General features: G+C 35.9%; 2 protein-coding genes across 7 annotated transcripts; both read left to right on the plus strand.

Annotated features, from left to right (window-relative positions):
• The first annotated feature begins 3,560 nt into the window (after window positions 1–3,560).
• LOC131163653 (uncharacterized CRM domain-containing protein At3g25440, chloroplastic) lies at window positions 3,561–42,205 on the plus strand. Of its 6 annotated transcripts, none has more exons than XR_009139080.1 (6): window positions 3,561–3,836; window positions 16,429–16,894; window positions 17,551–17,952; window positions 26,115–26,263; window positions 27,529–28,390; window positions 41,765–42,205. XR_009139080.1 is itself a non-coding variant. In XM_058120294.1 (5 exons), exons 1-4 carry the CDS (start codon window positions 3,775–3,777, stop codon window positions 26,259–26,261), a joined length of 1,077 nt encoding a protein of 358 aa, XP_057976277.1. In that variant the 5' UTR covers window positions 3,561–3,774; the 3' UTR covers window positions 26,262–26,263; window positions 41,765–42,205. The 6 variants fall into 6 exon arrangements, 4 of the variants coding, with proteins under 4 accessions (XP_057976277.1, XP_057976278.1, XP_057976275.1 ...); XR_009139081.1 differs by having other exon boundaries at window positions 28,324–28,390; XM_058120294.1 differs by lacking the exon at window positions 27,529–28,390.
• Window positions 42,206–63,007: 20,802 nt separating this feature from the next.
• Window positions 63,008–64,352, plus strand: LOC131163654 (chlorophyll a-b binding protein CP24 10A, chloroplastic). Its single transcript, XM_058120297.1, has 2 exons — window positions 63,008–63,544; window positions 63,720–64,352. The coding sequence occupies exons 1-2, from the start codon at window positions 63,309–63,311 to the stop codon at window positions 64,267–64,269; spliced, it is 786 nt and encodes a 261-aa protein (XP_057976280.1). The 5' UTR covers window positions 63,008–63,308; the 3' UTR covers window positions 64,270–64,352.
• The last annotated feature ends 7,737 nt before the right edge of the window (window positions 64,353–72,089 follow it).

Genomic DNA, 72,089 nt, shown 5'->3' on the forward strand with positions numbered 1-72,089 from the left:
GAGTCCCCAAGGATTATATTTTTGGAAAAATTATATATACCCCTTCATTTGGCTTAATTAACACAGGATTAGCAAAAATCATTAAAAAAAAATTCTCTCAAATTTTATACTCAATTTTTATCCTCTCTTTATTATTATTTTGAAAAATCTATTTTCAAGGGAACGTTATATTTTTCTTGGGCATTTGTTTTTACATATCATATTGTTTACTCTCATATCTTGTTTATTCTTTAAAATCTTATTTTTGAGAGTAAATCGAAGTTTTCTTCATATATATTCATTGATATATATATATACCCCTTCATTTGGCTTAATTAACACAAGATTAGCAAAAATCATTAAAAAAAAATTCTCTCAAAATTTTAAACTCATTTTTTATCCTCTCTTTATTATTACTTTGAAAAATCTATTTTCAAGAGAACATTATATTTTTCATGGGCATTTGTTTTTACATATCATATTGTTTATCTCATATCTTGTTTATTCTTTCAAATCTTATTTTTGAGAGTAAATCAAAGTTTTCTTCATATATATTCATTGATATATATATATATATATATATATATATATATATATATCTTTGGAGAAAACTTGTTTATTGCTTGTGAATCTTGCACACATATTGCAAAACTTCAAAGACTCATATATTTTTCATTGTAAAATTATTTTTGAGCAAGAATTCTAGTTCTCCTAAACTTTATTTGAAAAAACTAGTTATTGAGAAAACTCTTGGCATATTAAAAAGAGTACCTTGAGCATATTCTTATTTTAATACCTTTGTTTGGAAGGTGTCTCACTCTTGTTAGTAAGAAAATTATTTTTCACACTCGGTCTTTATTGAGAAATATTTTTGAGTGAAAAATACACATTCTCACATTGAACTTTAATTCATATCATATGTGAGTGTATTTTGTGCTTATTGTTGTACACATCTACTTAGTGTAAGAAGCACATTTGTTTATATACAAAAATATTTGAATATCTATTGTATTCTGTACGTGTTCGTTGAAAGAGGGTGATTAACCCTGTGAATAGTCTCGGACTTGCTCAGATTCGGTTAGGAGAGCACCGGACTGGTTCAAACCCAGTTAGGAGAACTAGGTGCGCTATCCTAGTAAGGTGTTGTAAACGGTGTCGCTCTATCCATAAGTGAGCAATCTTAGTGGAATCCTCTTACTTGTGAGCTTGAGGCGGGGACGTAGACAATATTGGCCGAACCCCGATAACATATCTGGTGCAACTTTATTTTTTCGCACTTTCAATTTTTGTACATGTATGTTTTATGTTTAATTTATTATATGCAGTACATGTGTTTGATTGTTTGAATATTTAATTGAGTTTATGATTATACAGAAAGACCCTAAGCTTGTGTAATATTGTTTGTGGAATTTGAATTGATATAGGAGAAAAGTTTTAAATACCAAATTCACCCCCCTCTTTGGAATACACAAATTCCAACATTTTTTAACATTTTTTTGTCAAATATAATAATCTTTCTTCTCGGTTCTTGTGAGTCTTTATGCCAAAAATGGTTTTTCATTGCATTTAATCTTTTATTTTAAATTTCTTTATCAAAAAAGCTTTTTAACCTGCCTATTTCAAAATAGTGTTGAAAATTTCACTTGTGAGTTTGTCCTACATTGAAAAATTTGAGTGGATGATGAGTACTTATATATATGGTTGGGCCCAATACCCAATATGGTTTAAGATTTTGGGTTAAGTTGGTGCTCACCTATCTATATCTAGTACACCTATGGACTCCTCCGGTCCTAACAAGTAGTATTAGAGCCGATGGTTCGTAACTCTAGGTCAGTGACATCGTAAAAGTCGAGACATGAAACTTATTCTCCTGACATGCTAATATAGTTGGAGGACCAAGTGTGTGACCGAGACCAATAAGAATCATCTAGGCCTGGGATGGATCCGAATAGGGCTTTTGGGCCCAATACCCGATAAGTTTAAGCTTTTAAGTCAAGTTGGTGCTCACCTATGTGTATCAAACACACTTATAGACTCTTTCGGCCCTAACAGATAGTTGTTAAGAGCAATAAGAATACCATCAACATATAACAACACATAAATAAAATAATCAATGATTTAGAAAATCAGTATTTTAATTTTATTTTGAATTTGAATTGATCTTGGATGCCTAAAAATCGTAGTGAGATTTAGCACTTGATATTTCATTATTTCTAGAAACTACATTTATATTTAAAAGTTCAATGTCAACCAATTATAAATTAGTTGAATAAATAAAAAAAATTAAGAATCAAAGAAATTCAATTTGGCATTTGGAGGGTTGTGAATGCATATTACTTGATGTTGGTTTGAACTAGATAGGTCAACTCCAGTTCACATTAATTCTAATTTCTCCATTCTAGGTGGTTGATTTGATTGACCTGGTGACCAATTTCTATAAAACTTGGTTGGAAAACTAAAGGTACGCTGAAAATCAAGAAGAAAAACATGTGCCCATTTCAATAGGTATATTTGAAGAGCTATCTCCTTACATAAAAGACACATATTCATATTAAAGATCTTATTCCCGGAGCATATCTTCTTTTATAAAAAAAGCATCAGTATGTAAGAAGGAGTATTGGAGGTTCAATTTCAGGTTGATATACTCACGGAACCAGTAGTACCTGTGGATGGTGAGAATTTACTCTGTGAGCCAGCGGAGACCGTGAATGGTGAGAGTTCGCTCTATGAGCTAGCGGGAATCGTGGATAGTGAGAGTTTTCTGTGAGCCAGCGGGGACCGTGGATGGTAATGGAGATGTGTCCCGGGGGTCGGGTTAGCTGAACGTCCAACTGATGCACAGAAGCCGTGTTCGCATTCCGGACTTTACCTGATTAGCGAGACCTAGGGGGAAGACGTTGATCCATAGGTTGATGCTGCATCAGAGAGTTCGAAGGATTTGTTGGTGGCTAGAGTTCCTATGTAATCAGAAAAAAAAAAAGATCTTTGAAATTTAAGTAATAACTCTTATGTACTTCTTATTATTTCAGCCAACATGCAATTTTTGTTTACGATAACAAGCTTCACATTATTACTTGTTTTATGATTACATTTATCTTTTTTTTTTTATATTATATAACTAATTATAACTAATATGTTCTAATTAATTTATTTATTAAAATAGGCATTTTGCAAACCAAAGATAGTCTTATATTTTAGGCATTTATTTTACAAATTACTTGTGTAAACGTTTTTAAAATATTTTACTTTTAAGCATTCACGACGAATTTTTTTTCCTCTAGAATTGAATCAACTGGAAAATATAAATTTAAATTTGTCAAAACTTTTTAAATTAGCAAGCAAAGATGCATTTAGATAAAATTAAAATAAAAAAGGTAGTGTTTGAAAGTATGATTTTGGATATTGAATTTAGATATTTGGCTGAATTTCGACGAATTTCAATATCATTTTATATATAAACTTATCTAAATTTAATATAACTCTAAATTTAAGGTGTCTTTGGAAAAGTTAATTTAAAGCATAATATTATTTAAGGGAATAACAAAATATTATAAATAATATCATAGATTCAGAAAGAACTTCTAAAAAAATAAAGATAAAAAATTAATCCACTTTCAAGTACAGGGGCTGCTCTCTCTCTCTCTCTCCAGATTCCCTTTTGGTTTCAACGTGCTTTTGCAATCTTTCTTGCTTTTTCTCCATCCCCTCTCTCTCTCATTATCTTTTCTCCCCTTTCTTGCTTTTCCGGGTTTTTAAACCTGCCATGCAAGCGGAGGTTCTAGCTGGCCGAATGCAATGGTGGTGGTGCGACGAGCGCCGGCGATGGCGCTGCGGCGGCTGACGGCAGTGGCGTCCAGGTTTTTCTTTTTTAAATTTTTAAATTTTATTTCTCTTCCTTTATATGCAAGGTAACACAACACACGCACACACACGGAAAGAAAATAAACAGAATGGAAGAGGGATTTACCTGATTGCCTTTCGGTGAATGATTTTTCTTCCTATTGAGTTGCCCTGAAATTTGTGGTTTGTGTTGTGCCCCACTGTCTCTGATTCTCTATGCAGCCTTTTATTCCCCTCTTCTCTCTTTTTTGAATTTTAAACTGGAATTATGCTATTACCGCCCACTTTTGTCGAGTAATCTGGAAGCCTGTGTAAAAGCAATGTCCGCCAATTTCAATGGCGACTGGTGAGAGTGGAGGTGCTTGAAGGTGCTACAGGCGGCCTTGAGTTCGTGAGCGAAGGACAGGCTACACATGGGATTACCCGCTGCAGAACATTAATCCCTGCCTGTTCCACTTATTGCAACTTGCCTTGCCATTTGCAAACATTAATCCAGCATTGAATATTTTGGAATTCGTTTATTTAATTTTAACTGAAATTGTGTTCAAGCTTGTGCTTGGCCTGGATTCAGGGGTCCAGATTTGAATTTGGGACTGCATTTGAATTCATTTCCATTTCGAGTTCCCAATATGTTGGATGGGGCACAGGATTCCGGGAAATTGGTCCATCAGCGGGCTAAAAAAAAGGGACAACATTTGAACAGCATTTTTCTTCCATGCGTTTCTTTTTTTGATAAGCCATCTAGTCACTAGTCAGTTTGGCATTTGTAGCCCGCATTGGGTGTTTGGGGGGGGGGGGGGGTGATTTCAATGTCATTTGGTTCGTAGTGATAGGCTGGGGTTGGTGAATTCTAGAGTGATTAGTATTATAAGGAATAGGGATGTTCTACTCCTTTATTTGAGAATTGGGCTTATGGATGTTGCATGGGCTAATAGTCATTTTACAGTGTGGGTTCAGGAGGTAGGCTTGGTTTTTCCTATCTTGATCGTTTCTTCTTCACCAATGATTGGGAAAACATGTTCCCTAAATATTTCTCAAGAGATCTTAGTTAGGTTGTTTTTGGATCACTACTTGGTGTTGTCGCATGCTATTTGCATTCAAAGGGGCACTTTCCCTTGTAGGTTTTAAAATATGTGGTTGACGCATCCTTCTCCTTGAGATTGCTTTAAGAATTGATGGAGAGAGGGTCGTTTTCAGGGGGAGATGGGTTTCTAATTTTTATGAATAAATTGAAGTTTGTAAAAACAAAATGGAAGCGTGGATGTTTTGAGTAGGATGGTTTTTCAAGCTCAAGATTTGGGGGTGACTAGCAATCTTTTTGTAGGTAGGGAGAAAGTGGAGGTGTTTCATCTTCACTTTGCAGATGACACCATTTTTTTGTAATTACAATTCATTTGATAATTTTATCCGTCGATGAAATCACTTGACTATATGATTCATCAAAAAAAGGCATGATAGTTACTTTTATCCTTGGTAATGATGTTGAGAAATTCCAGAAGGTTCATATTTTTATTATAATTTTTGATAAAAATTTTAGGGTTGAAGATGAATATGTCTAAGAGTGGTTTAGTGGTTCTCATGTTTTAGCCTTTACCATAAGTTGGTCTACCTCTTGGGTTAATCCTCTATTTGATATTTTTTGAGATGTAGTGATCAAGAGAGTAGGCAAAAAATAAAAGGTATGGAAGAAGGCTTGTCTCTCGCTAAGGGGTAGAATCACTCCTATTAATGCTTCCTTGTCAATACTTGTGCAAATTTTTTTTATCCCTTCTCAAATTACCTTCTAGGGTAGCTTGGAGAAGATTATGAGGGATTTCTCGTGGTTGGGTATTGGGGATTATAATATCACCTTGTCAGCTGGGAATTGGGATGTTGTTAGGAGGCTTAAGTAATGATGGGGTGTGTGTGTGTGTGTGTCAAGGGCTTGCTAATGTGGTATCTAACAAATCTCTTTAAATGGTTATGAAGGATTTCTTTAGAATCTAATTCTTTTTGGCATCAATTAGTAAAGAGTAAATATGGAATGCGCAAGAATGGGTGGGATTTTAGGGGGATTTGCAATGCTACTCATGCAGGCCCTTGGAAGTTTGTTTCACAGATAACTCGCCTTTTCTTTCCTTTCACATGTTTCAAGGCGGGGTTTGGGGATGTAATTCGTTTCTAGGAAGATATTTGGGTTGGTGAGTCTTAGTTGGAGTTGTTGGTACCGCGCTTATTTAGACTTTCTTCAATTCATGAGGCACCAATTTCAGCATTTTATTTCAATGAGTGGGGCTCTTTTTCTTTAGATTTCCACTTTTTTAGGAGTCTCAATGAAAGAGAGGTTGATGAGTTAACTTTTTTGCTGGGTGTGTTGGGCTCTTTCTTGCAAAATTCACCCCGGGGGGCGGGGGGACACAAGGTTTTGGATTGGGGACACTTTGGGTTCTTCCTCTTCAAAATGTTTCTTTCCTAATCTTACTAAATCCACAAGTCATAGTCCCTTCCTTCTAAACAAAGCTGTTTGGAAAGCAGAGGTTCTATTTAAAATCTGGGCTACATATGGACTCTAATTCTCGACAAGATCAGTATGAACATTGAGTTACTGATAAGTAGGCCTTACAAAGCCCTTAGTCCAGGCATTTGGATGGTGTGTAGTAAGTCAAATGAGACTTCTAGCCATATCTTTCTTCATCTTAAGGTTGCGACATACATGCGGAACAATTTTTTTTCGGGACAGGATTGGATGGCTCTGGTTTTTTTTCATAATTTTAGTGGTGAAGTTTTGGGGTTTTGGGAAGAACAAATGAGGAAGGACTTTTTGGGAATTTGCAGTTTTTACAGTGCTGTGGGTGCTCTGTTTCAAAAGGAATGCTTGAACTTTCAAAAATCAGAAGACTTCTATTTTTCACTTTGGGAGAAAAACAACTTTTTTTGCGTCTTTTTGGGCACACTCTTTTGGGTTATTTGGGGGTCTAACGCTGTCTGATATCCAGAGAGATTGGATGGCAGCTTAGATGTAGTTGTTCTTTTTTCAGTTTGGGTTGTTTTTCTGTTTCTTTTTGGGAGGATTCTTATCCTCCGTTCTTTGTAATTAGTTTTTCTCTTTAGTAGATTTATTTTGTTATTGAAAGAAGAAGAGGATGTTTTTAGTAACATAAATGAAAGAAAGAATGTTATTATTGCTGTTCTAACTTCTGTAAGACATGAATGAGTTCAACTACCAGCCCGACTCTAATTGGGTTACAATTGGAAGGTTGCCCTGCCTCTTGTGAAATAGAAGAGGCTACATTGATTCGCATAAGGTGCATTTCTAGATGGGAGGAGAGAGTGGTTTGGCTGGTGAAGAACATAGGGCTAGAAGGGGTCACCTTAGTGGTGCTGGATTTGATATTTGGAAATCGAATTAGGAACTATAGGGGGGAGAAGCATTACAACTAATCCTTGTTTGAGTTTGGCTCGGTTCGCCCAAAATCCAAACTTCATCCATACAATGAACTCCCTTGACAACATTATTGCCATGAATGTTTGGTGCTGAGATCTTAAAGTTCAGTCCTTCCCTTCCCTCTCTGGCTCCTCTGGCTCTAAGTGCCCTTTGTCTTGTAGATTTTCCTCGCAATGGAAGTACAAGACTGTTTAACACTCTTGTAACAGATCCCTCCTCAAAATTGTTACTTGAATAGACTCACCCACCACATCATCTTCTCCAATCGCAAGAGACTCAAAGTGATTGGACAAAAGAATTTTCTTCTCCTTCTTCTTCAATTCATCCACCAGCCCTCATTGTCTTCTCCGCCTTCGCATGGGCCTCTAATAGGTGACTAACACCAAAATGAACAATCATCAATGAAAAGCTCCCTTGTTCCTTCTCCGCATGCCGTAGTTCCAAAAGGATACAACTTTGCATTACATCTCCTTGCCGCTTGGACCTATTTTGGAAGACAACCTCTTTAGATCTGCTACGAGTGCTTGAAATTCTAACCTAATGAGAGTTTTAGGCCCACCAATGGATTATGCATTTGTGAGAGGGTGAGACCTCCTTGTATAAGTGTCCTCCTTAGGCCTAAATTATATGGCCTACTACTCTTGATGATGACCCAACTTGACTCCTCTTAAGATACCTTACTTTGGTTTTAGGCTTTTAGCTGCACAATCTAAGATATACTTCTTTCTCCTACTATCATGCTTGAAAAGTTTTACCTTGCAGAGAAGAGAATCTTCTGGCAGCATCCCTGATTTCTTGACTTGATGTAAATTACTAATATTGAGCCCCTTCCTTCCTTTTCTCTCCTTCTCAGAAAACCTCCATTGCCACCACCAAGGGGCTTGTAAACGATTGGAAATCATTTGCTTGTGCCCCAAAGGTTGGAGACCATGGCTCACATTTGCAGAATCACATTCTAAACATGTGGCTGCACCTGTGCTTATGAATGCATGAGACGCATGCTTGCCTCACCTACTTTGCTCCCCTCTGCACGACACTCCAACATTTTAAGGAAGTTCTTCCACACAAAGGCCTCCTTACCATCTGGTATGCTTATCATTTGATTTACTCTCTGATCTGGAATCTTCTCCTAATTGAGGAGCATTTGAAAAAACTCGTTGCCATATTTATTACATTCTATTTTTTGCAAGTAGTTGGCACCCTAAGATAGCAAGAAGCAATGTTCTTGCTAAAAGTTTTAAATTGGGAAAATTTTGGCATCATGCATTTGTGATAGGGCTTAGTGTCATGATTCCACATTAGACATGTACTAGGGAGATTTTGGGCTTATATAAGGATGGTTTGAGCTCCAACTATGAGAGACACCTTTTATGGTACAAAACTGTGAGGCCAATGGGTTAAAGCGGACAATACCTCAATGGAATTGGGCCGAGAGTGTTACATTTGATCTACCTTGGGGGTTACTGTCATGTGGGTGGATCCTATAGTGAGATGGCGTTAGAGATCAAAAGGGAGAGCCTATCATGATCCCACATTGGACATGTACTAGCGTTATCTTGGGCTTCTATACCTAAGATATGTGCCTTTTTATTGGACAAAATTGTGAGGCTAGTGGGCCAAAGTGGACAATACCTCACTAGAGTTGGGCCAACACCGTTACACTAGCAGGGTTAAGCTACTCCACGACAGCATAGACACATATATTTATTATAGATTTCTCCTATTCTTTTGTTTTGTTTGTTGTTTTTTTGTTTGCTTGTTCTTTTTTTATTGGGTTTTTTTGGTCATATTTTAAGGATGAAAAATGACTATGCCTTATGTTTTTTCTGTATCAGCAAAAAAAAACTACATAAAACAAGGCATCAAAGGGATGACACCCAAGTACAACGAAACAACAAGAAAGAAACATCCTTACTGAAAAGTATCAAGAAAATCAAGGATTACAAAGGGGTCTTGATGTAGGACGAGAAGCAGCTATTTGGATGAATAATTTCGACCCAATTAGGAGGCCTATGTCAAAGAATAGGGTGAACGATTTGTTGGGTCCGAAACCCAAATGTGCTTAGTTATTTAGTTGTTTATATATGTGTAGTTGCTTGTATTAGGATTATTTATGTTGGGAGCGTGTTTGTAGTAGTTGTGTATTCTAGGGGTATGTTTGTAATGTAATGTAGTTTTAGGGATGTGTGTGTAATTTCATATGGTTGTGTGAAAGCCATGTTGTAGGCAGTTATTGATGAATGTGAATTGAATTGAACGTGAATTTTCCCCTTGTACCTCCTCTCTCCTCCCTTCGCCTTCCTTCCTATCTTCTAATTTCTCCATGGCTGCAGAACCTTGATGCTGCCCCTGCATCATTTGTTATCAGAGCCCAAACACGATATCCATTCTTCCATTTCAGTCCACCCATTCTCCCTCACTCTCCTCCTCCTCTCCTCTTCTCTTCCTCTTCTCTGTTTTTGATCTGTCCATAATTCGCTGCTGTCCAGCAGCAGTCTGTCCTCTTCTTCTTTTCTGTTTCTCTTCTTCTTGTTCTCTTAGTTCTCTCCCATAATTCTCTCAACTCTCTGATTTCTAAATTCTGTTGCTATCTCCTCTACTTGCAGCAGTCTCTGTCCAGCAATTAATCTCTCTGTTTCTTTGATCTTCTTCTTCTTTTCTTGTTGTTCTTCTTCATCTTCCAATCTCTCCATTAATCTCTTCTTCTCTGTTACTCTCTCGTCTCATCATTTCCTTTCTGAAATTTCAGTTAAAAAAAAATAAAAATGGAAAGCAGTTCTGCAGTTTCAGAGTTTTTTAGAAAATTCCAGCTGTGTCCCCTTTTCTTCAGACATTACTTCCCAGCCACCATCCTACAACACCACCCATACCACCAAAAACAGAACCCCCTGAAACCTTTCCCCTCAAAATTTCATCACCAACTGACCGCCTGTGAAGCCCCACGCTCCACCTGAAGTTCTCCTGCCACTGCCCCCTTCAAGATCTACCATTGCTGGAGTTTCTCTTGACACACCACCACCCCCATTTGACTCACCACCTTTTGATCTACCACTCACCAGAATCACCGGAAAGTTGCCGCTGGTGACTCACGCGCCCCACATGCCGGCGACTGCAAGTGAGATTCTGCTGGACTTATGTCCTGCTGCCAGAATCACGAGAAATTGGTTCCCAGCCACGAGAAATTGGTGTTTTCTCATGATATTTTCATTTGCAGCATGATATTTTGGTTCCTAAGTTGAAATTGTGTAAGCAAGTGCAATAATTTGGCACAAAACCCTAGAAATTGTCGCCACCAGCATCAAAAGTCAGGTTTTATTGCTGCTATTTGTGAGTTTTTCTAGTGAATTTGTTTCATTTTTGTGTGACGCTCAAGATTAAAGGTGGCTTGAAGATTATTTTAAATAATTGAAAGTGAGGTTTGTGATTTGCTTCATATAAGTGCATCCTGGTGACCAATGTTGAATTGTCTGCAAAGGTGGGGCTGTTATCCGGTAGGGTACAAAATATAGAAAATGCTTTGGAGACTATTATTGGTGCTTTGAATAGGCTAACAACCGAACTTGCAGCCTTAGGTAAAAGGCCCATGGGATTTCCTACCAAACAAGATGGTGGAATAGCGGCTGTCCCTCATGCTTTTGAGTTGTGTGAAGGCCGAAATAATCATTTGAGTAAGGGTATTAAACTAGAAGTCTCAGATTTTAATGGTGATGGTTCTCCTGATGAATTTGATGATTGGGTGTATTCGTTGGAGTACTATTTTCGATGGCATGACATGAATGAGGCTAGAAAGTTGTACTTTGCTGAATCAAAATTGAAGGGAACTGCACAAATTTGGTGGACTAAACAAAGGAAATCTTTAGAAGAAGGAGATTTGGTGAGATTAGAACATGGGATGAGATGAAGCGAGCCATGCACGACCAATTTGTCCCTCCTAATTATCAGCAACATGTTCATCTCCAGCTCTTTGATTTGAAGCAAGAAGAAATGACAATGATGGAGTACACTAGTAGATTCTATCACTTGGCTGCTTGTGCCGATATAGAATGGAAAGAGGATGTTATGATAGCTTTGTACGGAAAAGGGTTGAAGCCAACTATAGCCTCCAAACTTGCTGCATGTCGTCTTATCACAGTTGGGGATGCAGCATAGGTTGCCACTCAGATTGAGGGGGACATGCAACGGAATCCTCCTAGACATCAGCCCTTCGATTTGAGAAGAGTACTAGTGGAGTGGTACGAGAGAAGACAATTGAGCAATTGGGTAGAGGTGTTCAGACTAATGCTTCTTGGAAGACTCCTGAGCATTCTGGAACAACTTCTAAGAGTCAACCATCACACAAATGCTTTAAATGTCAAGGTTTTGGACATCAAGCTGCACAATGGCCTAACCGATTCATGGCTGTTGCAGAAAAGGAAGAAGATGAAGATGATGATACTCAAGTAGTTAAAGCTGAAAGAGAAGTTCCAAGTGACTTAGATGATGATGGCAATTTGAGAACTTGTTTAGTGCTTCGACATATGCTCTCTTCCCACAAGGTTAAAGGGATAGAGGATTATAAGGCGGACCAACATCTTTCAAACTCAAGTGATATGCCAAAAACAACTTTGTACTTTGTTTATTGATCCTGGTAGTTGCACAAATGTAGTTCCTGAAGAAGCTGTGAAGTTAAATTTGGAAGTTGAGCCTCACCCCGAACCATACAAAATTGCTTGGGTGAATAATACCCACTTGAAGTTCCATGATCACTGCTTACTTATCTTCAAGATTGGTTCCATTTTGGAGACGGCGCAATGTGATATCCTTCCTATCAAAATTTGTCGCATTCCTTTGGGCCAACTATGGTTATTTGATTGGAAGGTGAAGCATGATGGATATGATAATTCTTATTCTCTCTACATTGACAGAAAGAAGTATAAGTTGATGCCATAACGAATTCTTCCACCCACCAAGTTGAAGCATACTGCTGGTTCCTTTCTTATGATACGAGATGACTCTATTCATGGTGATGGACTCCTTGGTTTTTTCCCCAAATTGACGGAGTTGAGTTCTTTCTAGAAGGAGGGAATTGATGTAGGACAAGAAGCGGCTATCTGTATGGATCATTTCGACCCAATTAGGATGCCTATGTCAAAAATAGGGTGAATGGTTTATTGGGTCCGAAACCCAAATGTGCTTACTTATCTAGTTGTTTAAGCATATTTGTGTAGTTGCTTGTATTAGGATTATTTATGTTGTGGGCTTGTTTGTAGTAATTGTGTATTCTAAGGGTATGTTTGTAATGTAACGTAGTTTTAAGGATATGTGTGTAATTTCTTATGTTTAGAGGCATTCTTTTTAGTAGTGTGTGAAAGCCATGTTGTAGGCAGTTATTGATGAATGTGAATTTAATTGAACGTGAATTTTCCCCTTGTATCTCTTCTCTCCTCCATTCCCCTTCCTTCCTCTCTTATATTTCTCCATGGCTGCAGAACCTTGATGCTGCCCCTGCATCAGGTCCCTTTCAACTAGAGATAATAGCAATCCAATGGTCCATGATAGCTTGAATAGGAGAAATAATTCCTTGAGAGGCTCTTCTATTCCTTTCTCTCCACATGACCCAGAAAATAGCAAGGGGAATGAGGGAGAGAGATCTTCTCCTGTCCTTCTAGATCTGATCCCTGTCCAAGCCCACAGTTCAGCTCCCACTGTAGCTGCAGTGACCCATTTTTGATTTACAATGAAGATAGCTAAGTTCTGCAATTTCTTGGTCCATGACCAATGCATGAGTACGTGATCAATCTATTCCTCCTGTTCCAAACATAAAAAGCATCTATTGACAAGAGTGGTACCTTTTTTCTGAAGATTGTTGCGAGAGTAGCTTCCCATGTGAAGAAGGCAACCCTTGAAGGGGCTGCCGTTTTCCAAATCAGCTTCCAAGGGAAGTTTGTGCTGCTCTGAGCCAGAGAACTAAGTTGTTTATAGAAAGAGCTGACAATGAAGTTCCCATCTTTCCTCAAAGCCCATTCGGGCTCCTTGGGACTGGCTTGACGATGAGACTTATAGAGACTGCTGGAAAAATCTGTAAGAATATCAAGTTCCCAATCAAAAGCATTTCCATTCAAAGGAATATCCCGAACAATCCCTTGACTGGGGAACTCCAGTGTTGGCTAATAAGGGCATCTTTGTTGCTCACAAATCTGAATATGGAAAGGAAAGAGGAGCTGAGTTGTGAATTACCACACCAATATCATGCCAGAAGAAAACATCAGCTCCATTCTCCACATGGAAATAGATGAGGGGGAAGAAATTCTCCTATCCCCTTCTGATATATCTCCAAACAACTGTACCATGTGCTTCTGTGAAGCTTTTGAGGTCCAACCATTATGATAGAGAGTTAGAGAACATACTTGACAGCAATGACATCCCTCCAGAGGTGATTTTTCTCTGTCATGAATCTTCAAAGCCATTTCCTCGAAAGGGCTTTATTAAAGATAATGATGGATCTGAGGCCAAGGCCACACTTTTGTAAAGGTTGTTTGACCATTCCCCCATTTAACAAGATGATATTTGAAAACCTCATCCGTGTTCACCCAAAGGAATCATCTTTGGATACCCTCGAATCTCTTGGCCACTGTACTATGGATAGGGAAGAGAGACATGAAGTAAACTGGCAGATTGGATAGAGTACTTTTAATGAGAGTGAGTCTACTGTCTGCCACTTGTTGACAAAAAGTTGCAAAAGTGAAACTTCCAACACCCACAAACTTACTGTTAGGAGTGAACCGATTTATTAGATTTAAATGATAACTTGACTCCGACCTTATTTAGTAAAGACCCAAACTTCCTTTTCCAACAAGCGAGTTTCTTTTCGAACCTGTCAATAATCGGATCTCAAATATCCTTGTTCTTAAACTTTTCTCCCAAAGGGAGGCTGAGATAGGTGGTAGGAAAGGCACCAAGTTTGCAGCCAAGTATACCTTGCTAGTAAAAGGACCATGATCGCCAGTCCTCGATGGAATGATTTCACTTCTGCACGGATTCACTTTTAAGCCTGAAACCACTTCAAAACTGAGGAGGATGCATCTAAGATTAAGAATTTGCTCTGGTCCATCCTTACAAAAGATGGTAGTGTCATCCGCAACGAGTAGGTGGGTGATTTCCATAGAATCGTTGTACCTTCCAATGCTAAGACCCTTTAAAAGGCCACCTTCATTTGCACTAGTTATTATAGGACTCAGCACTTCCATGTCCATGATAAATAGAAGGGGGGAAAGGGGGTCACCTTGCCTTAGACAGCAAGACGATCTGAAGAAATCAGTAGAGCAGCCATTAACCAGAACCATAAAAGTGGTGTTGATATACACTGCCGGATCCATCTGCACCAAGATTCCCCAAAACCCATTCTTCTAAGAATGTACAGCAGGAAACTCCAGTTAACGTGGTCAAAAGCCTTCTCCATATCCAGCTTGCACATTGCTCCTCTTTTCCCATCCGTAATGTAGGCATCAACAACTTCATTGGTTATATTCTTGGAGATATCATGAAGCAAAAACTTCATATTGGGAAATTTATGTTTTTTTGAGGCATCTTTTGTTTCAGCCAGATTGTGTAATCACATGTCTTTACCTTTATCTGAGGCAAGATTTGGTGCAGAATTGGTAAGGTTGCTCCCTTCCAAGATTGTGGCTTCAAGGCATAGAAATATTTTGTTTTGCCACCCCTTTACCTAAAAGCTTAAGTTGTTATCTGGCTGTTCAACATTGTATATCAAACCAACCAATATTCCTCCTCATCTGCAATAATATCTCATACATAAAGAGACAAACAACTGGATTTGAATGGATGCACAAACACAAATAGAACAAAGTGCGCTATCATGGACATAACAAGGAAACACATGGATTACATGACTTAAAGTCATCCTGAACCAGAGCTCTTTTACCATGCTGTCGCTACTACACCTAAAAGATTAAGTTGTTAGGTGCTGAGCCACTAATGTATATCAAGTTATACAATAGACTTTTTGATTGTGCGGTGTAGCAGTGGACATGAACTCCACTTTGGCTGTGGCATTGTGCATCAAAATTCCTTATTATTGTTATTGCTACTATATTTACCTTATAGTATTCTTCTTGTTATTTTTGCCTATGTTGCTGTTACTAATGAGGACAGATAGCTATAGTTTAAACCTTCGGCTCTAAGTCATGGTCTTGATTGTAGTTCTTGTGGCAGTGATGCTTCTTTTGTTGAGGATTTTGTATAAGTGAACATCAAAAGTAAACAATGACATGAATCAAATTAATACCTAATTGATGCATGTTTTTTTTTCTACAAACCAGCAAGTAACAGAACTGTTGTGATTTTGTCAAATTTTAGTAGGTGAAGAGGTGTACTTGTATATTATGTTAATTTTTAAGCTATCAAATTACATATTTAGATTTCTGTTTGAGTTTTTGTTTACATTTTAAGCGTAGTTTAGGATTCATAAATGTTCCTTTTAATGCAGTTGGAATCTTCAGAAAGAGGAGTCTTTTCTTGTTGGATTTCAAGAGAAATTGTTTATAGTTTAATTCTTCAATGCCCTACTATGTTTTGTATTTCTTATCAAATTAGAAAGCAAATGGAGCCTTAATATTTGCCTTTGTTGATGTGAACATTTTGGGTGACTATTAAAAATAAACAAGGTTTTTTTGAAAGTGAAGTTTTGGGGCTTTTGGAAGAAGAAGAGAGAGAGAGAGAGGATATTTTGGGACTGCTGTTTTTACAATTTTGTGGTTGCTTCAGGTGAAAAGGAATGGTAGAGTTTTTAAAAATCAAGAGACCTCTCCAAGATTGCTTTGGGAGAAAGTTATTTTTCTTGCTTCTTTCTGGGCTCATTCTTTTGGGGTTTTTGGGGTTGTTTACTGTTCAACATTCGAAGGGATTAGGGAGCAGCTTTGATGTAATTTTTTAGTTTTTCCTTTTTATAGTTTGTGTTTTTAATTGGGTGATTTCTTATCCTTATTTCATTGTAATTATGCTATTTTAATAGAATTTTTTTATTATCTAAAAAAACCAGGATTAAAAAAAATTCCTAGTATTCAGATCAATTTCAATCTTTGAAAGAGACATGGAATTTTGCTTCTTGGAGATTTTGAACTTTATCTCTCATGCCTTCTTTAATTTGGAAGGCCTTTAATTATAGATAATATATGCTTATACTGCAGGGATTCTTTACTCTGGTACCGTTGTCTCACATCTGCTAATATTGCCTCAAATTGGTCAATATTGCACCAAGGCAATCTACTTACAAATTTTCTTACTCACATTACATTTGCACATCAGAAAAGCTACAGTACAGAGAAATCTTTTCTTGGTGAATCTTCATTAAATTATTTATTGGAGCAGAGATCAAATTTGTTCGGGTGCCATGGTGTTGTCATGAAGTGGCTACATGCTAGATCCATGAGCAGTGCATTGTTTGAGGTGAAAACAGAAAATGATGTTGTACGATTTTCAATTGGGAAGCAAGATGATAAAAATTCAAACTCAACAAATGGAAAGAAGATGAAGAGACGGGTCAAGATGTCTAAAAAAGCCAAACTGAATGAACTTAGATTCTACCGTTTGAAGGCAAAAAAGAAGATGACATCTCCAAATCCGGAAGTTAGGATTAGGTACAAACTTGAAAAGGTTGGGCATCTTGTGAATTTGTTCGTTGATTTCTTTTGATATTCATCCATGTTTGTTTAATTTTATCTCTTTTTTACAAAATTAATCCATACAATGTGTTAGTAAATTTTATGTTTTTAACAAAATTTAACTTACAATTGACGGAGTGAACTATTTGTAGTTTATTAAATTTTCAATTATATTTTTATTTTTCTGCACCATGGTGGGACTGTCAATTGTCAAATGGAAATTTTATGGAACTGTGGTTGGTAGGCGACACATTATTTGTCTAACAAGCGACATTAATCAACTTCAGGAACAGTAACATTTGCTTGTCTATTCTTTTTCTAGTTTTGTTATTACACCTATTGGAGCTAGATGTTGATCTTATTAAAAGTTGGCGTCATGCCATGGAAGTTTTTGTTTGGGAACCACATTTTTTATATGGTGTGATTGTGGATCCTCTGATTGCATATGTGCTTCCTTACCTCACTGATTTACTGGAATATTTTGTTGAAATTGTATGGAAAAGTTATATTTATATCTTGTGGCATGGTCTGTTATATTGTGAATGTGATTGTGTCAATCAAGTCTTGAATCTTTACTTGCCTATTTTATTTGCCATTTTGTAAATGGTTTTCCTATTTTAATTCTCATCTTTTATATATTCTCTTCAGGCTAAACGAAAGGAAGCTTGGTTAATTGAGAAGCTGAGGAAATTTGATGTTCCCAAAGCTCCAGTTGAGACATATGATCCTGAAATTCTAACTGAGGAAGAGAGGTTTTATCTGAAGCGTACTGGTGAGAAAAAGAAGAATTATGTTCCAGTTGGGAGGCGGGGAGTGTTTGGTGGTGTTGTTCTCAATATGCATCTTCACTGGAAGAAACATGAGACTGTAAAGGTTGTCTGCAAGCCTTGCAGGCCTGGGCAGGTTCATGTGTATGCTGAAGAGCTTGCTCGGCTGAGCAAAGGCATTGTGATTGATATAAAACCAAACAATACTATAATATTTTATCGGGGAAAGAATTATGTCCAGCCAAAAGTTATGTCACCTCCTGATACTTTATCAAAAAACAAGGTAAATTTTTTGTTTCCTTGATTCACTATATGGTGAATCATTGTGTTCATATGAGAAGGTAAATTAAGCTAAAATGGAGTATTCCTCTTCCGATTACTATCAATTACTAGTATTCTGATTTGTTTTTTCCTGTTGCTATATATTTTTGGACACTTATTACACTTGGTACTTGGTGAACAGCTACATGCTTTCACATTATTGTATCTGATGTGGGACTCGGAATGAGATATCCTTATTGCAATAGCCAATAGAGCAAGGATTTTTATTTTATAATTGTGGTAGCAGCAGCAATAATAGTGCATAGTGGTATTAGGAGTGTTAGCCATTTTAATGATTTTGTTGTCGTGTGCTTCAATTTATAGTCTTGTTTTCTGGACTGATAGAAGTTCTAGCATTTGAAAGCTGTTGGAAGGGCTTGTCTTTTTTTGAGGCAGCCAGGATATTATAGTTTTCTAACGAGATTGTCATCTGCAAAAAATGATTGAATGGTTTGAAGCCAGTCTCAACTCTCCACTTCCTAGCCAGCCCCACAAGAAGTTTCTTTTATGATCCATCCTATTATTTTCTAAATAGAGGAAGGGGCTCGAGAGTTGAAACCAAGGTAATCCCATGGCTTGTAATGTAGACCTTCTTTTGTCCAATGTAGCGTTGCTAGTTTGTAAAGCATATCAAATGCAATCTAGATCAAGAAATTTTTACTAGGGAAGGCTGCACCCTGGAATTGATGGAACGGAGACTTGAATAAAATACAGAATATAGGTTAGCCTGGAATGGAAATGGAGCGGATTGGATTTTGTTTATGGTGAGTTCTCAAAATTTACAACATAAGAGCAACCTCAGGAGTTAGTTCTCCTGGGATGTCTCGCTCTCTTTCTTCCCCTCTCACAAAACAATTCTTTCCTCCTCTCGTCCATTCGTTACTATGAAAACAACTGATGTAGGATATGTTGGATCGAATGATAAATTGAATGGTTTTTTGGACTTAGGGTTGGGGTGGAAAGGTAAAAATTTTTCAGTATTTATTTCAGGCAGAGCAAAGGGCAACGGGTGGTGAAACTTTGCGAGTGATTTTTGCAAGTAGGCTAGGGAATTTCAGAAGGTTTTTGGAGGTGGAGGTGTAGCTGCACATGGTTCAACACTTCCAGACTCTGGAGTCAGGTGGTGCAGGAAGGCAAAAGAGGTGAAGGCGAGGGTATTAGGGTATGGAGGTCGGAAGAGGAGAGCGGTACTGTTGGTGTGGAGGTGTGCTACCGAAGAAGGATTATGGGATTTCGAAGACAGCTTCCAGCGCTAACTGACCAGGATTGACCAACCCGAATGCGAACGAAGCTGGGGTTCCGGCAGGATCTGCACTTCTCTGTGAGGCAGCTAGGGTTGCTTTCAGGGAGGAGATCTTGAAAAGTGAGCCGGGTGGTTTTTTCCTTGTGTTGGACCTGGCCTAAATAATTGAAAAAGAGGTATGTCTCTCTTGTCTAAACTGGGCCACTTATTTGAGAAGGCCCTATATTTAGGTAAGTCTGATGTGGACCGTAATATGGAGTTTAAGAGGGGACCTCACATTTGGGCTCCACACTGAAGGAACAAGGTGATTCAGGTACTTCCTTGCTGGACCCCAATAATGGGCAGGCCCAAACTACCATTCCCAATACTTAGGAGATGAATAGTGGGAAGGAGGACTCTATGTGTTTTTGATAATGGACTCCTTTCACAATCTTTGCTCTCCAAGTTAGAAATCAAACTGAACAAGATTAGGAACAAGCCAGAATATTAGCAGGTTAGTTTTGAAACTAGTTCGTGGTGTTAAAGATGAGACAAGTTTTAAAGAGGGACTAAAAGGTAGGGTGGAAAAGAGTAAAAAATTAGAAGCTGCCTTGAGGGGGAATTCTGATGTTTCTTGTCCAAATTCTAACAGATTGGGGGGAAACAAGGTTTATGCTCATCAGAAGGCAGCTCGTATGGGTGCTGAGGTGAGGAAGGTATTTGATGATAAGATTGAAAATTTGGTGACTCGGTGGCAAAAATATTAAGGAGAGATTCTAAAGGAGAGTAGTATTGTGGAAGACTCATGCAAAGGAGGAGGTTGGGATAGCAATGGTGCAAGTAAAGGGAAGGATGTACAGAAATGGGGGTATTTTTCAGGTTCAGAGAGTGACGACTCTGGTGGGAGATTGTTGTTGGGTGAGATTCGAGGACAATATGGGTATGTTTCTTATTCTTGTGAAGAACGATCTATTGTTCATCCTCCCTTGTTGGAAGGTTTGGAGGGAGCTATTTTTGAAAATGATGGACTGATTAACAATTTACAGGGCAGGGATGGAACTATGCCTATACCCATGGAAGAGATTCCTAAGGAGTTAGAAGCTCAAGATCTTTTGGATAAAATGGATTTAAAGTTGACTGATTTTGGAGCAAATGAAGTGCGATTGGACAGTGGCAAAAGTAGAATGATAAAGGGTCAAATGGAATTAGTGAATTTGAAGAGCTTGGTCAATTATGGTGGAAAGGGTTTGAAAAGGGGTTTCCTTGGTTAATATTGGCTACTTTTATTTTGTGATTTTGTGTTTTTTTTCTGTCTTTCTTTTTTCTTTGATGTTCTTTTGTTGTTATTTGGTGGACTTCTTGTCCTCACACGTAGTACCTTCTCTCTTTCTATTTAATATAGCTTCTTTTATTATAAAAAAAAAAAGAGATCAGGTGTGAAATGTAATGAAGGGACAACCATTGTGTCACGGTGTTGTAGAGAAATACTAAATAGAGAAACTTTGGTATTTGCAGTCCGTTCTTATTTAATTCTTTTTATTTGTCCACAACTCGATCTTATATAATTAGGTGTTTGTTTAGATGTAGCTATGTTAATGTAAATTGTGTGTGGGAGTGAAGAGAAATGAGAAAAGGATCCAAAGCAAGAAACCCATGTCTCAATCCTTAGGAGAAAAGGAGGGGAAAAACTGCCGTAGCAGGTGTAAATTAATGACAATTCATCCAAAAAGTTATTGAATGCAATTTGAATCAACCCTTTAAAAAGGTTCTAGGGTTTCCCTAGCAAATAAACTACCTTAGTCCTTCATTTAGAATTAATCTAAGGGCTGTAAAGTGTAAATCTGGCAAGAAGATTGATTTTTTTTTTTAATTTTATTTGATTTTTTTTTGTTATTTGTTGTATTTTTTTTTTCCTTTGAATTGTTTAAGATCACTGATCTCCATGTATATTATTTCACCTTAACAAATTTCTTTCTCTATATAAAAAAGGGTAAGGTGACTTACTTTAAAAGTCTTATGACTTGAAATAAATGTGCATTGTGCAGTGACTAAAATATCCTTTAAAAAACCTAAATGACTAAGAAATAAAAGTGAATCTGTGAATAGAAAAATAAAACCAAACTGAGGACAAAAATCAGATTCAGAACACATCACATCAAAGATCGCATAGTTGGTCAGGTCTGCATCAGTCCCTTCAGGTGCGAGAAAACTTGCCCATGAGTTGAAACCATCTCTACCAGAAGAATCACTTTACTAAGGAATCAAGAGACGGACATTGAAGAACATTAGAGGTCTTGATATGTCTTTGGGATCTTCAATCTGATTTCTTAGGCCACCCTCTCTAGGCAAAAGGCGGCTCACCAACTGGGAGCTGCAGAATGGTTTCTTTTGATTCCAATAGGGCATTGGCAAGAATAAAAGATCGTATGTAAATTACATTGAACATGATAATTGATGCACTTATCCTTGAAAATATATTTCAAATTACATTGAGCTGGAGTGAATCACTCTTAAGGGTGCAATACGGATGCTGTACAGTCTGGATAAAGAAGAGGCTTCAGGTAGTTTTGAGGAAATTGAAGGGCTTTAGTTCAATGATTAAGAACTTTGGGTTGTAGGGGATTTTTGTTTGGGATGGTTCATCTGAAACAAAGAAAGGAGAAGACATAGGGGAGAATATTTTCATGCTCATGGTAGGAGGAAGAGTTCCATTTAGGAACTTGTAATTTCAGATTGTTTCATGGGTGGCTAATGAGAGGAGGAAGAGTTTCATTTAGGAGTTAGACTCTAGCTTCCTGGTGAGAGATCACAAGCAAATAGGGGCCGCTTGATTACTAACTGTATGTTTGGTACATAGGAAGAATCAAGTGTAATGGAGTTGAATTTATTAGTTGATTTCAAGTTCTCCATTTAATTTTTCATTCCATTCTATTCCTACTCTATTTCATTCTGCAAACCAAACATGATGTTTAAGAGTTGTATTCAAAGGGAGGATAGGATAGCTGAATATTAAAGGGCTTGACTGGAGTTCCTTTGGGTAGGGTAAAGATCTTTGGTTAGAGACACCATTTGATGTTGAGGAGGACCAAGCGAAAATGTCTGTGATGGATAGAGAAAAGGCTCTAGATCTAATGGATTTCATGATTGCCTTTTTCCAAGAGAGTGGGAGATGATTGAGAAAGATATTATCTCAAGTTCCATGGTAATTGGGTGGTTGAGAGGAGTGTCAATTCTGCTTTTGTTGATCTTATTCCCAAGTCTTGAAAGTCTTTGGTTGCTGTTAGTCTCTTTGTTAGTTTTGACTAAGGCATTCACTATGGGTTTCAAGGAGGCTTTGAGCAATGCAATTGCATGTCTTCTGCAAAGATGCATGTGATTTCGAATGGTTAGCCTAAGGATTGATTAGAGCTACTTGTGGGTTGTGGCAGGAGAATCCCCCTTTTCTTTTCTTGTTTGCAGGATAGGTTGATATGCTAAGCAGAATTGTTTTACAAGCTTAGGTCAAGGTGGGATTGAAGGGCTTATGTCAAGGTGTGATTGAAGAGCTTATGCTCAGCAGGGATGAGGAAATGTCTTCACTTCAGCTTGCTCAGGAAATCTTTTTGTTTTCTTGGAAGATGATGATGTAAATTTTTGGAAGGTGCTTGCATTTTAAAAAATTTTTATGAATCTTTTGGGCCTATGGGCTAGTGTGACTAAGAGCGACATAGCAAGGATTCATATGAATCAGTGTGAAATGGTGGAGTTGACTACTTAGAGGGTCTCTAGGACTCACAACATTCTTACCAGTTATTGTCTTGAGTATTCCGAATTATGTTTTGTCTCTTTTTAGGATTTCTATTTGTGTAGCTGTGAGGTTAGAAGAGGATGAGAGATTTCTTTTGGTTTGGCATGGGTGATTATAACAGGAATCATCTTGTCGATTGGGAGCCGGTTAGGAGACCTAAGTAAAGAGGGGATTTGGGTCTTGGAAATTTGGTGTCTACAAACATTGCTTTTGTGGGAAATGGTTGTCAAAGCTTCTTTACGAACAAGCTCTTTTTGTTAGAAGGATATATGAGTAAGTATGGTCTTCATCATGATGTTAGAGGAGGTGTTTATTCATGCAAGTCCTTGGAAGTTCATCTGTCAAATATCTCACGTATTTTTTCCTTACTTGGTGCAAAATTGGTAATGGTAATGCTGTTTGCTTTTGGAAGGATCCTTGGGTTGGAAACTTTTCTGTCGGTTTTGTTTCCCTGTTTTTAGAGTCCTCCGTGCAGAATGCTCCTGTTGCTTCTTTTTATTTGGAGATTGGTTCTCTTTCATGGGATCTCCATTTTTTTCTGAAATTTTAATAAGATAAAAGTAGATAAACTAGTCAATTTCATGCAGTTTTGGGTTCTTTTGTCCCTCTTCCCTGGTGCGATACACGTATTTGGCATGGGGATAACACTGGGACCTTCTCTTCTGAATCTTCTGTAATGCATTTATTTAAATCCTTGACCCTTCTCCCTTTCCTTTGGAAAATGTAGTTTGGAAGGCTAAGACTTAGTTCAAGAGTAAGGTGATTGCCTAGTTTGGTTCTTAACAAAATTTAATACTAATGACTTATTTCAAATTTTCAGGTGAGGAGAGTTAATAAATTAATTAGTCCAGATATTTCTGTGATGTGCTTATCTTCTAATGTGATAAGTGAGCATTTATTGCCTTTTAGGGGGCTAGGGCGCTCTCATGCAAGGTATTTTCCTTTTTGGTGTGGTGTAGGTGATTCCTAAGCAGTGGATGATTTTATGTTGGTGAAGTATATAGGGTTTGAAGTGAGAAGGGAAGTGTTGTCCAGTTGTGCTTGATATGCTATTTTTGGACTCTGTGGATGGGCAGGAATGCTAAAATCTTCAAAGATCAAGTCACGCTCATGCTTCCTATTTGTATGGAGCATGGTGGTTTTTCTTGCCTCCTCTCAGGCTGTCTTTTGGGTGTTTTTGGACATTTTTTTGGTCCCTTTTTTAATGTTTGTATTTTTTTTGGGTTGGGGGGAGGGGGGCAGGGTGCAGCTTTCTTGTATTTTTTACTCTCTTTATATTTGTTGGAGGATGTCTTATTCTCTAGATTTTGCACTTTCTCTTTCTTTCATAAATTCTTTAACCACCTAAAAATTTTTTCACCAGATTCTTCAGTTTAGATCCTAACAGTCTATCTTGTTTCTCTGCTTTGGTGTTTTGGGAAGAGTGAAAAATGGATGGCTTATGGATTTGTTCAATATAGGTTCTTCTTTAGATTTTGTAGACCAGGAGAAATGCAAGGATTTTCAATGCAAAAACTACTATGTACCTATCACTCGCTTCTCTTTCGGCACATTCTTTGGGTATTTTTTTAGGGGATTTTGTCGTCCCATCTCCAAAGTGACTGTAGAGCATTACTTCTGTCACTGCTTTTAGTTGATTAATGGAGAATGCTGTTTATGAATGGAATTTTTTTCTTGTAAAAAAACCTTCATTTCATTTCTCAACATTTTGTGCTTCACACGTATGTCAAAGTTTTAGAGAACATAGATAATAGAATGTCATTATTTTTATGAGTGGGTTGTAGGAATTGCTGATTCTTGGTAGGAGACAGCACCGGTTTAGAAGATGTTTCAATGTGCGCCTCAGGGTGTTGGCTCACCTGAGGGAGTTGGATCTTTTCACCAATCATAAGTCCCTAAAGGTGCTTACTTTTTCTGCAAGGTGTATCCCCAAAAAGAAAAAGCTTGCGCCTTTAATGCCTGGCAAAAAAATGATGTACAAATAAGAGGAATGCATTTTTTATATTTTCTTACCAGAAATATAAAAGCCAAAAAAAAAGAAAAGAAAGAGGGCTCAAAAACGCCTCACTCATTCGTTCTTGAGCAGAACAGGAAGAGTCAATTTGCCAGTGCTCACCCTTCACTCTTCAATCTGCACATTGGCAGTTTCTTCAACCACCTCTCTTGACCTTTCCTATCCCTGTGGCAAGCTTCTCCAATTGATGACTAACCCCCCTTCTCTCTCGCTCTCTCTTTGCCCTCATGCCTGCTACGACTGTATCTGATCTTGAAAAGCCTTTTGTGTGTGAGATGATGCCTCATGCCCTAATCTTGATGAGCCCTTTGTCTCTGATTCTCTCCAGTATGACGTGCATAAGAATTGATAAAGAGAGTAGGGATGAGGGCTGGGCTGCTGAAATTTGGATTATGAGAGATTTCCTTTGGCTTCCAGATTGTCGCAAGCAATGTCTTATTCTGTTGGTAGCCAATTAGTTATTTTGTTTGCTCAGACGGGCACATGGCTGTGGTTTTGAAATTCATGGGCAAATGCAGCTGGCATTTGTGAGATATTGAAGTGCTGGAATTTTATATTAATGATTTCATAATTTATTAATAAAAATTTATTATTTATACTATGTTTAATTTATTTTTATATATTTATAAAAACTTAAATTCCTAAAGGGCTTATGTCTTGCCCCATCCATGGTAAAACATTTTGCCCTATGCCTTCACCTTTAAAATGCTGGGAACAGAAGTTCAGAACCTGTTGTCTGTTATTGAAGATAAAAGATTAATATTAAGTTGATGCTACAGGTTAAAATTAACCCAAAAAATCATACTTAGAAGAGCTGGCAGGAGATTAAATAATTTAATGAGGTTGATAATTTCGGATTGTCGCCATTTGAAAAGGTTTTCCTCAATTACTTTGTATGTTTTGGTTTTCTTTTTTCAGAGGATTTTTTGCCTTCCAGTGAGCTGCATTTCTGCTTTCTTTCTTAATAAATTTCCTTTTTCTATCCATAAAAAAAAATAACCTGAACATTTTAGATACTGGACTGTGGGTGGTTCCTTTGTATGAACATTAGCAATTGATGCATGAATTATGATGTAATCCTCTTCATTCTGAAAATTGCAGGCCTTGGAGAAATATACATATGAACAGTCTCTTGAGCATACAAGTCAGTTCATTGAGAAGTTGGAGAAAGAGCTGGATGAATATCATGAGCACCTGGCTCGCTACAAGAAAGAGAAAGAGCACACATCTTTTGTGGTTAATACCTGATGGTATGTTGATACCCTTCCTTGAAAACACTTTTTTATTTTATTTATTTTTTGAAAAAAAATATGATTTCCATAGTTCATGTTAGCTTGACATAAGTTGTTGGCTCGCCTCTTAATTTAAGCTTGTAGATCAAGCTGTTGTCTAACCTAGTGTCAGAACCATTATGATTTATAGTGTTTTTGGGACTAGCGCACTGGTATTCTGATTTTTTCACGTCTTAAGTTGTCACTAGTTTCCAAAATCTTAATCTATTTTTAAGGTTACAGAGAGATTGTTAAATATCTGAAACAGGTTTTCTTTAGGCTGCGTACTATAGACCCATTGTGGTCCTGCCCCTTCCTCGGACCCTGCATACGCGGGAGCTTTGTGCACCGGGCTGCCCTTTTTTTTTTTTTCTTCAAGATTTTCTTTATGCTAGCTTAGGGAAGAGATTTAAGTCTTATGGTCAACTAGAAAACTTATTGAGCTCTCCTTGATGGGCGGTTATTGCAGTTTACCATGGATAGAGATCAGGTGTGCGAAGAGTGTGGTGAGTGCAAATGTGGCGATGCTTTTGCTTGTTGGTGCAAATTCATGATGCTATTATGCAAGAATTTGATGCCTTGGGATGCAGCATGAGAAATGAAGCTGCAGACTGATGCATGGCATTTTAGATTTTTGAGATTTTTGGGTATTACTATAATTTTGTACTCACTGATATATTTCTTTGAATTTGAAGGCGTTATCTCCAGATTTTTGTTTTCTTGTGTATTGATAGCTCAGAATCCGCATTGCATCAATTTTTGCATTGCTTTGTCTTGAGGGATTTGTACTGAGTAGTTTTATGTTTTTGGGGAGAATCGGGTTTGTCCAGGTTCAGTGGAGGATTTATTACATAATCTAATTTACAATGTTTGTGTCAAGTGGAAACAGTTTGGTTTTGTGGACTCGCAGGATCTTTGCAGTTTAATGGGGAATTTGGATAGAAAGAAACACTCATATTTATTACACATCTCTATTGGTCTTTCTTTCTTAATGTCTGTTATAAAGGGGGTAATGGGGAGAGAATATGCTTTTGGGAAGATAATTGGATTGAGAATGTGCCTTTGGCTAATGGTTTCCCTTGGCTGTTTCATTTATCTAATGTTTGTGAGTCTCCTATTGCTGTCTCCCTCATTCAGCAAGAGTGTGGCCTTTCTCTAAATTTTAATTTTGGGAGGCATATCAATGAGAGAGAAATTTGACTAGCTTGTTTCATTGACTATCATGCTTGATTCTTTTTGCGCAGGTAGGTGAGAAATGTGTTTGGAGTCTTGATTCTTCTTGGGATTTCTTGTGGAAATCTTTCTTTGCTCATTTGACCCATGACCCTAATGTCAGCCTCTTTGGCCTTTATTCTTATGGAAAGCTAAGGTTCCTTCAAAGATCAAGGCCTTTTCTTGAACTGCTATCTTTGAGAAAATCAGTACTGATGATTTGTTTCAAAAGTGATGACCCAACAATGGCCCTATATCCTGATGTTCGTGTCTTCTGTTTTATGAATGGCGAGACTTGCTCTCATTTGTTGTTAAACCATCCCTTCTCTTGGGGACATTGGAGTAATTTGTTCGAGATCCTTGGAGAAAATTGGGTTTGCCAGATTCTTTGGAGCCCTTGTATTATTATGTCTGGAGGTTTTGTTTGAGGATAGAGAGGAAAGTTTTGTGGCAGTATGCTGTTCTGAGTATTATTTGGTGCCTTTGGTTGGAAGAAATGCTAGAAGCTTTAAAGGTGTTGCCACTTCCAGTAATATGCTTTGGAGTGGAGTGGTCTGGCACTCTTTTGCTGTTTGGAAAATGTTTTCTCTTGGCATGTTTCATTGGAAGAATGCAGCGGGATTGGCTGGCATTACTTTATTGATTGTGTTGTATTTATTTTCTTCTATTTAGCTGCTTTCCTTTTGTAATGGTAGAATATCTTGTCCTCCCTGGTTTTCTCTTTTTTCGTTTTCATGTTTGTCCTCCTCCTTTCTTCCTTTAATACATTTCTTTGTTTATATATAAAGAAAGGATTCAGTACTTGGTTTATCTCTGGTCATTAGCAGCAGGCTGTTTTAAAAGGCTGCTCTTTTTGGATCTACTGCGAGATTGGAAGGCGGCTTTATTTTGATGGTAGTCTCTTCTCTTATTGTTTCTTTTTTCCATGGGAGGATGTTTTATTCTCCTCTTTGTGCATTCTTTCCTCTTTAATTGTGCGATGGATGCATGGTTGTTTCTTATTTGTATGTGCGTGTGCATGCTGGTATTTTGGCTCCCCTCTTTGTAAATGATTTTGAACCACTAGGGATCTGACCATCATTCAAAAAATGGGGATAAATGGGCAACTTGGAGTTTCACCTCAAGCTCAAATTCATGGTCAAAGTGATTTTGGGTTTGATTAATTTTGTTGTTATTCAGATACTGTGCATTTCATTATTTATTAAATTATGATTAGATCATCAGACGTTGATGCTAATTTATGTATGGATGTTACATTTCTTTTGACATATACGATTGTTTGATCATGTCTTTTTTGTTTGATTATTAAACTTCGGGATTTGTTTATTTCATTGTTTAGTTAGTTTATTTCATATTTAATGCTTTAATTAGACAGCTTCATATTTATTACCTGTTATTCTTTAATCGTTCCACGTGGCTTCATTTTTCGTATGTTTTGAGTTAGTTAATTTTTATTTGATATCTAAAGTGTATAATATTGCCAATTCACCAAAAGAAGACCAAAAGGGCAAATTGAGGTACTTAACGATTGTTATCCAAAGTTCTGTTACTTTCTTAGTTTACTAAATTTCCAGACACTAGACTTCCTAGGAGACCTTTCTAAGCTTAAAGTCAAACTAAGGTTTTTTATTTTTTATTTTTTCCCTTGAAAGTAATATGATGGTGATTGATGGGTAGAGTAGATTGATTGCTCATGCTGGAGGATTGGCAGTCATTAGAGGTTTAATGATAGCTAGGGAGGAGGTGGAAGTGTCTCACCTTGAGTTTGAAGTTGATACTATATTTTATCTCGAGGATAATGTTGAGGAATTTTGAAAGATTCTTTGAGAATTTTGAGGAGATTTCGAGTTTGAAGATCAATGTCTCTATGAGTGGGGTGGTAGGTATTAATATGGGCCATAGGTCCCTCACATTTGGATTTTTGAATGAACTATTTCTGGCACCTCCCTTCTATGAGTTCGCGGTATGGCAGCTTTCCCGCCTCCCTCTCCTAGAGCTCTCCCTTTAGAAACCTCCTCCTCATGCTTTTTATCAGTAGAAACTGAATCTAATAACCTCTCAATCATCTTCTTACTATTTTCGCCCATCACGCACCATCTCGTTGACCGCACATCGAGGGGGCAACAATTGAGAAACCCAAATTTCTTTGGTTTGTTGAAGCATGAACCAAACCAGACCAAACCCCTGTTAAAACCAAAACCAAACTGAATCAGTTCGGTTCTATTCAGTATTCGAACCAAACATCCTTAAAAATCGTCCATAGACAAACTACAAAACTGAATTGATTGAGTTCAAAAATTGGTTTGGCACTTGGCAAGATCATTTGGGGGAGCCATGAACAAAGGAAGAATAGAGATCCAAAATTGGAAATCAAGAAGACCTAATTTGAAATCCTAAATAAATCTTTTAATTGATGTGGGAAGAGAGGTTTTTAGAGAATCAAATGTTATTCTAGGAAAGCCAAATTAGTAGAAATCCAATCAAAGTAGAATCTACACTTGAAAATGAAAAAAACCAATATAACATTTGTTGTGTAGAATTTCAATTACAATGTAATCTTTGCATCACAATTGAAAAAAGCAATAATTGATATCTTTCAGAAAATAAATCTTCCACTTTGAATGCTCACAAGATCAGGAGCCTTGCTACAACACCCAAAAAGATCTAAGAACATACCTTTGGCTTGTGATCTTTGCTCTAATAATGGCCGATGGGTTGAGGAAGGAAGCTGGATAGATGGGAGGGCAGTGGCTGGCAAGCTCAGTGTCGCAAGTAGAGGAGGAGTCATTGTCATTGAGGAAGCGTTCGCACTTCACACCTTGCAGATGGCTATAATCTACGATGGCTTTCCTAACCTAAACCTAGCTTTTAAAGTTGACAATTGGACTGGGCTAGTAGCCTAGTAATAGGGAGGGGGTTAGCACCGCAAGGGGCCTAGGCTAGTGTTAGTGGGTTGGCTATTTTGGTTTTTGGTGCCAATGGAAATCTAAATGGAGAAACTGAAACTGAACCAACCTTTTATTTCGATAGCAAAATTTGAGCTGAATTGAATAGGATTCAAAATCAAACCAAATAAGATGAATCAATTTAGTTTAGTCGTTTTTTTCGGTTTAGACAGAATTTTGCACAGCCCTACCGTGTACCATCAGAAATCCTTCGTCGACCATTAGTATTTCATCATCCTCTTGAAATTGAATGATGTTGCCTCTTAAAACCATATTCCATCTATCATGCACCATTTCACACATTGCACATCTTTGGATAACCCTTGTTGACCACTGGAATCTTCTCTCCCTTTAGGAACTGAATCTTGTAGCTTCTCAAACACCATTATTCTTCTTTTTCCCATCTTCAATCATCGTATCACACCTACATCCTTTTGAAGGTTGTCGTACTACACCAACGGGCTCCTTAAATCACTGGATATTTAACTTCGGTCACAAGTCATGCTGTCATGGCACGCATAACACCCATTCTTGGTTTTGCCTTCTTTCTACCTTGATTTCTTTCCTAGTTGGAACACAAGTTGTCTTACTCACTCTCTTAGCAAGGATGGGAGGCTATGCAACATTTAAAATTGAGAGGAAGGTGGTCTTTGTAAACCAATTGTACTATTCAACATATCATATCATGGAATTTGCAGGGAAACACGTTTCTTTTGTAGTGATGGAGAAAGAGGTGCTTGTGAGGGCTTTAAGGCTAATGAGGATGGGTCTAATGGAGGTTGAAGAGGGCTTGCCTCCAATGGTTAATAGAGTTAGTCTCAATATTTTAGAAAATGTCAATGGGAGATATTTTTGTTTAAGGAAGGAGAACAAAGGCAAATTCCAATCAGTGTGAATTCTTGAAGGAGTTTAGAAAATAGGGTGGACGGCCTTTCTTGCTACTATGTTGGAACTTTCGTCACCTATGAACAAACCCTCCAAAACCAAGCTTGGTAGCTGGAGATGCTCTGATTGTGGCTCATTGAATGTCAGGCAAAAGGAGAACATAGAGGCTATGTGTTCTTGAAAGACTTCCACCAAATATTTCATTGACGTAATAAGAGGAGATGGAATCAGGAAAGTTGACCATACATAGTCATAGGGATTGGGGAAGGTTCTTTCCTTGTATGAATCCCAATCCCATTTGAGAAGATGGTGGGTAGGTAGGAAATATTTTAAATTGTCTTGGAGGTCTTTTGGGAATTGAAAGGACCTGATAAGGTTGGGTCGATCACTCAAAGGTCCAATACAAATGGGCTAAAATGAAAAAAGCAAAGCACTTGGCCTTATCAAGGTTGTTGAAAAGAGTTCAGCTCGAGAAACACAACAATATAGGCTTGCGAATGAGGTGGGAAGGGATAGAATAGATTTTGCAAGTTTGGTATATCGGGTGTGCAAAGTTTAGAAGATTCTATGGCTGGTGAGAGTCTAGAGGATACATGCAATGGAGTAGAGATGCGCACGAATAGCTGGGATCAAATCAAAAAAACCAATTAGTTCTTTCCTTTGTTCTTAGTGCCGAGAGAGAAGATGAGAATGATGAGGAAGAAGAAGATGATTTGTTTTATGATTTGAAAGAAGATATGGGCAGCATAGATGAATTTGAAAAGAAATTATTAGTTGATCAAATGAGAGCCGATCTTGAATCTATAGATGAGGAGGGTTTAATACAACTCTTTGAAGGTAATAAAGGAGAGCTTGGGGGAGGGGTATTTTGAACGTGTAAGTTCAGAAACAACCTTACAAAATCAGGGAGAGATTGTCTTTAGCCAGATCCTAAGAATGCTCAAGCAGGTACAAACTTTGTTTATCATAATTTTGACCATTTGATAGCTTTAATGAGTGGCCTTTCTCTTCCGAACTTGCTTCTGGGCTCAATATTTCTCCTGTAATTAATTTAATTATTCCTTTTTATGGTGCTAGAGGGGATGAGTATGGGAAGGGTGATTTTCTTAGGGAGGATCCTAGTCGTGGTCCATCTAGTATTAGTAAAGGTATCCTTCCAAGTCATACTGAACACATTCTTTCTTTAGAAGATTTTTACCAAAGGGAGGACTCTAATAAAGGGGAGAGTTGTGGATTTAAATTTAAGGGTGGTTAGAGAGAGAGAGAGAGAGAGAGAGAGAGAGCATAGGCCAACAAAATCTTCTTGGGGACCTAGGCCTAGAACTATTTACCCCTATTGGGAATCTGGTGAGAGTGGGATTAAGCCCTAGGGCATGGGGGAGGAAAAAGAAAGTTCAGGAAGAGTTTAAAAACTATGTTTCATTGATAAATTATGAGGGTGGTAAAGGGTTATGGAAGGGGGGAAAATGTGTCAAATTATGAAGATGGTGGGAATAATAGAGCATTAAGAATAGGGAAAGGAACTTGATTAAGGAAGGCTTGGTAAAGTATTCCCTAGATATGGTTCTTATTTAGGAAATAAAATTGGAAATAGTAGATGGGAGGGTTGTTATTAGTATTGGGGTGGTCGTAGTAAGGGATTGGGAATTTTTTCTTATTTAGGAAATAAAATTGGGTGGGTTGTTAGAAGTGTTGGGGTGATTGTAGTAGGGATTCAAAATTTTTGCCCTCACATGGTGCCTTTGGCGGTATTATTGTCTTGTGGAACTCTTGGTTTGTTTTAGAGTGGACACGTTGGCGGTGTTTTTTCCTTTTTTATGCTTTTTTGGGGTGAGAGGGAGGGGGCAATGGTGGGTTATATGGGCCTTTGCAGCCAAGTGCCAACTCTTAGAGGCTCTTTTTGGGAAGAACTTTACTTTTTTTATGGTTTTTTGCTCCTGTAGGTGGATAGTCTGAGGTGATTTTAATGTGGTGAGATTTCCCAGAGAGAAGGAAAAGAAAGGGCCCTGGGGGGGGGGGGGGGGGTGGTGTTAGAGCTTCTGCTAGTATGTAGAACTTTGAATCTTTAATTAGGCATTGTAGCCTGAGAGATCTCCCCTTGGGGAAAGCGGTGGCTAGTAGGTTTCTTTGGATTTGAAGGAGGAGGAGATTAATCTCTCGGAAAGTGAGGAGCAAAGAAGAGTCCCTTGAATAAGAAGATGGAAGAGTGATCTTCTAGGAATTGAGGAGTTGGAGGAAAAAGACCAAATTTAAATGGGTGAAAGACAATGATTGTAACTCTTCTTTCTTGCATAGGCTAGTCAATGGTAAGAGGAGTAAGAATTTGATTAGGAAGTTAGATGTGGGGGGTGGGAGAGCCACTAATGACCAAGATCAGAACACTTCCATTATTACTAACTTCATTCAAAATTTGTATTCGGAGGATGACCATTGTAGACTAATGTTGGAGGGACTAGATTGGAATTCTATTACCGTTGATAAGAAGAGTTGGTTAGAGAGACTATTTGGTGAGGAGGAATTGAGAGGTGGTTTTTGGGATGGAAAGGGGTAAAAGGCCCCAAGCCTTGATGGTCTCAACATTGTTTTTTCAAAGATTGTTGGAAGGTTGTAAGGACGATTTATTAAAAGTTATTACTAAATTCTTTGGTAATGAGACTTTGACCCAAAGCATCAACTCCTCTTTTATAGCCTTGGTGCCAAAAAAAGGAGGTCTATTAAGGTTGAGGATTTTAGACCTTTTATTCTTGTCTCTAGTGTGTACAAGATTATCACTAAAGCTTTAGCTAATCGGTTGAGTGCGGTGCTTGCTAATACTATTTCTTGCACCCAAGCGCATTTGTAGGGGGCAAACAAATAATGGATGCCATTCTAGTGGTCAATGAGGTGGTAAAGGATAGTTGTAGATTAAGAAGAGGGGGTTTGTTTTAAATAAGATTTTAAGAAATCTTACAATAGGGGTGTTGAATAATTGGGTAAATGGAGGACCTAAACTCAACAATAGGAGAGCCCTTTATTTATAATGTATGTCAAGTTGAATAGGAATGACCATAATACCCTTACTAACTCACACTTATTTCTAACAAAACTAACACATAATAATAATGCTAAATGACTAAATAACCATTAACACTCTCCCTCAAGCTGGAGCCTATATTATATGCTCCTAGCTTGTTACAAATGAATTTCCTACGAGCACCTCCCAAAGCTTTAGTGAACAAATCAGCAAGCTGAAACTCAAACTTCATATGAGTGTTTGTAGTGAGCTTCTATACAAATTTATCTTGAATAAAGTGGTAATCAACTTCAATGTGCAATATGAATAGCAGCTTCATTGTCACACATCAACTCCATAAGCTGAGAATGCAGAAAACCTATAGTTCTTTTAAATGTTCTTCAACCAAACAAGTTCACATGCAGTGTACGCCATAACTCTATACTTTGACTTAGCACTCGACCTAACCACCACAGTTTGTTTCTTACTTTACTAGGACACCAAATCACCGCTGACAAAGATACAATACCTGGTTGTGGATCTTTGGTGTAAAGGTGACCCGACCCAATCTGCATTTGTATAACCCTGAATATGAGTGTGACCTCGATCTTGATATAAAAGACCTCTGCACCTTTGAGATATCTCAAAATGCAAATTACTGCATCCCAATGACTTGTTCTCTGGGAATCGAGAAACTGACTCACAACACTTGTTGCAAAGGATATATTTGGTCGAGTGATTGGGAGATAATTCAACTTTTTAACAAGCCTTCGGTATCGACCTAGGTTAGGCAACAATTCACCAACATCTGGCACTAACCTACTATTCGAATCCATGGGTGTATCAGCAGGTTTGGATCCTAACAACCTTGTCTCATCTAAAACATCAAGAACATACTTTCTTTGTGATAAGAAAATTTTTGTACGAGATGCCGATATTTCTATACCCAAGAAGTACTTTAATGGTCCCAAGACCTTGGTCTGAAACTTACTCTGTAGGAAAAGCTTTAGGTCCTGGATGCCTCGATCATCATCAGTAGTGATCACAATGTCATCCACATACACAATAAGCAAAATCCTGCCAATTGAAGTATGATAATAAAATATAGAGTGATCTATTGCACACTGATGGTGGTCAAACTCAAGTACTATAGCACTAAAACGGCCAAACCGTGCTCTTGGAGATTGTTTTATTCCATACAATGATTTATTAAGCCGACATATGGAGCTTGATTACCCTTGAGCAACAAACCCAGGTGGTTGCTCCACATATACCTCCTCATGAAGATCACCATGTAGGAAAACATTCTTCATGTTTGATTGATGTAGAGGCTATCATGACATGTGGCGGCCAAAGAAATAAACTAACGTACTAAGGCAAGTTTAGCGATTGGAGAGAATGTGTCCGAATAAGCGAAACCATACACCTGAGTATACCCCTTAACAACAAGGTAGCCTTCAAATGAGCCACAAAACCATTAGGATTGACTTTCACATTGTATACCTAGCAACAACCAACCACAAAATTATCAGGAGGGAAAGGTACCAAATCCCAAGTATCATTATCATGTAGTGCATGCATCTCTTCAACCATTGCCGTCCTCCACCCAGAATGAGATAGGGCTTCAAAAATAGATTTGGAAGAGCAACAAAAGACATAGTACTAATAAGTATGTAATAAGAGGTTGACAGGAAATTATAACAAACAAAATTAGAGATTGTATGTTGGGTACAAGTGCGTTTACCTTTTCGAACAGCTATATGGAGATCAACATCATAGGAAATATGATCATTTGATGTGGGAAGTAGAGGCACAGTAGTAGAAGCTGGAGTAGGCAGTTCCCCTTTGAGTCGCTGTGTGTATACCTACAAATTGGGATGATCCAAGCGACGAGAAGGACTTAAACTGGATGAAGATGTAGGAGGAGTGGGTACAGATACTAGGTTTGGATCTGGAAGGCAAGGCAGAGGAAGTGACTCATCAAGGTCACACAACTCAAGGAGTCAGAGTTGTATGATGAAAACTCAAAAAAGGTGACATCAGTAGAGACAAAGAGTCGATATAAAGTAGGACTATAACATCGATATCCCTTTTGAGTATAGGATTAGCCTAGAACAATACATTTGATAGCACGAGGATCCAACTTATCTGTTTTTGGAGTTAATTGATGGACAAAGGACACACCAGAATATATGAAGAGGAAAGGACAACAAAGGAGCCTCAGAGAAGATAACTAAATTCGGGATTTTACCACCAAGGACAGAGGGTGACATTTTATTGATAAGGGAGCAATTTGTGAGCATGGGATCGCTCCAAAAAACTTTAGGGACGTTTATTTGATACAATAGGTTATGAGTAACTTAAAGAATATGTCTGTTCTTCTGTTTTGGGACTCCATTTTGTTGTGGAGTGTGGGCACAAGAGGACCGATGGATCATGCCAGAGTTAGTCATAAAGTACTGAATTGGGTACAAAAGTACTCCTTAGCATTATCACTACGAAGTATCCTGATGGGCATATCAAATTGAGTCTTTATTTGGGAGTAGAAGGCACAAAAGATATCAAACAACTTGGAACGATTTTTCATTAAATAAAACCAAGTCATTTTAGAGTAGTCATTAACAAATGTAACAAAGTACCAAAACCTCAACTTTAATGTGACACGACTACGACCCCAAATATTGGAATGGACTAGCATGAAAGGACTAACCACTTGTTTGTTGACCTGGGAAGCGAAGGGAAAACGATGATGCTTGCCCAATTGTCAAGACTCACACTTAAAATTAGACACAAAGCTCAATGTAGGAACTAACTGTTTTAAATTGTCTAGGGATGGATGACCAAGGCAACAATGGATTTGAAGTCATGTAGTTGTGATTGTGTGGGCAAAGGGTGGATAAGGCGACTCAAAGTAGTAAAGTCTACGAGCCTCATGTCCTATGCCAATTTTATTTCTCATCTTCATATCCTGAATAACCACAAAATTAGGAAAGAATGTAAAAGAACAATTTAGTGACTTTGTAAGCTCACTAACTGACATGAGATTGAAAGGAGATTTATGATTGTATAAAGCAGAAGAAAGAGAGGTAGAAGGAGTAGGATTTACTATTCTTATCCGCTTAACAGCAGCAATAGTGGACCCATCAGCAAAGGTAACTTGAGGTAGATTATTAGGATATTGGAGATCAGAAAAGAAGTTGGTTGCATCTGTTATATGGTCAGTGGCAGCAGAATCGATAACCTAAGGATTACTAGGAAGGACATCAGATAATATACAGGCTGTAGGATTACCTTTCTGGGCAAAATACGCAATGTGATGAGATGCTTGTTGAGACAATTGATACTGTAGAAACCTTGAATACTCCTCTGATATAGTCACAGTATGCAGTTCACTCAAACAAGTGACTAAGGAACCATACTTTTGGGATTTGCAAACTCCATCCCAATGTTCACAAACTCAGATCAATGATCATAAGATTAATTGCTGGAACAATCGGAACAACCACGAACAAGGTGACCCACCATGAACAATTCACAAATAAATTAGTGCAAGGCTGCCACAGCACCAAGAAATTCAGATGCAGCCCCAAGAGGTGAACCACTGAAACTACCATCAACAAATCACCAAAAAACTTATATAATACTGCCACAGCCTTACAAAAACAGCATATGAGCACTGCCACTGCTCCAAGAAAGTCCTGTTACCAACACCGAACAACAACTAACGAATAACCACAAGTGCAAACAAAGATTGGATCTTTAAGCAAAACACATGCCCAACAACTTGATATTTTGGTACATGGAAGGTTAGAACATTGAATCTATAAACACAGCAAACCCCACTGTTTCAGACTCAATAAACTCAATAACCGTTGATAAACAGCTTCACGAAGCATCAAACAACCATACCTTGGATGCTGCACATGAGCAATTAAAAAAGTGAGATCTTTGGACAAAAAAACATCACGAAAAACTCCAATGACATGTTAATAGAGGGATTGGATCACTGCTGGATGATTTCAGGTCAAAACCATGCCTGAGGTAGCTTCACTTGCTGGTGCGTGGGGTTGGCCTTGGCAGCCTTCGACCTCTGCGTGAGGGCACGTGGGACACTGCCTGGAGATGGGATTTCAGTGGGGGGCAGATCGGCAGTGTCTGTGGGTGATTTGATGTTCTTGAACTGCTAGTGTCGCCCTGAAAATTCCAGCGATTGGTCTGACTTTCGGCTGCTGCTGGATGCTTTCTAGGGCTATAATATTGCTGGAAATTCTTCTATGGTGGTGGACATGCAGCGGATTTTGGGTTTTAGGCTTTGGTTTTGATGGTGGTGGTAACAACTAGGTTTAGGTTTTTGAATCATGCTCTGATACCCTGTTGAATAACTGGGTAAAATAGAAGACCTAAACTCAACCATAGGTCTTTCCCTCTATTTATAATATATGTCAAGTACAATAGGAATGACCATAATACCTTTACTAACTCAAAACTTATTACTAACAAAACTCTTAATGCATAATAATTTTGCTAAATGATTAAATAACCATTGACAAGGGGTAAGTAACGTAAGTTGGAGGTTCTTGGATAAAGTATTTGTAAGAAATGGTTTAGTGAGCGCTGGCGTTGATGGATATGGGGCTATTTATCTAATGTGTGGTTCTCGGTGATCATGAATGGTGAAACCCAAATCCTAGTTTAGTGCTTCGAGGGGCATTATACAACAAGATCCTTTATCCATCTTTTTATTCATCCTTGTAGCTGATGTGTTGAGCAAGATGGTGGATAGAGCTGTGGAGAGGGGGCTAGTTATAGAGGTTTAGGTAGAGAGGGAGTCGTGGTATCCCACCTCCAGTTTGCTAATGATACCATTTTCTTTCTTGATGATCATTGCCCTTCTTTCAGGAGAATCTCAGGTATTCTTCAAATCTTTGAGAGGGTGTTTGACCTTAAAATTAACATGAGGAAGAGTGGTTTAGCAGCTTTGAATGTGCCAGTGGAGCTTGTTAGGGTGTGGGCTACTACAGTGGGGTGTGACATTCCAAATTGGCCATTGACTTAGGGATTCCTTTGGGGGGGGGGGGGGTGCTTTATCCTAGAGCTGTGGAATTTCGAAGTCCCAATTGTGGAAAGGGTGACGAAGAGTTAGATGGGTGGAAAGGGGCTCTATTCTCTTTTGGGGAAGAATTACTCTCATTCAGGCTTGTCTTTCTAGATTTCTACTATATATTCTGTCTGTTTTTAAGATTCAATGGGGATTGCTTGAAAGCTTGAGAGAATTATGAGAGATTTTCTGGGGTCTGGTGTGGGGGGTCACAGGGAACACTTAAGAGGGGAAGAGGTTTGCAAGTCTAAGGAGGGAGGGCTGGGTATACGTAAGTTGGTGTTAAAAACACTTTCTTAGCTAAATGGTTATGGCACTTCCCTCTTCAAGATTCTTCCCTTTGGCGTAGAGTAATAAGAAGTTTGGGTTGAATGAGAATGGGTGGGATACCAATATTAATTTTAAGATGTTCTTTGGGTAGGCCATAGAGTTCCATTTCTTAGATTTATCCTTCTTTCACCCCTCACGCTAAACTTGAGGGGAGGGGATTCATGTATCTGTTTCTGGAAAGGCGCTTGGCTGGGAAATGCTGCTTTTCCCACTTCTTTCCCTCTTCTCCTTCATTAAGTGTTGGGCAAAATAGAGCCACATCTTTCTTTGTTGGGGATCTGAGTAGTTCTTTGTTTTCTTGGAATCTCCATTTTAGGAGACCTCTTAACAATAGCAAGATGGTGGAGTTGTCCTCTTCGTTATCTTTATTGAATGGGAGTAACCTTTCTTCGGGGGAGTGATGTTCTTTCTTGGTCCTTGGATCAGTTGGGAGTGTATTCTTGCAAATCATTTTTTGAATTTTTGATCCGTTTGAACTGTTTCTTTCTGCTCTTCATATTATTTGGTTGCTGATGTGGGATAAAATTAATATTTGGCATTATTGTGGTCTGTTGGTTTTGGATTTTTTAGAGGGAATAATTTCTAGGAGATTCAATGAGATTGGAGGAATGTCCTGGCTTGTTGATTTTTTCTCTTTTTGTAGTTCTAGTTGTTTTTTCTGGTCTGTTCCAGATCTTTTTTGGGAGATGTCCTCTTGTAAATTCTTCTCCTATTAATGAAATTTTCTTTTGCTATGAAAAAAAAAGGATCATGGTGACTTTGTCAGGTTCATGGCTTTAGCTGGTTGTATTTCTTTGGCATGGCCATTGTCTTGTTTGGTTCTTTCTTTTAAGGGGTAATCCTACTCCCGTTGCATTTAAGAGTTCATTGGTTGAGAAGTGGCTAGGAGATTCTTGGGGTGGAATAGGGTGTACTTGTTGTTAGGGATTGAATTACTCTTGTTAACGCTTCTCTTTCTAATGTCCTTGTTTATTTTTATCACTTTTCAGAGTTATTGTGAGAGTAGTTGGGCCGGGGGGGGGGGGGGTGTTTGAAGAGGTTTACAGAGATTTGTTATGGTTTGGCACTCGGGAGTTGGGAGAAGGGGCTTGGGGCTTAGTGATTTGGTATCCATAAAACATTTCTTTAGTTGGGAAATGGTTATGGGGGTTTCCCTTAGTGGCCAATTCCCTATATCACAAGGTTATTAGAAGTAAGAAGTTCATCAGGAATGGTGGGGGACCAGTGCTAGTGGCAATTTTCTCATGCGATCCCTTGGAAGTTATGTTTCCCAGGTTGCTTACATGTTCTTTCTTCTCACATGGTTCATCTGTGGAAATAGTTCCAAGGATGTGTCATATTTGTTTATTCATTGTTCTTTTGCTCAGAACTTGTCGAATAGTTATATTTGGGGTTCTTGGTGAAATGTGGCTTATCCAAAATTGGTGGAAGAACTTTTGACTATTTTCTTTTTTCTGGTTTTTGAGATAAAACAAGAATGTTAAAAGGCTGTGGAAATGTACTGTGCTTGTTACAAGGTATTTGACTGGAAAGGAATTCTGGAATTTTTTCTGGTAAGAGATTACTAGTGGGACTTCTTTGGGCTATGACAGGGTACTGGGCTTCTCTTTGGGCACTTCTAAGGGTTGTTATTTGTAAGATGTCATCTTTTTTTGTTGGAGTTGATGACTTGATGTAGCTTTGTATTCTCTACTATCTTTAGTGAGGACTTCTTGTTTGCTCTCTCCCTCTCTCTCTCTCTCTCGGTATCTATTTCTTCCGTTTGCTTCTGTTTCTACAAAAATCCGTTCAGCTCAGTTACTTGTAACATTGATGGAACAAGGCCCATTTGATTTATTGATTCCACCATCAAGACGTAGTGTTTTACACTGTTAACAGATACCATGCTGGCGGAGACAAATAAGACATACCAGTACACAGAATCACAGAAACCTGTTATGAATGAACATGAACATTCAAGCTCTAAACTCCAGACTAAAACAGAGATATTGGCATTCTGACTTGAAAAACATTCTCAGGTCCAGATGAGGAGAATGAACCAAAGCCAGGGTGAAAGACATAGCTGGGAAAGGCCTTACACATTGGAGTGTAACTTCGGGCTGCTGGACAGGCCCACTGCTGATAGTGTGTACACCAGCTGCTGGTGATAAAATTTCAGGATCACCACATTGAACACCCTCTGAATAGGGTCTGGGATGTTAATTTTTCAAGAGAATACCTGGAGCTATTGCTGATCAGAAGTTTCTGGTGATGATTTCGAAGAAGGTTGTGTTAAGGAGAGAATTGTTTAGGGTTCTGGGGATGAGAATCTTGTTCATGATGATGATTACAACTTGAAGGTTTTGGGATCATTGCTCTGATACATGCAAGAGAGATTCTGTTAGGGAAGAACCTAAAATTTTTATAAAATATTTATATGATGTTGGTGTTATAATATTTTTTATAACAATATTGTTACATATAATGCTGTGCTGCATATAAATAAGAGTAAAAGATATTGACCTTTCTTGAAATTTGGAGAAAAAGAGGTGGACCTCCTTTGAGATTTTGAAAATCTCATGGACCTCTACTTAGGGTTGGCAAACAGAAGCAAAACCTTCCTTGAGTTTCAAAAATTTCATAGACTTAACCTGTCATTTGATTTTTAGGATATTTATACTCTCATTCAACTTGTCTTTTTGTCAGATATCAGGTAAACTCCGTTTTTTGTTTTTTGTTTACCAGACTTTAGAGGAGGCCTGCTTCTTTTTGTTAAACCTCATGAGAGGTTCATGATATCTTTAAAATCTTAGACGAGGAACATTTGGAAAAGTTAAAATATCTTTTATCCTATAATATATTAGCTTTCAAAGTTGCATATTTTCAAGTAGACGAGAATTTTACTTGATATGACTATTTTTTTTTTTTGGATTACGCATCGGGTTTTCACGTGTCCGTTTTACGGTACACGTGACTAATCCCGTGCCCCTTGAAGCCGACCCCACAACTCTAAAGGGAGGTAAATTTCAGGAATCTAAGGGCAGAAATGTACTTGATATGACTATTGATCCTAGAAAGAATGGTTTTTTACGTGACACAAGTTAAAAATGCATCTATTGAATTCCTATTATGTAAAATTGAGTATATATATATATATTTATATTGTAGTGGTGTCGTTTGTAATTGTAAAATGTAAAAGTTGAAAATTAACGTTTTTTTTTTTTGGATACGAGCGGGATTATGGAATATGGACTAAGGTGTATTTGCATGCGAACAAAGGTGTCTTTGCATGCGAACAAAATCACCCAAAGTGATGAAATCCTTCAACAAGTAATAATACACTAAAACCTCACATGAACATCAGGGAAGGTTCACAGCAAAAACTTATGAAAAGTCTGTGTTAGGATACTTTTAGTAATGAAAATAATTTTATATTTTATATTTTAAAATTTCAAAGAATTAGAAATAAAGTTAGTGTTTTTTTTTTAACTTTTAAAACGATTGTATGATATAAATTTACTAATAATAAAAAAAATTGGCACTATTTGCTTTCGATTCTATTTTTTAATTCTAATGTTTTAAATAATTATAAAAGTGTCACTTTGCATTTCAGTTTTCTAAATTTATATAGAATAGTTAAAAAAAAATATCATTTTATTATTTTTTTAATTTCAAATCTCTAACTTTGTATATGATCGAATTTGAGTTTGTGTTGAGTTTCTTTGAAATTCAAATAAATTAAATTGAGCATCAAAAATTCATGATTACAATTGTTATTTTATATAATTTATACATACAAATCTTGAAAAATTCAAGGAATTGAAAATTTTTAATTTTTTAGACATCCTGATAACATTAAATGCAAAGGCTTGTAAATATTTTTTTAAAAATTTAGAACCTTAATAGACCACCTTTTTCTTTACCAAAATTCAGAAAAGGTGAACAAAAATATTAAAATCTAAACAATGTTAAGAAAAATAGGTAATGGAAAATGTGGATGTCACCCCATCTTCCATCCCTTAGATTTTCACCCTCATAAATGCTTAGCTATTCATTTTGGCCTATAAAAGGGCACCCTACCCTTCTTATTTTAGACATACATTTGATGCTTTCATGTAAGAATAAGTGAAGAGGAGGGATAAAGTGAAGATAAGTGATATTTTATACAAGACCGGTTCTAAATCATTTTATAATTTCGTTCGTGATAGTGAAGTTTTGATCCCCTTCACCCGTGGAGTAGGCATAGCCGAACCACGTAAATTTCTGTCTCGTCTTCATTTATTTTTCTGCTCATCTTTATTTATTTTATTATTAATTTTTGTATTATTTTATAATACGTTATCAGTGCGAGACTCTAATCAACTGACATATTTTTTTGATTCTTATTTAATTTACGAGACTTTAATCGACTGACATATTTCTATATATTTATACCATCTTAATGATCAGTTTTGTTTCTGTACCACCTATATATAAAGTACCAATCTTTAGAAGAGACGGTAAAATAGTCCTCTTGAAAAAGGTATATTTTATTTAATCAGTAGAAGAGATGATAAGATACACCTTCTGAAGAGGTTATATATCTAATCTCTTGAAGAGATGTTATATATTTAAATTTCTCATTTATATATTTATTCTCTAAAAGAAATATTAAATATTTACCTCTTGAAGAGGGTGTATTTTTAACCTTTTGAAAAGATGTTCAAATCGACCTCTTGAAGAGGTGAAACATTTATTCTCCATATGAAATAATATATTTAACCTATGGAAGAAGTGTTAAATTATTACTCAATTTAATGTTGTAAATTGGAATCATACTCCTAAATAGTACAAATTGAAAAAAATAAAATAATGTTCCTAAAGAAACATATTTAAGTACCCCAGAAAGGTGGAAATACTATTTTATTATTATCTCGGTTTTATTTTAGTTTCTATATTTTGTTTTCTAAATTGCTTTATTATTATTAATTTATTCAGGTGTCGAACCTAAGCAAAGTTGAATTTGTTCCCCTTGATATAAAAGACAACAATTATTTATCATGGATTCTTGATGTAGATATTCATCTAAATGCAATGAACTTGGGAGATTCTATTTTAGATGAAAGTACCGCATCCCTACAGGATCGCGCAAAAGTTATAATCTTCTTCCGTCATCATTTAGATGAAAAATTAAAGATTGAATACCTTACTGTTAAAGATCCACTTATCTTATGGAAAAATTTAAAGGATAAATTTAACCATTAGAAAATTATGATTTGACCAAAAGCTTGATATGAATAGTTGCATCTGAGGTTGCAAGACTTTAAAACAGTTGGTGAGTATAACTCAGCTCTACATAAGATTAGCTCAAAGCTAAAATTATGTGGTGAAAATATTACTGACAAAAACATGCTTGAAAAGACTTTTACTACTTTTCATCCCACTAATATGCTCTTACAGCACTAATATAGGGATAGGAAATTTAGTAATTTTTTTGAATTCATATCATGTCTTCTTGTTGAGCAAAATACCGAGTTTTTGATAAAATATTACCAAACTCGTCCAACTGGTTCAACCCTATTCCCTAAAGTGAATATGAATACGTTTTGTGGTCAAGGATGAGGTTGCATATATGGTCGTGGGCATAGTTGTGACCGCAATTGAAATTATCACTGGCATTGATACATGAGGTTACAATCCCTCAGAACAGGGATAATCCGCTGAAGAGGGATGACCCCCAGAAGTGACATAATCAATGATACACATCATGAAAATAAATGCTACTGATGTGGAATAAAAGGTCATTGGTCGTGTAGCTGTCGTACGCTCAGACACTTGATGGATTTATAACAAGCATCTATAAATGAAAAGGAAAATAGTAAAGAAGTAGGAATGAATTGTATTGATTTTCTTGCAAATCAAACAATGATGCAAATATTATGTTTGGAATTATCATTGTTTTGCTTGATTCTAAAATGTCTGTGGAAAAGTTTGTTTAACTAATAGTGCTATATAATACACAATTATTCAAGATAGGAAATATTTTCATTACTTGAATATATTTTCAATAAATGTCAATACAATATCTGTTTCTATAAATTTGATTGAAGGTTCCGAAAGAACTAATATAAAGTTACCCAATGGTACTTTATGACAGATCAATGGAGCTTTATATTCTAGCACACCCCGAAGAAATTTTTTAAACTTTAAAGATTTAATACTTAATAGATATTACATTGAAACTACAATTGAAGGTAGTAAAAAATTCCTTTATATTACTTCTATTTTTTTCGTTTTGAGAAAAAATAAATTTTAGAAAAATTGTCAACTTTATCTTTTGGATTGTATTATACAATGATTAAAGCAGTTGAATTATATAATGTCTTGCATCATATGTGCAATGACCCAAAGTTATTTACACTTTGGCATAATCGTCTTAGACATCCAAGAGATGTAATGATGCATAGAATCATTGAAAATTCACATGGTCATCCACTAAAGAACCAGAAGATTCTTTTATCAATTGATTTCATGTGCACTATTTGTTCCCAAGGGAAATTAATTGTCATTTTAATGAATTAGTATTCCCTATATTAGGGGGAGAAAAATCAGTGCCTGAAGCACAACATGAAATAACGTGGAATGCCATGTATTTATCTCATTCAGATTCTCGCACAAATCAAAGTGAACTTGAAGTTCAGAAAATTATACATTTGTAAGGGATTGCAAATCAATTACTAGATTCTTTTGCAGATACCAAGGCCATATTAAAATCTCATATACCTGTTGCGAATATTCTAGTACATATTGATGTCCCTAAAGGACAACAGTCTGCTAATGAAGCTAAACCATAAGTTAAGCGTGGAAGTCCTGTTGGTGGAAAAGATAAAACTCCCATAAGGAGAAAATTGAAATCTGTAAACACTCTAGAAGAGATTACAGAGGTGGATAATCGATTCGACATTCACAAACCCATTTCTCTTGAAAATGAAATCCCTATTATAGAATCTATTGAAGAGAAATCTCCTCATAAAGAGGAACCTCCTGAAGAGGAATCTCCTGAAGAGAGAACTCTTGAAGAGACATTCCTTAAAAAGGGACAAGTACTTGGAAATAATAATGAGATCTTAATTCATTACACAAAAGAAATGTGGGATAAAAATAAAGTTGTTGTCAACAACATATTTGCATATGCAGTAGCTACTGACATTACCAGAAGTAATGAGGATCCTGAACCTAAATTTGTTAATGAATGTTGATATAGCAGTGATTGACCAAAATAAAAAGAGGCTATCACATCAGAATTAAATTCTCTATCAAAAAGAGAAGTTTTTAGACCTGTAGTCTAGACACCAGAAGATGTCCAACACATTGGATACAAATGGGTATTTGTATGCAAGCGAAATGAAAATAATGAAATTACTCGGTATAAAGCAAGGCTTGTGGCACAAGGTTTCTAGTAGAAACCTTGATTAATTATGAGGAGACATATTCTCCTATAATGGATGGAATCACTTTCAGATTCCTAATTGGGTTAGCAGTCGATGAACGACTGAGCATGCGTCTTATGAACGTAGTAACAGCATACCTATATGGATCGTTAGATAATAAAATATATGAAAATCCCTAAAGGATTTAAATTGCCTGAAGCAAAACTAAGAAATTTATATTCAATTAAACTTCAACGTTCTTTATATGAACTAAAGCAATCTGGATGCATATGATACAATCAATTAAGCGAGTACCTTGTGAAAGAAGGTTTTATAAATGATCCAATTTGTCCATGTGTTTTTATTAAAAAATTAGAATCCAGATTTGTTATAATTGCGGTTTATGTTGATGATTTGAATTTAGTTGAGACTCTTAAAGAGCTCACTAAAGCTACTAATTATTTAATGACAAAATTTGAAATGAAAGATTTAGGAAAGACAAAATATTGTCTTAGCCGACAGATTGAACATGTAAATGGGAGAATTTTTGTTCATCAATTTAAATATACCGAGAAGGTATTAAGATAATTTTATATGCATAAAATTCATCCTTTGGGATCTCCAATGATGGTGTGATTATGTTAAGAAAGATCAATTTCGACCTCATGATGAGGGGGAGGAATTACTTGATCCTAAAGTACCATATTTAAGCCTTATGATGAAGGAGAGTAATTACTTTGTCCTGAAGTATCATATTTAAGTGTTATAGGCTCTTTGATGTGTCTGGCAAATTGTACAAGACCCGACATTGCATTTTCTGTAAATATACTAGTAAGACATAACTTTGCTCCTACTTGACAGCATTGGAATAAAATTAAACACATTCAATGCTATTTTAGAATAAAGCAAACGATTACAGTAATAACCTCCAATCATTTTGAAATACTAGCCATCTATGAAGTTAGTAGAGAATGCGTGTGACTTAGATCAATGATCTTTCATATCCAAGAAAATTGTGATCTTCAATCAATCAAGAATATTCCAACAGTATTATATGAAGACAACGCTGCATGTATAGCTTAATTACGAGGAGGATATATGAAGGGTGACAGAACAAAACATATGTCTCCAAAATTCTTCTATACGCATGAACTCCAAAAGAATGGTGATATAGATGTTCAGTAGATCCGATCAAGTGATAATCTAACAGATTTGTTCACAAAAGTTTTGCCTAGTACAATATTCAAGAAATTGGTTCATCTCATCGGAATAAGACACCTTAGTAAAAATAGTTAATATATGAGTGACATCCAAGGGGGAGTGTTATGAAAAATGGGTTATGGGAAATGTGGATGTCACCCCATCTTCCACTCCTTAGATTTTCACCCTAATAAATGCTTAGTTATCCATATTATCCTATAAAAGGGCACCCTCCCTCCTTTCTCATTTGAGACATACATTTGATGCTTCCATGTAAGTAGATATATAGTGAGGATAAGTGAAGAGGAGAGATAAAGTGAGGAGAAGTAATATTTTGTACAAGGCCGGTTCCAAATCATCTTGTAATTCCGCCCGTGATAGTGAAGTTTTGATCCTATCCGCTCATGGAGTAGGCATAGTCGAACCACATAAATTTTTGTCTCGTTTCTATTTACTTATTTTCCTATTTATTTTTTTACATGTTTTATAACAAAAAAATATTTGTATCTTTATGTTAACTTGGCTGTGTTTCACCCTTTATTTGACCTAGCATGAGATATTTGTGGTATTGAGAAGTCATTCACCATATGTTTGGAGAGACCTTAGATTTGGATAAATATAATATAAAATTATATTGAAATTTATCCAAACCCACTCAAATTCAAACCCAATGTAGACACTCCATTTTTCCGAGGCTTAACAACAACAACAACAAAACCAAGCTTTAGTCCCACTAAGTGGGGTCAGTTAATCATTTTCTGCCAATTTATGTGATCATGGACCATTTCTTTTGATAGATTCAAGGATATTAAATCCTTACTCACTATCTCCTCCCAAGTTATTTTAGGTCCACCCCTACCCTTTCTACTGCCCCCCATAGTAACTAAATCACTCTTCCTCACAGGTGCACTATAAGGCTTATGTTGCAAGTGTCCATATCATCTGAGTCGTCTCTCCCTTATATTATCTTTTATAAGAGTTATACCTAACTTACCACGAATATGTTCATTCCTTAATTTATCTTTCAATGTTATACCACTCATCCATCTAAGCATTCTCATCTCGGCAACTTTTACTTTTTGGATATTATGTTTCTTCGTCACCCAACATTCCGATCCATATAGCGTAGCTGGTTTTATAGCTGTCCTATAGAACTTCCCTTTCAATTTTAAGCGTATCTACGATCACATAGCACACTTGAAACACTTCTCTATTTTAACCAATCTGCTTTAACTCTATGCATTACATCATCTTCAATTTCTCTTTCAGCATGCATAATAGATCCAAGGTATCGAAATCTACAAGTGCTATTTATTTCTTCATCATCAAGTTTAACTTTGTCTCAAATATTCCTTCTATCATTACTAAAATTATATTTCATATATTATGTTTTATTTCTACTTATCCTAAAGCCTCTAGATTCCAAAGCTTCTCTCCATAATTCTAACTCAGCCTCTACTCCATCCTTAATTTCATCAATTAATACAATATCATCTGCAAATAACACACACCATGGAACCTCCATTTGAATACTTTTGGTCAATTGGTCCATCACTAAAGTAAAAAGATAAGGACTCAAAGCAGATCCTTGATGTACACCTATGGTAATTGAAAATTCTTCAGTTTTTCCATCTATAGTCCTTACACTAGTCATTACTCCATCTTACATATCCTTAATGACATCGGTATACCTACAACATACACCATTTTTTTTCTAAAACCCACCATAGAACTTCCCTAGGTATCCTATCATATGCTTTCTCAATGTCAATAAATATCATATGCAAGTCCCTCTTCTTTTCTCTAAACTTTTCCATTAATCTTCGTAAAAGATAAATAGCTTCTGTGGTAGATCTCCTAGATTTTCTGAGATCTTTGTTTCTAGCCTTAATCTTTGTTCAATTACCCTTTTCTATAGTTTCATCGTATGACTCATAAGTTTAATTCCACGATAGTTATTACAATTTTGAATATCTCATTTATTTTTGTATATAGGTATTAAAGTACTTTTCCTCCATTCATCTGACATTTTCTTAGTTTTTGCAATTGTATTAAATAAATTAGTTAACCATATAATTCCGTTATCACCCAAGCATTTCCAAACTTTAATTGGGATGTTATCTGGTCCCATAGCTTTCCTATTTTTTTTTTTATCTTTTTTAGTGCAAACTTAACTTTGTTAACTCTAATTTTGCAAATAAATCTTATATTTTTAGTCTTTTCCTCATTTAACAATTTAAAGTTTAAGCTTTCTATTTGGTTTTCGTTAAACAACTTACTAAAGTAACTTCGCCATCTTTCTTTAATATTTTCATCCTTAACCAAGACAATATCATCCTCACTTTTTATACATTTTACATTTCTAAAGTCCTTACTCTTCCTTTCTCTAGCTTTAGTAAGTTTAAATATATCTCTTTCCCCTTCTTTTGTACCTAATCTATCATACAAACTATTAAATGATCTATATTTAACTTCACTAACGGACATTTTTGCATCTTTTCTTGCCTCCTTATATTTTTCAAAGTTATCTCTGTTTCTATATTTTTGCCACGTTTTATACCAAATTCTTGTTGTCTTTATGATTTTTGTACATCTTCACCTTCAATCCTACAAGGACAAGGAAATTGAAAATTAGACATGTGGAAAATTGCACAATTAACATGTGAGAGAAATCAAAATTTAATACAAAACATAAATTGACCAATTCAACTTAAATTTGATTGATCAATTAAGTTATGATTAATCTAATATGAATTAATTGAGTGATTCCCCAAAGCCAATAAATGGTGAATTTTAGAAGGCAAAGGGGCACAATTGAGAAGGTGGGAGTTGCTTGTTGCAAAGAAATTGAGAAAGAACTGCGAGGAGAAAGCTAAGTGAAGAAAGATCGAAGATAAATAGGCTTGAATTGCAGAAAAGTGGAAAATCTTGACAGTGGAGGTTTAGAAGAGTTCGGGCAAAGGAAGAGCGGGATAGCATATTCAAAAATAGAGGTTGGTTGTTTAAATTTTGTTTTAATTAGTTTAATTCTGTTTAAATTGTAGGCATATTTAAAAATTGAATTATATATTTGAGCTTAAATTTGAACAAATCTTTTAATATAAGTAAATTTTAAACCAAATAAATTTGAGAATTCGTTCAGAATCATCTAAGGGGGCTATGGTATTTGACCTGGACTCGAGAGCTTAGATCCAAATTTGGATCCAAAAACTCAGCCCGAACTCCTAGATCTGTCCCCTAAACATTTAGGATAGTTCTAGATCTTCCAATATGGTCAAAATTAGTAAAAAAAAAAAAAAATGAATAGAAATGTGGTAAAAAACATAGAGTCATGATTTTAGTCTCGATTTTTGTGCACAAAACTCAAGATGTTCCTATACACCTCCTAACCATTTCGGATCACTCTAGATCACCCGAGACAGTCAAAATTGGTCAAAAACAAACAAAAATGTGGTAAAAAATAGGGATCTAGCTTAGGTCTCGATCTTTATGCATTAAAGTCGACACATCACCAAATACTTCCTAACCATTTATGACCATTGTTGAATTCACCTAGGTCGTCAAAATTGATAAAAAATGAATAGACATGCAATAAAAGCAAAGAGACTTGATTCTAGTTTTGATTTTAATGCGCAAAATTTGAGATGTTATTAGACACTTCTTAATCATTTTGAACTGCTCCAAATCACCCAGAATGGTCAAAATTGATCCCAAAAAAAAAATGTAGTAAAAATATAGACTTAGTTCTAGTCTCGATTTTCATGCACAAAACTTTAGACTTCACTATATACCTCCAAACCATTTCAAACCACTCCGGATCATCTGGGATGTTCAAAATTGGTTAAAATTTAATAGAAATGTGGTAAAAACACATAGACTTGGTTCTGATCTTGTTTTTTTGTGCGGAAATCAAGATGTCACAAGTGACAAGTCTTAACCATTTTGGGTCATTATAAATCACTTGGAATGGTCAAAATTGGTAAAAAAAAACAAACAACCAAACAAAAAATGCAGTAACAACATAGAGATCCAATTTTGGTCTCGACTTTCATGCGCGAAACTCAAGACATTACCAAACACTAGATTGCTTCGAATTAGTTGCGACGGTCAAAATTGATAAAAAAAAATGAATTGAAATGTGGTAAAAACACAGGGACCTAATATTGGTCTAGATTTTTGTGTGCGAAATTTAAGACGTTACCAAACACCTCCTAATCATTTTGGATTGATGCAGATCACCTAGGATGGTAAAAATTGGAAAAACATGAACAAAAATGGGATAAAAAAAATATAGAGATATGGTTTTGGTCTTGATTTTTGTGTGCAAAAATTGAGATATCATTAGACAAATGATAACCATTTTGGAATGTTCTAGATCACTCAAGACGGTCCAAATTAGTAAAAAATAAACATAAATGCAGTAAATAAAAAACAGAAACTCGATTTTTTTCTTAATTTTTAAGCTTGAAATTTGGGACTTTGTCAAACTACTTCTAACTATTTTGGACCATTTTTTATCACCCAAAATGGTCAAAATTAGTTAGAAATGAGTAGAAATGCCTCGATATAGCAAAAATAAATTAGTTAGAAATGAGTAGAAATGTCTCGACATAAGTAGACCATTTTTTTTTTTACTTTTTTATTTAATGCAACTAGAAGTTGATTGTGGTTTTAAAAATTGTTATTACCCATTTGATATTGTTGCTATTTTCTTTTTTTTTTACACAGTGAAGAAATAGATTATAAAAATACGTTTTTTATTTTATTTTTATTTTTTTAGTTTTTTTATTTTATTTCTATTGTCAATTTTTAACTTTTTGTGAAAAAAACTGAAAATCAAAATTTATGGTTTTTCAGTTATTTTGACAACTTATAGTCAGAAATTTTAATAATGAGAATTAATTTTTTTTTGGTATAAAATCATTCATTTTATATAGTTTTAAATTAAAGTCAAAATAAAATAATTTTATGAATTTAGATATGATTAAAATAAATATGTATATAAATTTGAAAAAAACTAATAAAGCCCATTACAAAATATTTTTACTCTTTTTCCATTATCATGTACGATAAAAATTTTATTGTAAAGTAAAATTTGAAAAAATAACAATTAATTATAATATTTATAATAGTTTTTATTTTTATTATAGTATTTTTAATGTTTATTATTTTGTAATTTTATTATATTAATCATATTTTTATAATATTCTTTGATTTAAAGATGAAAAATGAGGATTTTTTAATTAAGTTTTAAATTTATTTTAATTTAATAAATATTAATTGAGCTGGTTTCTGGTTTTTAGTTTATATTTTTAGTTTTTAATTTTCATTATCGTAATTTTTTATAATAATACCAAACAACTCCTTCATGGATTCAAATTCTTTTCATGTATATATGTATATATAATATATTTTTTTTAATGTTAAAAGATATGTATATTAGCAAAAACCAACAGGAGGTTTGATAGCAAGATGCTAGCAATCATAACACATTAGGAAAAAGAAAACAAAATGAGATTACAAAGCTGAAAGACTAGTGATGTTTGTTAGTGCACTGTAATGATAAAAAAGAGGAGCAAGCTGACAATTGATGGAGTCTGTGGGCCTATTAACCATTGGTCAAATCATTATCAATAGTAGGCATCAAGTTTAGTGAAATTATTTTTATTTTATTTTTCAATAAAATGATAATTTTTCTTCTTCCACTCAATTTTGATATAATAAATTAAGAAAGTGACATTAATTTAATAAATTAAATTGAAAAAATTGAGGAGTTATTTATAATATATTTTGAAAATTAAACTTGCAAGTAAATTAAACACCAAACAACCAAGACAGATCAATAAGTTGATTTAAGCATGACAACATAATTAAATGGAAGACCCCCTCATTTACTCTGCTCTTCATGGACTTCGACTTATATTAAACTACTTCTAAAAGTATAAAAGCTAAAATTTGGTAGTCTTAAGTAATAAAAATTAAAATCTCAAAATTACCGTTATGTTTAATTCTTAAAAATTTGAATCCCATCTATCTCCCAACTCTTAGAATGCAACAATCCTTTCATCTTCCTCATTCGACCATTGATGACCTCCGAGTTCCTCCACCTTTTCAGCTGAATCTGATAGTTATGGTGTAAGATATTTGAAAGTTTCACATTCAAAATCCCAAGCATCCTATCTTTAAGAAAAAAGTAAAAAATTTATATATATATATATATATATATATATATATATATATAAAAGAGAATTTCTGAAACTTCTCTCTATTAGGACTTTTGTTTTACATCACCATAATGTTTGTTTCACTTTTCCATTGTAGCTCCCAAAGAACTCATTAATAATGTTGAAAATTTACAATATATGCTAAGTTTCATATCTTATAAGTCATTAAATTGTGGTCTTATAACTAAGGAGTGGAACTATAGGAAAGGATTCATGCAGCTGACTTCAAATTGTTTGGATGAGGCTTTTAGGTCAAATTTTAATATATTAATAGATGAAATATTTTCTTTTTGACTAGAATTATTTTACTGATAATTGTTTAAGACTTTGCAGTAAATTTATTTGAAGAGTCTTTTGGCCAATTAATTGACTAAATTAATTAGAAGATGACACTTTTTTTAGTTAATTCTTTATGAAAAAATAATTTATTTTTTTGATGATTGAGATTATCTATAATTTTTTAGATCACATAATTGGTTTTCATGTGATTATTAAAATTGATACTTATTTAAAAAAAAATTGTTATCGAAAATATAAATGATTGTATATCATGTATTTAAACAAGTGGACATAAAAATTTAACCAAACTCGTCAAATTTATACTCCAATCGTGATCAATTCAACAAAACCCAAATTGCTTAGCTGATTCGTTGGACCATTTGAATATTTGTATTTATGAGATTTCATTTTTATCTAAAAAAAAACATATTTGGGTCATCATTAAATATTTTTTTTATAATATATGAAATCCAATTAAGCACCTATTGGTCGTATTGAATTGATTCCCTTTTTGTGAGTAGATTTGATAATAATTTTGAATATGAAATTTAAAGGGATCAATCACATTGCATTATATTTACAGAAGGTAACTGTCTCTTGTTATCTGAAGTTGTCAAAATTATTCATAATAAAAAATTAGTTATAATTAAAAAAGTCTTATGAATAAAATTTTCATTGATTTTGAAAGGAGGTGGATAGGTATATAAAATTGAAAATGAACTATCTCCTTGGGTAGCCAAGTTAAATTTATTGTCAATGGATCAAAAAACTATGTATAATTAAAATTATATATACATGAGTATACGTGTAACACAATTAAAAATATTGTCGTGTTGAACCGAAAGAGTATTATTTTAATTTAACTGAAGTTTCTCAAATTTATTCAATCATCTAAATTACTTGGACACTTAATATTTGCTTGATGTATTTAAATAACAGTGATAATTCTAATTGTTATTTTTTTTGCTCTACATCTAAGAAAAAAATTTCTTATGAATAAGAAATTATGTAAGAAACACTCCAATTATGTAAGAAAAAAATTTCTTACATGGTTTAGATTATGTGAAAATGATTTTTTGTATGATAAAAATGTATATATTCACTATAAAGTCCATTATTTAAAGTATAAATAATTGTACAAATACATTATAAACTTGAACTACTAGAAAAAAAATATATAATTCATTAGAAAGGTTTTGTTTTATATTTAAATAAGATCCTCTCCATATGCTCAATCTTGTAAACAAAAAAAATCTTAAATGTAATAACAACTTTTATTTAGAAACATTAATTGAATTAGCTTTAAATGAGAAAATTAATAAAGGTTCAATCAGAAAATTAACTAAATAAATATACTTTTATTTTCCATATATTTAATTTGGTGTTTCTTTAAATTTTTTATAAAATATTTAATAATTTATAGTAGCTTGAATGTTTCAATTAGAAAATCAAGACAATTTGAAATTTTCATAACAATTATAAAAGCAAATCCAACAAAATTTTCACATCATCTTATACTTATAAATGACCATGATCTTAAATATAATCTAATATTAGTTATAAATGAACAATGCACATAATATTATGTGCAAATTATTTATATAATAGAACTCAATATTATATAAAAATATTATTTATATAAATTGTTATTTTATTATAATTTTCATTTAAATTAAGTTAGGCATGTGCGTGCATGGCACATGTTCTATTCCTAGTATATATATATAAACACTTCTATTTAATTTCTATGACTCCCAAATAAATGGTTAACACTCAAGAATATAAAATCCTAAAGTTGTATTTGCTTTCTGCACCTGTAAGTTTATCATTTAAATTTTTTATTGAGATTGAGAATACATAAAAAGACCTTAGATTTGTGAAATACTGCTTGCTAGATTAGTTGAACCCAAGGGATTAATTTTTTAAATACCCAATTCACCCCTCCTTTTGGGAATACACTAAAGCTAACATCCTGTATCAATTAGAGTCGTATGTTCTATCTCACTGATAGATATGTTTATGAGAGTTGCCCATGTTATAGTTGGAGCCAGGAGACAGCTAGGAGGAGCTAAGTTGGAAAACATGGTGAAATTAATCTCACGCGGTGCAATTTATATCTATTTACCTCATGATTGTAACTTCCTATATTTTTGATTCATTATGTTTAAATTGTAATTAAATTGTGATTGGAAGATCAGCCCTATAAATAGAGGGCTGAGGAATGACACAATATAGTGCAAAGCACAAAGAGAGCAGAGAGAGAGAGAGAGAGAGAGAGAGAGTGCTCTGTGGACGTAGGTCGATATTGACCGAACCACGTTAAATCTTTGGTGTCATTTTAATCTGGGTGCTCACAGGTTCCTAACAAGTGGTATAAGAGCCGACAGTTCGTAACTTTGGGTGAGCGACATCGTAAAAGTCGAGACGGGAAGCTAATTCTCCTAACGTGCTAACGGTTGGAGGACCAAGTGTGTGGCTGAGGCCAATAAGGATCATATAGGCTACGGATGGATCCGAATAGGGTCAAGACATGAGAGGTAGGATTGGTTCGGAGGCATGTGAAATGCAATCTGAGGCATGTAAGGTGCCAGTGGCAAGGCCCATTTGAGCAACTGTTGGAGAATTGTCCCAAAAGGAAGACGGTTTCTGTTCAAGGGGGAGTAGCTGGAACTGACAAGTTAGGGGGAGATTGTTGAAAATTCCACTTGTGAGTTTGTCTCACATTGGAAAATTAGAGTGGATGATGGGGGCTTATATACATGGTTGGACCCAAAACCTAATAGGCTGAAGCTTTTGGATCAAGTTGTTGTTCACCCATGTGTATCAAGCTCACCCATGGGCTCCTCCGGTCCTAACAAGTGGTATCAGAGCTCGGTTGGAGTAGGAAAGTTAGATTGGAAGTGATCCTGAAATTAGAGCTTTGTCCATTGGATCGAAATAAAGTTTTGAGGCCACCATTGCATTCAACTCATCAAGACAAAGAGAACCGTGCAAGCCGGAGCTCGAACACAGTTCATACGAAGGCTTATGCACCCTCACGTGCCTTGCCGGAGTAAGACGCCTCACCACGTGCTGGCCACGCACTAGTAACCAGCTCCTTCATGCGCCGCACACGTTGTCCTCGCCCGATCAGCCTCGACCCGACCTGGAAGGAACCCAACCCGACCCGGACGCTAACTCAGACCGGATCAACCCAAGATCCTGTCCCCGACCTGGATCCAACCTGCGGTCTCCGAACTGGCCACGTTAGTGCCGCTGAGTCAGCTGCCACGCCAGCCAAGCCATGTCAGCGGATGGGTGCCACGTCAGCCGGAGGTGCCACGTCAACAGGTCTCTGCCACGTCGGCAGGTGGACCCCACGGCCACGCCAGTAATGGGCCCACCCTGCCACATCATCAGTGGGGCCCACATTGCCACGTCAGCCTACCACATTAGCAAGTTTGACCAAATTTTGACTAAGCTTTTCAAAGTCATTTTGGGTTTGTTTTTCAAGTGACTTGAACCATTTCTAGGGTTTTTGATCGTTACGAATCCAACCACACTATCCATTTGAGCTAATTCCATCTCTAGATTAGCGAATCGAGATGTCGAATGAAAAGAGCTCAAAAATCGGAATGTTCAACGGAAACAATTTCGGTTTTTGGAAGATGCAAATAGAAGATTATTTGTTTGGGAAAGAATTGCACTTACCGTTGAAGGGTAAGCCAACATCCATGAACGAGGACGAGTGGGAGTTGCTTGATCGAAAAGCACTCGAAGCCATCAGAATGACGTTGTCGAAATCTTTGGCGTTCAATATCAAGTATATAACATTCACCAAGTCTCTAATGGATGTGCTCTCTAATATGTACAAGCAGACTTCAGCCACAAATAAGGTACATTTCATGAAAATACTATTTATGATGAGCATGTCTGCAGGTGAAAGTTTCAGCAAACATTTGAATAATTTCAATGAGTTGTCTGATCAACTCGCCTCAGTCGGAATAACGTTTGATAATGAGATTCGGGCTCTATTGATTCTCAGTCAGTTGTTTGAAAGTTGGAATGGTGTCGTTACTACCATCAGTGGCTCTGTAGGAAAAATCGACGCTTGTATACGATGAAGTCGTCAGCATGATTTTGATAGAGGAAATAAAAATGTAGTCGAACTATGGCTCCACTTCGAGTTCAGCCTTAAACATGGAGAGTCGAGGCAGAGGAAACAAGCATAGACAGTCAAACAACCTTGGCAGATCTAGGCCCAAGCGGTCTAAATCTAGAAATCTTAGAGGTACTTAGGACACAGGTTCCCAGAGCACAAAAATTATTGAGTGCTGGAACTGTGGAAAAGCTGGTCATTATAAGAACCAGTGTAGGAGTCAGAAGAAAGAATATGAGATGAGGGCAAAGACAGAAGTAAATATTGCTTCGGAAAATGATGAGATGTTGATCTTCTCTTTGGAGAGCAAGCAGGAGTCTTGGGTGTTAGATTCTGGAGCCTCATTTCGTGCCACATGCTGTAGAGATTGCTTAGAGGAGTACACACCAGGTAATTTTGGTAAGGTCTACCTTGGAAACGATCAACCTTGCGACGTAACCGGCAAGAGAATTGTGAAGATCAATAGAAATAGGTCAGTATGGAAGCTGAAGGATGTCAAGTATATTCCAAACTTGAGAAAGAATTTGATCTCAGTTGGTTAGCTGGCAGATGAGGGATACACGACGAAATTCATTGGCGATGAATGGAAAGTTTCAAAGGGTATACTAACGATTGCACGAGGTAAGAAAATTGGAACACTTTTTCTAACCTCCAATGCCTCTATGTCTATTTCAGTACAGATTGACATGTGTGAGGATTGTATAGTCGAGAAATAGAAGAGGGTTAGTTTCTAAATAAACACCCATGCTCCAAAGAAGAAGAGACTAGAAGCAGTCCACTCAGAATTATTCAGGACACAACAGCAGAATGCTGAGAGTCCTTAGGTGGAGGAATCAGTGGAGCAGAATGTTGCACCACCGTCTCCTACTCTAGCTCCGGAGCTTAGGAGATATACTCGGTCCCATGTACCAAACAAAAGGTATATTGATTACTTACTTTCTACAAATAGAGGAGAGCCTGAATGTTATGATGAAGCATGTCAAGTGGTAGATACGAGCAAGTGGGAGCTTGCGATGAAGGATGAGATGAAGTTTCTCACCTCCAACAGAACGTGGAAGTTGTCCAAAGGCTTTCACAACAAGTGGGTGTACAGAATCGAAGAGGAGCATGACGGCTCTAGAAGTTACAAGCCTCGGTTGGTAGTCAAAGGCTTTGAGCAGAAGGAAGTAATTGACTACACCGACATCTTTACACCAGTTATGAAGCTGATAGCTATCAGATTAGTCCACAGGAATCAAGCAGACAGGAAGGTGGTGACTACAGAGAAGCTGAAGTCGTGTTCAACTTCAGTTAGTCTTCATGCTTGAAGACACATATTATGAGCACATCATTTATTCATGATACTCTGGTGAGGAGGCGTCTTTATCTCTAAGTGAGAGATTATTATAGTTGGAGCCAGGAGACAGCCAGAAGGAGCTGAGTTGGAAAACATGGTGAAATTAATCTCACGCGGTGCAATTTATATCTATTTACCTCATGATTGTAACTTCCTATATTTTTGATTCATTATGTTTAAATTGTAATTAAATTTTGATTGGAAGATTAGCCTTACAAATAGAGGGCTAAGGAATGACACAATATAGTGAAAAGCTCAGAGAGAGCAGAAAGGAAGAAGGGAGGAAGAGAGGGAGAGAGAGAGAGAGAGAGAGAGAGAGAATTGTAATTTTTTCGGCGATAGTGAATATTTGGTGTGTGCTCCATGGACGTAGGTCGATATTGACCGAACCATGTTAAATCTTTGGTGTTACTTTGATTTGGATGCTCACAGGTTCCTAACAGTCCATTCTTCAATTTTTGTACTAAGAATAGATGTTTCCATATATGCTATATGAGACTGGTCTACTTCTTCTTCTTCAGCGTAGATAAGAATTCTAATGGTTCTCTGACCAACTATCCTTCTATGTATTGATGGCCTTAGTTCGGAGGGTCAAGATCCTTCTGACCTTGTTTTCGAATTAACATCTTCTTCTTTGGATATACTCACTCTGCTAGGAGTATTATCACTTAGAGGCTTGGTTATTATTAATATATTTGCCTCTTGTCTTATGGACTCTAGAAAAATACTTTTTAACCTTTCTTCTGGTCTAAAGGTTACCTAAATTTGTGGCCAACTCAACGCTCTTGGGTTTACAGCCTCTGGTTGTAGTCCTTTGACTGAGTTAGGTTGATTGGTCTCGAAGAGTTGTGTAAATCTACTAACTCCTCTTCTAGGGTTGGTTTCCCCGTATTGTAAAACTTTAAATACAATGTGGCAATTAATGTGATACATCTCCTATTTGAGCTGCAACTTAATGCATTCTGCCAATCTCTTGTATTTACTTTTATCTACAGAGTCTTCTCCACACTTCTATCCTGAAGATCTACATGTAAATCTGGTATTACTTTGATCCAGGATGCTCTTGAATGCAAATTAGCCTTTCCACCTCCTAGTAAGGACCTACCAAAATTACCAATGCTTCCATCTATAACTGCTACAAGGATGGGTGGATCTTACCCTTTTTTGACTAATGGATCTATTCCAACTTGGATAATTCCAAAATGGACATATCTTGCCCTTTTATCTGTGGCCTTTTGAACTTCTTGTGTAGTAAGTAATGGAACTACAAATGTACGTTCCTACATCAGTACTAGATACTTATGCAATTACCTCCTTTTTGATAACAGTTACAGTCTCTTTGTAAGGTATCCATGAGGTATGGTATGCTTTGGCCCAACTAGCTTAAGACATTCTCCATTCCTGGGAATCTCTTCCTCCTAAAGGGATTTTCATTTCTATAGAATGTACTAGATCTTCTCCTTATTTTGCTAATGGAACTAGATTGGGTACATTTTCTGCTGGCTTTATTATTGCTATTATTTTTTCTACCCCCAAAAATGTAAATGCCTAACATCTCTCTCCCCGACTGACCCTCCCATCTTTCACTCAAGCCATCTCTCTATACATGCTTATAGATATTTATTTATACAAATAGCAAAAACAGTTTAAATTAGAAAAAAAATAAAGGAAGGTTTGTACAAAATTGAGGACGAATGCACACGTAGTTTAAAACTATTTAACCACGTACGTAAGTATGTATGTACAATTTTTTTGGAATATTATTTGAAGTGGACAATGATTTAATATTTTATAAAATAAAAAATAATTGTGGAAGTGTAAAACTCCATAAAATAGTACTCAAATAAACCATTTAATTATTTTTCCTACTTTACAAAAATGAAAATGTAACATCCTAATAGCTACTGGAGGAATTATACAGAAGACCTCCCCCTCCATCTGTCTGTGTGCCCGTATTCTAAATGTTAGACATGTGTCAAATTAATCTTATATTCATTAATATTAGAGGAAACTCATTTTTAATAAGAGTATAATTTAGAAAATAGGCACATGGATTCGTGGAGGGGGACGTCCCTTGTATAATTTATTTCTACTACTCGTTCTACGTTCGAAGGGTAATAGTGAACCTTAATACCTTCTCTTCATGTTTTATTAACTTTAAAAAAAAAAAAAAATAAATTCCTGACTGGGTTAGCTTATGGCATAACTTGTAAAAAAGTCAAAAATGAATGAATAAAAAGGACAAAACAAAATACAAGGGATACCACATGTTAGCAAGTATCTACAAATTATGTTACACATAAATTATAGATTATTCATTTAGTTATATAGAAGAAGCATAGCATGAAGCAAAAGAACTAAAAAAAATGTGTTTTTTGAACTTAAAATATTTTAGAAAAGAAAATATAAAATAATTTATTTTTTTTTAATGATGAAAAGTGAGAAAAATAAAATATAAAACAAGTTAGTAATGAATATAATTTTATTTTTACACATCATAATTGCTTGTTTTTTTTTTTTTAAATCATAGTAGTAGTAAAATAATTTTTTATTTCTAAAAATATCTAATATTGAAGAAAAAATGCAATAAAAAGATAACTTTTTTTAGAAAAAAAAATTTATGTGGATTTTATATTTCTCAAACAAAATCAAGGTGGAAAATTAAAACCGGAGGAGAAAGAGTGGGGGCAGAAAGCAAGGAAGTAGAGGTGGAGAGGGCGTCCAAGTGGTTGGAGGGAAGGCAGAGATGTGGATGGAGCTGATGATATCCCATTGGTCCGAAATCTATCCTCTCCTCCACTCAGATTTCCCTTACAGATTTTCCTTTGCTCCACGCGTATATGCATGGCTCCTACTTAGCAACCCAGTCCCAGCAATATACTACTAATTGGCTTTCCTTCCAACTACCTAAGCTAGCTTGCAATCTTTTAAATATATTATTAATCTATACCCTTCTGCACATCCATCTTCCGATCACCGTCGATCGATCGAAACAGGATGGCCGCCACATCTGCCGCCGTACTGGGCTCTCCCTCTTTCTTGTCCGGCGGGTCCAAGGCTACCCACAAACTCCTCTCCGCCACCGGCATGCCATCCAAACTTGGCGGCCCTTCTGTTACTCATCCTAGGAGGCAGCTCAAAGTGACGGCCGCCGCCGTTCCCAAGAAGAAATCTTGGATCCCCGGCGTCCGAGGCGGCGGCAACCTCATTGATCCCGAGTGGCTCGATGGCTCGTGAGTCTTTAGGTCTTCTGGTTAACATGAATTTGGAGTCTTGAATTTAATTTTGTAAAATTATATATATTAATTAAATCTCTTTTAAATTTGAAATTCATGTTTATAAAAATATTACCTAAATAGCTTTTAACTTCTAATTAAGCATCCAATGTGCATGATTAAAACTGTGCAGACTTCCAGGAGACTACGGGTTTGACCCGTTGGGGCTGGGGAAGGACCCGGCCTTCCTGAAGTGGTACAGAGAAGCGGAGCTGATCCACGGGCGATGGGCGATGGCGGCGGTGGTGGGGATATTCGTGGGGCAGGCGTGGAGCGGTATCCCGTGGTTCGAGGCGGGTGCGGACCCAGGGGCCATCGCGCCCTTCTCGTTCGGGACGCTGCTGGGCACCCAGCTGCTGCTGATGGGCTGGGTGGAGAGCAAGCGGTGGGTGGACTTCTTCAACCCGGAGTCGCAGTCGGTGGAGTGGGCCACCCCCTGGTCCCGCACCGCCGAGAACTTCGCCAACGCCACCGGAGACCAGGGTTACCCCGGCGGCAAGTTCTTCGACCCCTTGGGCTTCGCCGGCACCATCAGGGACGGCGTTTACATTCCCGACACCGACAAGCTGGAGAGACTGAAGGTGGCGGAGATTAAGCACGCCCGGCTCGCCATGTTGGCCATGTTGATTTTTTACTTTGAGGCGGGCCAAGGGAAGACCCCCCTTGGAGCTCTTGGCTTGTAATTTGTAAATTATTTTGATTTTTGCACGCCTACTTCTCATTTCAATGTGGATTAATATTATATACTTGATTATAAATTTCGAAACGATCGATCACACTATTAGGTTTTAATCACTATTTAAAAATTGGATCGGTCTAGCCGTAGCCGGCCACGGAGTGGTTGAACTTGTCGTATTAGTGGATTAAACGAGAGGTGGGAATGTTAGCGTACTTGACATAATAATATATATTAATTATTTATCTTTTTAAAAAATATATGTATCATTTCTTATAAAATAATATTATCTCATGCAAAAATATTAAGAAACAAATTGGTTAAAAGCACATATGTTAGTCAACTAAATCAAAAAAACAATAACATCCATCTAAATGAATTTTGTATTAATTTTCTTAATTATAGCTACTAAAAATCATCTTATCCCTTGATTAACTCCGAGGAAGCCACCAAAAAACAAGAGGAAATGAGTGGAGTAGATGTTCCTAATAGCATCGAATATGTTAAAGCTTGATATACATTGTTGGTTCACAATCAAATAGTTTAAGTTTTTAGGTGAAATGATAATCTAACATGATATCAGAACTCTGATTACTAAGGAGGTCTTGGGTTCTACTTTTGTTGCGCTGTGGTATTATTTATCATTTGTTTGTCTTTTCACGTGCTATCGGCACGTGCATGTGTGGGGAAGTATTAAAACTTGATATATATTGTTGGCCTACAACCTGACAACTTAATTGATTTTTGGTCTACTTCATTTTTGCAAACCTTAGGCATGTTTTTCTCAAACAAAGGACTTCGTTTGGAATTCAAAAAAATATTTAAAAAATAAAAGACAAATATCAACAATTCCACATTCTCATTTTTAGTTATCAAGAAAAGTGAAAAAAAAAAAAAAAAAAAGTATGGCAAATCTATAAACGAAAATTTGATTTTATACATAATTAATATTTAATTTTTCTTAATTTTCTGTCATAATAAAACAAACTTTCATTTTTCATAACATTCAATAGAGAAGGAGAATATAAGGAAAAAAATTATCATTTTCTCTCATTTCCTTTCCTTAAATAAAATTCTTAATCCAAATGAACCCTAGAAGAGGTTAGTTTTTTTCACTCTATAAATTATTGTAAAAAATTAAGATACAATAAAATAATAACTAAATTAAACTAGTGAAACAATTATGGTAGAGAAGTTGGGGCGTAGTAGAACCACTCTCCTTAAAACCAATTTTGCACCTATGGAGAAAATCTCCCAGTGCGAACAATCACAGTATGCACGGTCTCCAAGATTACTTAGTGAGACTCAGATTTGTGTACGCTTACAAACTCCAATGCTTTAGGAGTTATGATATACGATTATCTAATGTAGAGGAAGGAAAAGAAATAAGGATAAGATGATAAAAAAATAACAAGATATCAACTAGCGACTACTACTAGATGATGGAGAGAATGAGTATGTAAAAAAAAAAAGAAGATGCTTTTTGGTTTTATTTTTGGAAAGGGCTAGAGGTAGCCTTTTCATAAGTTGTATAAAGGAGTAACTTTGATCTGGTTATTGTAGCAGATTAATGGTATTTGACTGTTCAGGTATTACCATTAACATCTAATTGTTTGAGGAAATTAAAAAATAAAATAATTGAAATAACACTAAGAAAAACTATTGCCATTAACCATAAATTAAAGAAAAAAAACTGCCAAATTTGAAGCATCTCCAACAATCCCCCACATGTTGCAGATCATGGAAAAAAAAAAAGAGTAGAGGTTAAGTAATCATGAAAGGTCATGTAAAAGGTGACAATACCATTCTATTTGAATTGCACTTGGAGAATGTGCGCTACAAGCTACAAGAACTTGGTGAATTGTATAATCTTGGACTAACCTCTTTTAATGTAACTCTACAAATACACAACTCACATGACATTTCTAAATATAAGGTTGTTGCGGGTTGGTACGAATAGGTCATGTACTATACCTAAATTTTCATGAATGTTATAGAAAGTTTTAGTCCACTATACTTTCATAGGAAGCGGTTCTTCTTCCACACTCATATAGGTGAATCCATCAAGTGTGTAACTACAACTTAACACATCACTTAACAAAGGTTGTGGGTTCATTAAGAGATAAACTCAACTTTACAATCATTGTGCATGGTTGCACTATTCCAACACCATAGGGATGAGTGAAACAAATTATAATGCTCAGAAAACTATTCATTAACTTGTTATTACCCATGCATTGAACCTAATTAATTGGATCTCCAATCACATGGGTTGGGTCGCCATCATTAGTAGTTTATGTTAAGGGCTTAAGACTCATACCCCTCAATGTTTCTTCTACTAGCTTTCCAGCTAGTCCCTTTGTTAGAGGATCTACTAAATTTCTCTCTGATCTCTCACCCAACTCAATGCAATCACTCCAAATGAGATTAATTCTCTCATTATCTTATGTCTTAGGTGTATATACCTACTATTACCATAATAGGTCTTATTGTTTGCTCGAGCTATTGCTCCTAATTAAGCAATCACAACATACAGACAGAGGTCGTACTAGTTTAACCCACAAAGGAATATATGTCAACATATTCCTTAACTAATAAGCCTCACTAGTTGTTTTCTCCAAAGTTACAAACTCTGCCTCCATAGTGGACCTTACCATATATACATGTTTGTTTTTGGGATTTCCAGGAAACAACAACACTGGCTAAAGTAAAAACATGGTCACTCATAGACTTGATATCATTTGTGTCTGATATCCAATTAGAATAAAAAAATGCTTCTAAAATTACAGGGTATCCATAATAAAAGAGTCCATAATTTATAGTACCCTTAAGATATTTCAACACCCTTTTTAGTATTAAGTTGTCATGCTCAAGATTATGACTATATCTACTAAGTCTACATACAATAAATGCAATATCTAAGCATATATAATTCATTAAATGCATTAGAGAATCCACTATTTGGACATACTCAATCGTAGCAACAAGATCACCTTTATTTTCCTTAATTGTAAACTAGCATCATATGAAATTTTAACAGGTGCACAATTAATATGATCAAAACTTTTCAATGTTTTTTCTGCACAATGTCACTAAGATAAACAAATACCATTGTGCTCATGTAAAACTCTTATACCTAGAGTTACATTTGCTTGTCCAAAGTCTTTCATTCAAAATTTGAGGCAAGAAACGGTTTTATTGATTTGATAATTTATAAAATAGTGTCAAATATTAAAATATTATCAACATATAAACATATTATTACACCACTATCACCATCAAATTCGCTATACAAATAGTTATCCAATTCATTAATTTTATATTCATCGCTTATAAGAACATTATCAAACTTTTCATGTCATTGTAAATGTGTTTGTTTAAGTCCATACAAAGATCTAACTAATTTTCAACTTTATGCTTAGCACCATCTACCTTATAACCTGCACATTGTTCCACATAATTTTCTTCTTCTAAATCACCATTCAAAAAATGAAATTTTAACATCCATCTGATGTACATGTAAGTTATATATAGAAGTTAGGGCAATTAAAAGTCTATCAATTGTGACTATGTAACTGGCAAATAAGTATCAAAAACATCTTTTTCTTCTTCTTGGTTATACCCTTTGACTTCTAATCTAATTTTAAACTTATCAATACAACCATATGATCTCAACTTTTTTTTAATGCTTGTTTACACCCTATTGTTTCATGTTCAGGTGGTAAATTTACAAGATCTCATTTGTTATTTATCTTTAGGGATTCTATTTCATTTTCAATTGCTTCTTTCCAAAACATAGCATCTAATGAAGTTACAATTTGTTTATATGTAAGTGGATCATCTTTAACTAAAAATTTTGTTACAAAGTCACATCCAAAAGTTGCTTCATTTCCACTTTTTTTTTTTTCACTTTTCCTAGGTTCAAGATTTTTTACATTATTGTCAACAATTGCTTTTCCACTAGATGTTTTATCTACTATTTCTTCTTTATGTTTTAGAGGAAAAATGTTTTCAAAAATTTTCTGCATCTCGTGTTTCTATTATTGTATTTGGTTCGAACATAATATTATCAAATCTAATAATTAAGAATCTTTATGTAGCACGATTTTGAGCATATCCTATAAATGCACTTTCACTAATTAGGACTAATTTTCCTTTTCTTTACTTTTTGCAAATCTGGTTAGCTAAACACCCCCACACTTTCAAATATCTTAGATTGGGTTTATAGTCATTTCGTAATTCATAAGGTGTTTTATCACCTTTTTTAGATGATATTCTATTGAGTATGTGATTAGAAGATAGAATAGTTTCCCTCCACATATTAGAAGGCAAACTTGAACTTACTAACATTACATTCATAATATCTTTCAATGTTCTATTTTTGCTTTTAGTTTTACCATTCTATTGAGGTGTATAAGGAGTTGTTACTTCATGTATTATTTCATTTGTTCACAAAATTCACTTAAAAATGTTGATTCATATTCTCTTCTTCGATCAATTCTTAATCTTTTGATTTTCCACTTCTATTTTACACTTAATAAAAACATCTTTAGCTCATCTTTTGATTTTAATAAATAAACTATTGTATATCGTAAGAAGTCATCAACAAAGGTTATGTAATATTTTTTACCACCTATACTGTAACGCCCCAACCTGGGTCTGCCAAAGAGCACTGTGTCTCTCCTCCTCCACCTGGACCAGACAACAGGGGGCGGGCCTTATTAGACTAATGATTGGCCCCACAAACCAACACGTGTCTTTTTTAGTGTATTTTGTTCTCACTCACACACTTCCTGAGAAAACTTCCAAGGTGGTCACCCATCCCAAGATTACTCCAAGCCAAGCTCGCTTAACTATAAAGTTTTTATGGGAAAACTCCCGAAAAGAAAGGTGCACCTTATTTATATGGGTAGTAACATCTAATCTTTTTAAGTCTTTCATCCATGGGGTATCACATATACTCATTTGACTTTTAAAATCTCCTAAATCACTATGGATGAGTTCCAATAATTGTGTATTTCAAGATGTCATAGATTTAAAAGGTTTTCTAGTAAATTTAGCTTTTGCACAAATTTCACATTTTTCTTTAATAGAGTTAGTTAAGCTTGCTATTAGACCTAAATTTGTCAGTTTTTTAATAGAAGCAAAGTTTATATGTCCTAATCTATCATGTCAAACATCTAAAGAATCAACTAAATAAGCAGAAGAACTAGCATTTTTATTCATACCATTAATAACAATCAACACAAATAGTCCATTACTATAGTAACCTTTACCTAACAAGACACTGTTACGAATCAATATCAATTTGTTTGACTCAAAAACCAGCTTTGATACCAACCTTATGGAGGATGGATCCAAAAATCAAGTTTTTCTTAATATCAGGTACATGATGTACATTAGTTGATCTTAAGGTTTTTCCATAGGTAAGCTTAAGGTTCACGATACCCTTTCTTAACATAGTTGAGAATTGGACACTACCTATAAATACTGATTCCAAGTTCATATCCTTCTTCTTGTGTATCAAAGTTCCTTTGGTCTTCTCTACAAACATATCGTGCAACAATTTTAGAATTCTCGAAATTGGAGATCTATTTTTTTTTTCATATGTCATCTCGTAGTGTGGGAATTTTCTACAAGCCAATTTCTTAGTTTTAGCATCTTCCCAGATGTAGTTCTTGTTGAAATTTTCCCATATTTCCTTAGCATTGTTATACTTACAGTAACATTATAAAACTAATTTACCAAAGTATTAAGAATGTAGTTCTTGCACCTCTCTTTGTCTTCCTCCCACTTTAATATGATGTGGTTATTATTTCCTTCTGGTTGAGGTTAGGGAGTTTCTCGAACATAGACCATTGACAACATTTTCAAAGGCAAAATAAATGTTTGCTTTCGAACGATTTTAATTGGTCCCATCAAAAGATTCCACATGGGCGAGATCAACTAGTAGTTTCTTCGATTTAGGATTGAAGGCTACTATCAATTTTGAAGATTGTAAAAAATTAAGAGGTAATAAAATAATAACTAAATTAAAATAGTAGTGAAGCAATTACTGTAGAGAAGCTAAGGCGTGGTAGAATCATTGTCCTTAAAATTGATTTCACTTCTACGAAGAAAATTTCTCAATGCAAATAGTCACAGAGTGCATGGTCTCCAAGATTACTCAACGATGCTTAGGTTTATGTACACTTGCAAACTACAGAGCTTCAAAGTTATAGTATACGATTACCCAATGTAGAGGAAGGAAAAGAAGCAAGGATAAGATGGTAGAAAAATAACAAGATATCTACTAGAGACTACTGCTAGATGGTGGAGAGAATGAGTATGTAAAAAAAAGAGAAGAGTGATATTTTTTGGTTGTATTTTTAGAAGGGGTTGGAGGTAGCCTTTTTAGAAGTTACGAGAGGAGTAACTTCTAATTGGTGTTTGCAGCAAATTAATGATATTTGACTATTTAAAGACCATTATTAACATCTAACTATTGGAGGAAATTAAATAAAACAAAAACAGTTGAAATAACACCAAGAAAAAAGTCGTTGCCATCAACCAAAAAATAAAGAAAAACTAAGAGAATTTGAAACATCTCCAACAATTATTTATATGCATTGTTGGTCTAGTTATAGGCACCCAAGAGAGAAGTAAATTGAGTGTGATTAAATTTTTTGCCTATTTTAAAATAAAGACAAGAAAGTAAATAAAAAATTTACCTAAGCAAGCAAACCAATAACAAACAGTAACAAAATTTATAGTGATTCACTCAACATGACCAATGTCCATTTCACAAGTAAAAAATTAAGATTTCCACTATCAATTGATATTACAACCTCTTGCATGAGACACTCTCAAACAAACTTGTCCAAACAATCAGAGAGTGAAGACACGACTCAGCTACAAGCCAAAGTAATAATCTAAGTAAAATTCTAATTAGGCTACCACAAAAATGACTTAACATTAAGGTAATATGATGTGGAACGCCAAGAATGAACATTCGGAGACCCCAAATTAGATTTATCAAAACCCTAAACCTAAAATAAGATTCGACATGGTAGTGGATCCTTGACCTATTGCTTGACGTGAAGCACAAACCAAGAATATCAAATTAATGGATGAATGCCACAAAGGTAGCCCCTTTGATAAGTGCGGTGAAAATTCAATGAAGAACTTGAAGAGAAATAAACCTCACTTGTAATTGTATTCAACCAAAAATATTTCTTTTTCAATACAACAGAGAGTTGGCTACTTATAGAAAATAAAAGAAACCCATGACATCAGCCCAACCAATAAAAATAGGCTATAACATTAATCTGGCCAATAAAATAGCCCCACATAAGCTTAAGCATGTCATGTCAATTAATGAAACATGTGCAAGTCACATGTCATGCTTAATTGACACAATTGGCCCACTATTTAGCCCATACTTTAATTAAAACAATAAAAATTTCCCAAACAACCCCTATTGGCTTAAGGTTCCAGCTTCACACGTCTTTAGACAATTTACCATCTTAGGCTTTTCAAGAAAGTCCTTTTCTTTAGTGTCCATGGTCCTCATTGACTCTTGCTCAAGCAACTTCTCAATTAGTCCTTGCATAGCCTCCTTGACCTTCTTGGCTCTAGCTCTTGTGATAGGTTCGCTTGGCATGTGCAGATTATCTTGTGCAATCGGACTTGTTGGTTCATATCATTCCCCCTCTCCTCAAAAGGATTTGTCCTCGAATCATTACCTACATCAAAAGGAGATAAATCAGAAACGTTGAAAGTTGCATTGACCTTATACTCACCCGATAGATCCAACTTGTATGCATTGTCGTTGATCTTTTCCAGCAC

This window comes from Malania oleifera, chromosome 9, assembly GCF_029873635.1.
Source record: "Malania oleifera isolate guangnan ecotype guangnan chromosome 9, ASM2987363v1, whole genome shotgun sequence".
In the NCBI taxonomy this organism is placed as follows: domain Eukaryota; kingdom Viridiplantae; phylum Streptophyta; class Magnoliopsida; order Santalales; family Ximeniaceae; genus Malania; species Malania oleifera.

Bases quoted from the DNA above. Each gene is read 5' to 3' on its own strand.
- LOC131163653 (XM_058120294.1), top strand. From the start codon at position 3,775: ATGGTGGTGGTGCGACGAGCGCCGGCGATGGCGCTGCGGCGGCTGACG. The intron at 16,895-17,550 runs GTTGGGCATCTT...TATTCTCTTCAG, and splicing joins TTAGGTACAAACTTGAAAAG to GCTAAACGAAAGGAAGCTTG. The intron at 17,953-26,114 runs GTAAATTTTTTG...TGAAAATTGCAG, and splicing joins ATACTTTATCAAAAAACAAG to GCCTTGGAGAAATATACATA.
- LOC131163654 (XM_058120297.1), top strand. From the start codon at position 63,309: ATGGCCGCCACATCTGCCGCCGTACTGGGCTCTCCCTCTTTCTTGTCC. The intron at 63,545-63,719 runs GTGAGTCTTTAG...AAAACTGTGCAG, and splicing joins CCCGAGTGGCTCGATGGCTC to ACTTCCAGGAGACTACGGGT.